General features: G+C 51.6%; 3 protein-coding genes across 10 annotated transcripts in view; 1 reads left to right on the top strand and 2 right to left on the bottom strand.

Moving 5' to 3' along the window:
• LRRC25 (leucine rich repeat containing 25) overlaps positions 1-4,006 on the top strand; it is an 8,376-nt gene extending 4,370 nt beyond the window's left edge. For both annotated transcript variants that reach the window (XM_003817774.6, XM_008971033.5), the window contains one exon: positions 3,025-4,006. In XM_003817774.6, coding sequence (XP_003817822.2) covers positions 3,025-3,163 — 139 coding nt within the window. In that variant the 3' untranslated portion in view covers positions 3,164-4,006. The remainder of the gene's footprint in view (positions 1-3,024) is intronic.
• A 1,967-nt stretch (positions 4,007-5,973) lies between these two features.
• On the bottom strand, positions 5,974-20,411 carry GDF15 (growth differentiation factor 15). The gene is made up of 4 exons (XM_008971034.4): positions 20,124-20,411; positions 12,700-12,834; positions 8,682-9,231; positions 5,974-6,864 (listed from the first exon to the last, which is right to left on the bottom strand). Exons 3-4 carry the CDS (start codon positions 8,956-8,958, stop codon positions 6,215-6,217), a joined length of 927 nt encoding a protein of 308 aa, XP_008969282.1. The 5' UTR covers positions 8,959-9,231; positions 12,700-12,834; positions 20,124-20,411; the 3' UTR covers positions 5,974-6,214.
• Positions 20,412-25,192: 4,781 nt separating this feature from the next.
• Positions 25,193-54,512, bottom strand: PGPEP1 (pyroglutamyl-peptidase I). Of its 7 annotated transcripts, none has more exons than XM_003817775.4 (5): positions 54,375-54,512; positions 52,172-52,224; positions 39,091-39,207; positions 37,488-37,720; positions 25,193-31,720 (listed from the first exon to the last, which is right to left on the bottom strand). In XM_003817775.4, exons 1-5 carry the CDS (start codon positions 54,406-54,408, stop codon positions 31,528-31,530), a joined length of 630 nt encoding a protein of 209 aa, XP_003817823.1. In that variant the 5' UTR covers positions 54,409-54,512; the 3' UTR covers positions 25,193-31,527. The 7 variants fall into 7 exon arrangements, with proteins under 7 accessions (XP_003817823.1, XP_008969283.1, XP_008969284.1 ...); XM_008971035.2 differs by having other exon boundaries at positions 25,193-25,437; XM_014342579.2 differs by having other exon boundaries at positions 31,602-31,680.
• Between the last annotated feature and the right edge of the window lie 15,011 nt (positions 54,513-69,523).

The raw sequence follows: 69,523 nt of genomic DNA, 5'->3' as shown, positions 1-69,523 counted from the left end.
CCAAAGTGCTGGGATTACAGGTGTGAGCCACTGCACCCAGCCGACATTTTTTTTTGAGACAGTGTCATTCTGTCGCCCTGGCTGGAGTGCAGTGGCACCATCACAGATCACTGCAGCCTCAAGCTCCTGGCCTCAAGTGATCCTCCTGCCTCAGTCTCCAGAGTAGTTGGGACCACAGGCATATGCCGCCGCACCCAACTAATTTTTGTATTTTTCATAGAGACGGGGGTCTTGCTATGTTTCTCAAGCTGGTCTCAAACTCTTGGCCTCAAGTGATCCTCATGTCTTAGCCTCCCAAAGTGCTGGCATTATGGGTGTGAGCCACCGCCACCGGCTTCTGGATGATTTTGCTGGGCTTAGACAAATGAGTTGAACTTTTCTAGGTTGGTGTGGGGTGCGGTGGCTCATGCCTATAATCCCAGCACTTTTCGAGGCCAAGGCGAGATCAGATCACCTGTGGTCAGGACCTCAAGACCAGCCTGACCAACATGGTGAAACCCTGTTTCTACTAAAAAATACAAAAATTAGGCTGGGCACGGTGGCTCATGCCTGTAATCCCAACACTTTGGGAGGCCAAGGCAGGAGGATCACGAGGTCAGGAGTTCGAGACCAGCCTGGCCAATATGGTGAAACCCTGTCTCTACTAAAAATACAAAAATTAGCCGGGCATGGTCATGGGTGCCTGTAATCCCAGCTACTTGGGAGGCTGAGGCAAGAAGAATCACTTGAACCCAGGAGGTGGAGGTTGCAGTGAGCCCAGATCGCACCACTGCACCCCAGCCTGGGCGACAGAACGAGACTCCGTCTCAAAAAAAAAAAAAAAAAAAAAAAAAAGAAAAGAAAGAAAGAAAAAAAGAAAAGAAAAGCTTTTCTAGGTTGGAAAAGGGAATGGAGGGAATTTCAAGGGGTGGGACCCTCAAGGGCAGAGACCCAGCGGTGGGAAAGAACAGAGAATTTGCTGTGAATGGTTTTTGAGAAGGGATGACTTGAAAGCTGAGGCCTGAGGGGAACAGGGAGGGCCAAGCAGGAAGGGGCCGCAGCCATGGCTGTGTTTGGGCAGCAGAGTCCATGCCAGGAGGTGGGGAGGCTATCGGAAGGCTGTTGGTGAGAAAGGAGAAAATATGCAAAGCAGATGTCAACATGGCTCAAAAGCAGAAATGGTCTGAGGCAGGGTGTTGAAGACACTGGACTCGCAAAAGCAGCTTGTGCTCTGATGTTCATCTTGGCCTCCCTGTCCCCGAGGCTTCCGGATCAGCCTCCTTTATGTACTGGCCTCCAGAAACACTGTGTTTAGAATTGACTGTGTCATTTCCACCCTGCATCTTACAGTTACAGACATGGAGGCTCTGGGAGGCCGGGAAATGACTTGTCCAAGGTCACATAGCCAGTCAAAAAAGGCAGGACACAAACCCTGCATCCCAGTCCTGTTCGTCCCCCTACAACCACTTAGGGGTTGGCGGGCAATTCATACTAGAGTATAATTGACTGATAGATGCTGTTAACACAAAGTAGCCCTTCTGCCTTTTTTTTTTTTCCCGCTCTGTCACCCAGGCTAGAGTGCAATGGCATGATCTCGGCTCACTGCAACCTTCACCTCCCGGGTTCAAGTGATTCTCCTGCCTCCTGCTTCAGCCTCCCGAGTAGCTGGGATTACAGGCGCCCACCATCACACCCAGCTAATTTTAGTAGAGACGGGGTTTTGCCATGTTGGCCAGGCTGGTCTTGAACTCCTGACCTCAGGTGATCTGCCCACCTTGGCCTCTCAAAGTGCTGGGATTATAGGCGTGAGCCACCGCACCTGGCCCAGTGGCCCTTTTTACAAGAGGAGCTGGGTTGGAATTAGAATGTTCAGGAGGCAGGAAAATTCTCTGGAGGTCTTGCTGACCATAACAAATATTCCTAAGTAGCTACCTGCTCCTTGACCAATTCTATAGATGCAGAAACTGAGGCTCAGAGACTTGCTTTTATATATGAGGGCCACAAAGTCAGTTGCTTCAGTGGTGAAAACATTTCCCATCAGAAGGAGCACAGAGTGTGGGTGCAGCCACTTGTGTGCATGTGACTGACGTGGCCAGAGCTTCCGATTTTTCAAGAGGAAACAAAAATTTAGACTTTAATGTAATAATGAACAGCTACCTCAATTTCTGTTTTTTTTTGAGATGGGGTCTCCCTCTGTCATCCAGGCTGCAGTGCAGTGGTGTGATAACGGCTCACTGTAGGCTCAACCTCCTGGGCTCAAGCGATCCTCCCACCTCAGCCTCCCGAGTAGATGGGACTCCAGGCACACGTCACCACGCCTGAATAATTTTTTAATTTTTTGTAGAAATGGGGTCTCACCCTGTTGCCCAGGATGGTCTCAAACTCCTGGCCTCAAGCAGACCTTCTGCCTTGGCCTCCCAAAGTGCTGGGATTACAGGCATGAGTCACCGCGCCTGGCCGCTATCTCATTTTTAAGGAAGGAAAAAGGGTTCAGGGTCCTCAGACCGCAGCGTTACACCCACAGACCCTTCCCTAAATCACTGCCCTCCCGCAGCCTCCTCAGAGAGAGGTGGGGCTGGCTAGGAGTCAGAACACTAGCCCGTGCCACAGTTTCCCCATATGTAAATATTCGGGGTGGACTGAGCCACTCTGAAGCTTTCTTTTTTTTTTTTTCCTTCTGAGATAGAGTCTTGCTCTGTCTCCCAGGCTGAAGTGCAATGGCACGATCTCGGCTCACTACAACCTCTACCTCCTGGGTTCAAGTGATTCTCCTGCCTCAGACTCCCGAGTAGCTGGGACTACAGGCATGTGCCACCATGACTGGATAATTTTTGTATTTTTAGTAGAGACGAGGTTTCATCATGTTGTCCAGGCTGGTCTTGAACTCCTGACCTCAGGTGATCCACCCACCTCAGCCTCCCAAAGTGCTGGATTACAGGCGTGAGTCAGAGCACCTGGCTCGCTCTGGACTTTCTCAAAGCTCATGTGCCTGTCCGCTGAGTCCTCCCCCTCCCACACTTATCCCTGGTCTGTCTGTCCCCCCAGGGCTCACCCTTCAGAGGACAATGACTTTTACATGAACTACAAGGACATCGACCTGGCTTCCCAGCCTGTCTACTGTAACCTGCAGTCACTGGGCCAGGCCCCAATGGATGAAGAGGAGTACGTGATCCCCGGGCACTGAGCCTAAGATGTCCTAACCTCCACCCAGAACCCCTTCAGTCCCTGCTGGGTGACTCAGGGCGTCCTAACTCCTCCATGGCCTCAGTTTCCCCATCTGAAGAATGGGGACAGGAAAGGATTGTCCTTGAGGCCCCAGGAAGCTCTGCCGCCCCCTCCCTGTCCCTCATGCCGCTCCTCAGCCCCCTCGGCTCCTAGAGGGGGAAGAGGAGAGACCCCCAACAAGGGGACAGGAGGGTCACTGTGCCGATCCTGTCATCACCCTCCTGTGGATGTACAGGCAGTGCTCAATAAATGCTTCGAGGCTGATGAGGCTGCTGGCTCAGGGTGCGTGGGTTCCTCAAGGTGGGGATTTCTGAGTTCTAAGACCAAGTCTCCATCTGAGACTCCCAAATTGCTCCCCACCTCCCATCCCTGTTTTTTTTTGTTGTTGTTGTTTGTTTGTTTGTTTTTGAAACTGAGTCTCACTCTGCCACCCAGGCTGGAGTGCAATGGTGCAATCTCAGCTCACTGCAACCTCCGCCTCCCGGGTTCAAGTGATTCTCCTGCCTCAGCCTCCCGAGTAGCTGGGATTACAGCACCCGCCACCATGCCGAGCTAATTTTTGTATTTGTAATAGAGACGGGGTTTCGCCATGTTGGCCAGGCTGGTCTCGAACTCCTGATCTCAAGCGATCTGCCCGCCTCGGCCTCCTGAAGTGCTGGGATTACAGGCGTGGCCACCGCGCCCAGCCACATTCCTCCCTTCTGCCCCTCTCAGGGCCCCTTCCCAGGTCCCTGATCTCCAGGCTTGGCCTCCAGAGCAGCCCACACCACCCCCAAAATAAAAATATATGTATATTCCTTTAGCTCTAATATTCTGAGAAAATCTTTCAAGACCCTGGTGCAATGCCACCTCCTCTGAGAAGCTGTCCCTGGTTTCTTCTCAGGCAGAGTTAATGACTCACAGACGTCTGTATTTCAAGAGTTTTTTCAGGCTCATGCCTCAACTGGGTTTCCTATCAGCTGGTCCCAGCCCAATCCTCCAACCTGGGGGAGATAGAACTAGAGACAAGTACCCTCAGTCCTGGGAGATCAAGCCTGGGCCAAAGGGAAGAATGGGAGCACAGTCCCCACACGGAGACAGTTGAATGAGTTTGAATAAGGCTGCATGTAAGAGGGGAATCTGCAGTGGGTTTTGAAGGATGCATAGGAGTTTGAGAATTGGAGAGGAAAGGGCATGCTGGCTGGGTGGACCAACTTGTGCAAGAGCCTGGAGAAGCACAGAGAAGGCACAGGCCCAGCCCTATACCTTGCAAAGGCAACAGCTGTTGTTTGGGGAAAGACTCAGTGACGCCATCTGCTGCCTTTTGGTATTGAGTTTAATTTTGAAGCCTCCTAGGTGCCCGTTTTCAATAGCTTTGCTGTGACTGAAGTGAGCCTGCTCCCATCTCAGGGCCTTTGCACTTGCTGTTTGCATTTACTTGCAATGTCCACCCTCAACTACCCCCTCCCCGACTCCTTTTCTTCCTCCAGGTCTCAGCTCAAATGTGACCTCCCTCCCCAGGGAGGCCTCCCCATCCAACTATCTAGATCACCTCTGCCTCCGTTCACTAATGAACTGATGGGTTGAATCCCCAGCACAAATCTTACTGCAATCAACTACTTTCTTAGGATTTACTCATTTGTCCCCTTCACTCAACCAGGCTCCGCAAAGTGGGGTGGTCCTTGTGTGTCTTTTTACAGCTGTGTCCGGCGCCTGGCATAAAGTGGGCACTCACTGAATATGTTAAGGGGAACCTGAGTCATTCAGGTTGGCCTGTGGGTGGTGGCATTCCCAGCAGATACACCTCACTGCTGGAAGTGGGTACTCTGTCCCTCAAGACACCCATCGCCATTCCTCTCAGAGATTCAGGGTGGGCAGGCAGTTTAGTGTGGGGAGGGGGCTGGACTCAGCACACCTCAGAATTCCAACATCCTAAACAGGAAGTATATATAACCTGGGAGATGTGGTGTGCATGAAAATATTCTTCACAACTTATTTGTTTCTCCCTACTCTTTATATATGAAAGAATGAGGTGTCACTAACATGGAAGTGCCACAAACAGGAGGGGTGATGGGACTCACCCCTCAGGTTGGGGACAGTACCACAAAACAAGGTGCTTGGTTGCAGATAGACTTGGCTCTGAGCTGCCTGTGTTTGGAAAGGCGACTCCCAAGTGGGGAGAGACAACAGGATGGTGATAGAGACAAAGATAGAGACAGATCCTCTGCCTCAGCCCCCGAAGAGAGAAGTTTTGAGGAATGAGGAAAGATGGAGGGAAGCTGAGACTTAAAAAGGTACGGGGTCTCAGCTGTTTCCAAAACAGAAACACCAGCCTGGGCAACATGGCAAAACTCAGCCTCTACAAAAAATACAAAAGTTAGCTGGGCATGATGGCATGCACTTGTAGTCCCAGCTACTCAGGTGGCTGAGGTGGGAGGATCGATTGAGCCCGGGTGGTTGAGGCTGCAGTGAGCTGTGATTGTGCCACTGCACTTTGGCCTGGGCAACAGAGTGAGACCCCGTCTAAAAAAAATAAAAAGAAAAAAGAAACAGCAATAAGGAGATAGAGAAATAGAGACAGAGAGTCAGGGAGTCAGGAATGGCCAAGGCTGCCCTTAGAGCTCACAGGTGTCGTAAGCACCTTCCAATGGCTTGGCATCTCCGAGAACACCTTGCCACTCATTCCTTGAGCCTTTCCACTTACCCCCTCCCAGGTCTCCTAGAGAAACTGAGGTCAGGGAGAGGAGGATCTTCTCAAGGTCACCTTCCCTTATCCTGGACACCACAGGGAACAGTTCAGACAGCTTTATTTTTATCACCAGAGTTTTAAATAAATACACAGTTCCATCAGACCAGACCCCCAGTCCCCAAGAAGGTCACCCCAATAAATTAATAATAAATAACAGACTTATATAAATACAGCTGTTTGGGCAGGAATCGGGTGTCTCAGGAACCTTGAGCCCATTCCACAGGACAGGACAACTGAGGTCGCGTCCCCCGCGCAGGTGCACAGTGGAAGGACCAGGGCTGCTCATATGCAGTGGCAGTCTTTGGCTAACAAGTCATCATAGGTCTGGAGCGACACCCCGGTGTCGGTCTTTTGAATGAGCACCATGGGATTGTAGCTGGCGGGCACGCAGCAGGGCGCTGGCACCGTGTCGGGCTTCAGGCGGTGCAGGCTCGTCTTGATCTGCGCGTGCATGTTTGCCGCCCGGAACTGGCTCGGGCACGCGCCGATGCACATGGTCACTTGCACCTCCCGTGGCGACAGCACCCAATCGGACCAGCCCAGGTCTTCCAGCGACGCGCGGACCGTGTGCAGACGGCAGCAGCGCCCGGGCCCGAGCGGACAGTGGTCCCCGTTGCTCGCACGCGCTCTGCGGAGCCCCCTGGCGGCTCGCGACCGCAAGTGCAACTCCAGCTGGGGCCGTGCGGACGAAGATTCTGCCAGCAGTTGGTCAGACTGCGACGGCGGCGGCGACAGTCGCAGGTGCAGCGCGGGCGCCTGGGGTCTTGCAAGGCTGAGCTGACGCCGCAGCGGTCGTGTCACGTCCCACGACCTTGCCGCCGTCGGGGACAGCCGGAACAGAGCCCGGTGAAGGCGGGAGGCCTCGGGGAGCCCCTCGGGAAGGGCGGCCCGGGAGATACGCAGGTGCAGGTGGCCGCCAGATCCCAGCCGCACTGTGGGAAGACAGATAGGGAAGCTGGTCACCCACAGGCCTACCGTTTTCCAGGAACGAGGGTGCCCATTTCCCCTAATACGCCAAGCTGGATCTCACCACGGCGCCGGCGCCTTTGCACAAGTTATTTCCCCTACCAAGAGCATTTCTCCGTGAGGGCGCGGTGGCTCACGCCTGTAATCCCAGCACTTTGGGAGGCCAATGCAGGTGGATCACTTGAGGTCAGGAGTTCAAGACCAGCCTGGCCAATATGTGGCCAATATGGTGAAACGCCCGCTTCTACTAAAAATACCAAAAAATTAGCTGGGCGTGGTGGCTGGCGCCTGTGATCCCAGCTACTCGGGAGGCTGAGGCAGAAGAATGGCTTGAATCAGGGCGGTGGAGGTTGCAGTGAGCCAAGATCGTGCCACTGCACTCCAGCCTGGGCAACAGAGGAAGACTCCCTCTCAAAAAAAAAAAAAAAAAAAAAAAGGGCATTTCTCCCCCTGAATCTCCTGAATCTCAGTATGGCTGGCTCCTCCTCTTCCTTCCAGCCTGCCTAAAATAGGAAGCACCCTATTTTATTTCCTTGTGTATCATTCATATTCCCTACTTAGAATCTTAGCTTGGTTGACACTGTGCCTGGCACACAATAGGTGCTTAGTAAATACTTGAAGGAATTAATGTATATCTGATATTCAGGCAGCCTGAGATTCCAACCATGGCTCTGCTTTTCTTCTGGCAGTCAAAAACTTACTTGCTTCACTTATTTATTTATTTATTATGGTCTTGCTGTTACCCAGGCTGGAGTGCAGTGGGGCACTCATGGCTCAGTGCAGCCTCAATCTCCTGGATTCAAGTGCTCCTCCCGCCTCAGCCTCCTGAATAACTGAGACTACAGGCACACACCATCATGTCTGGCTAATTTTTTTAAAACATTTTTGGTAGAGATGGATTCTCGCTATACTGCCCAGGCTGCAATGTTCTGGCCTCAAGCGATGCTCCCACCTTGGCCTCCTAAAGTGCTGGGATTACAGGTGTGATCCCGAGAAATGAAGAGTGCCAAACCCATCACATTCCAGACTACTGAGCCTCTAGGAATCACAGCCCCTCAGGCTGGTACAAGTGTTAGGGAGACTGGGGAGACTGGGGTTTGAGGGTGCCTTAACCTAGTTGCTAGGCTTAGCAAGGGTGAGAGGTTTGCCGGAGTCACACGGCACAGATGGGTTTAGGGCGGGCTAAGAGTGTGCCCCTCTGCCTGCCCCCTCCTGGGTCCCACCACAGCCCAGACCTCATCCAGTGCCCTGCACCCCTGGAGCCTCCATGGGGGGCACAGAGATGGGGAAAATACTCTCCTCCTCCCCTAACAAGTCGCTCGTTGCATGTGACTTTAGCAGTGCCTTGACAAGCGATTTCATCAGATTCAGAACCAGCTCCAGCTGGCTCTGCCCATCACAAACCTCTATCCATGCACCACACCCCCATTGTTTCTCTCGGATCCTGGCCCCAGCCCAGGTCAGGGACCATGCCCACACCGCACGCCCGACCCCGTCCCCGGGTTTCCCAGGTGCTGTGCACATTCAGGAGGGTCCCTGGCATCCCTGTACCTCAGTTTCCCCATTTGCAATTTGGGGACAGGTTATAACCTCCCACGTTGTGGGTGCAAATCAGGCATCGGCTACCCCATCAGACCCAAGGGGGTCCAGGATGTTCCTACCCAGGGCACAGATGGGGCAACTGAGGCTCAAAGGTAGGTCTGGGCTTTTCAAGATGAGGAATCCCTGATTAGATATGGGGGCTGCTTGGGGGGTGGGAGGGGATCTCTAAGATTTCACTTACCTTCCGGCGTGAGTATCCGGACTGCAGGGGCCGGGACGAGGTCGGTGTTTGAATCTTCCCAGCTCTGGTTGGCCCGCAGCCTGGTCAGCAGGTCCTCGTAGCGTTTCCGCAACTCTCGGAATCTGGCGTCTTCGGAGTGCAACTCAGAGGGTCCCGAGAAACTTGCGCGGCTCGCCTCGGCCAGAGACAGGGCGCCCCCATGCGGCGGCCACGAGAGCACCAGCAACACCAGGAGCATCTGAGAGCCATTCAGCGTCCTGAGTTCTTGCCTGGGCATGGCTGTGCCGGTTGCGGCTCTGAGCTGGGACTGACCAGATGCTGCCGGACCGGCCTTTATAGTCCCCGGTCTTTGTCCGTCTCCGCCTGCTCAGTCCCGCCCTCCTCCCCCTGCCTGCAGAGTAAACACTCCAATGACCACAGCTGGGCGGGGTCTGGGGGTGTATTTAGGGGGAGGATCTTTAGGTGGGGGCGCTCCTAGTAAAGCTAGGGCACATTTCTGGGCCTCAGTATCCTCTTCCTCCATATGAGGACACCATTCCAGCCTGGGAGTCTTTTTGGAGGAAAAAAAGACATTGTTACTATGTGAAAAATTCCATACAGGAGTTTAAGAGGTGGCTGTCTGTGCCCATGGGATTTCCTCTCTTCTCTTTTTGGTTGGGGTCAAAGGCTAAAGATGGTGAAAAACAAAGGAAGCAGAGGAGAACGGGCTAGATGGAGCCAGGAAGGGCAACCTTGATGTGTCATGCCTCTCTGCCATGCCTGTTTCCTTACCAGGAAAAAAGGGACTGAGACTCTCACTGGAGAGGTGGTCAAATGAGGGGTAAAGCACAGGGCCAGACACATAGGAGGCGCTTGATAAACTGGGTGTTATTGCAGTTACTCATCCTCCTCTGGAGAACTCCTACTCATTCTTCAAAACTCTACGCAAAAAGCCCCTCTTCCAGGAAGTCTTCTCCAACATTATCTTTCCAGTCTAAGCAGGGTGCTCCCAAACCCCATCCTTTTGTCTGGCTCAGCACTCACCTTGAAGCCATCCTCACAGGATTCATAATTCTGGGGGCCAGGCATGGTGGCTTATGTCAATAATCTCAGCACTTTGGGAGGCTGAGGTGGGTGGATTGTTTGAGCCCAGGAGTTCGAGACAAGTCTGGGCAAGATGGCAATACCTCGTCTCTAAAAAACAGAATTCTGCCCCGGGCACGGTGGCTCACGCCTGTAATCCCAGCACTTTGGGAGGCCGAGGCACGTGGATCATCTGACGTCAAGAGTTCTAGACTAGCCTGACCAACATGGAGAAACCCTGTCTCTACTAAATATACAAAATTAGCTGGGCTTGGTGGTGGGATTACATGCCTGTAATCCCAGCTACTCGAGAGGCTGAAGCAAGAGAATCGCTTGAACCCAGGGGGCGGAGGTTGCAGTGAGCCAAGTTTTCACCATTGCACTTCCGCCTGATCAACAAGAGCAAAACTCTGTCTCAAAAAAAAAGAATTCTGGACAGAAACTTAGTTATAATTAAGCATTAATCAGGCTGCACTTTGACCCACTTCCTTGTGACCGCAAGTTGCTTGTAGCACCTGATACCGACCATTTGCTATAGATGTGATTTCCGACCTTAGAATCATAAGACTTTTTAAAAGAATTTCTTAAGATGTTTTTGAAATCCTTAACCAATGACACCCACCAGTGTGAAGACCCCACAGAGGAACGGAATCTGCATGAGAATACAGTTTCTTACTGTCTGTGACTTCACCTCCTGCACTCTTTCACCAAGCAATGACCTCCACACTTCAGCCCACTCCAAAACCCTTAAAAATTAAAACTCTAGCCCCTGGCCAGGTGCAGTGGCTCACGCCTGTAATCCCAGCACTTTGGGAGGCCAAGGCGGGTGGATCACCTGAGGTCAGGAGTTCGAGACCAGCCTGACCAACATGATGAAACCCTGTCTCTACTAAAAAATTTCAGAAATTAACCGGTCGTGGTGGCACATGCCTGTAATCCCAGCTGCTCGGGAGCCTGAGGCAGGAGAATCGCTTGAACCCAGGAGGCGGAGGTTGCAGTGAGCTGAGATCGTGCCATTGCACTCCAACCTGCAAGCTCCAGCTCCCAGGTTCATGCTATTCTCCTGCCTCAGCCTCCTGAGTAGCTGGGACTATGAGCACCCCCCACCACGCCTAGCTAATTTTTTTTTGTATTTTTAGTAGAGATGGGGTTTCACCGTGTTAGCCAGGATGGTCTCGATCTCCTGACCTTGTGATCCGCCGGCCTCGGCCTCCCAAAGTACTGGGATTAGAGGCGTGAGCCACCACGGCCGGCTGACTCCATCTTAAATATATATATATATGTATATATATATATATTTATATGGCCCCAAACTCCTCCTCCTGGAAATGGATTTGAGGTTCCCTCCTATCTCCTCATTGGGTGGCCCTAGGATTAAATCTCTCTCTTTTTTTTTTTTTTGAGACGGAGTTTCCCTCTGTCCCCCAGGTTGGAGTGCAGTGGCACAATCTCGGCTCACTGCAACCTCCGCCTCCTGCCTCAGCCTACTGAGTAGCTGGGATTAGTCGTGCGCCACCACACCTGGCTAATTTTTGTGTTTTTAGTAGAGACGGTGATTCACCATGTTGGCCAGGCAGGTCTCGAACTCTTGACCTCAAGTCATCCGTCAGCCTCTGCCTCTAAAGTGTGGGGATTACAGGCATGAGCCACTGCACCCAGCCTTTTTTTTTTTTTTTTCTTCCGAGACAGTCTCTCGCTCTGTTGCCCAGGCTGGAGTGCAGTGGTATGATCTTGGCTCACTGCAACCTCCGCCTCCCAGGTTCAATTGATTCTCCTGCCTCAGCCTCCCAAGTAGCTGGGATTACAGGTGCACACCATCACGCCTGGCTAATTTTTGTATTTTTAGTAAAGATGAGGTTTCACCTGGTTGGCCAGGCTGATCTTGAACTGCTGGCCTCAGATGATCCACCCGCCTCAGCCTCCCAAAGTGCTGGGATTACAGGCATGAGCCACCAAGCCGGTCGGATTAAAACTCTTTCCATGTTGCAACCTGTTTTCTCAGCTGTTGACTTGCCAAGTGCATGGAGCAACAGACCTATCACAGTTACAGCCCCACGGCACTGGAAGTGTCTGTGCCCAGCTCTGCTGACCCAAGACTGGTGGTTCCTTTGGGGCAGGGATGAATCTGCTCTTGTCTGGGCCCAGAGAGGAGGTGGCACAGAATTGAGGAGCTGGGGTTTTCGAGCAGGGCAGGCTGGTGTGGAGTCCAGCCACCAGATGGTAGAGGGGCAGGGGATGCCCCAGGAGTGCCCTTCCCCCTGGGGTTCCAGACCTTCTCCTAATGCTCAGGATTCCTGGCCCCAGGCGTCAGCCCTTGTGCCTATGTCCAGCTTCCTGGCTGCGGAGAGGAAGGGCTGCTCTGTCCGGCAGATAGTGGGTGTGTGTGGGTGTCTGCATGTGACAGGCATGCGTGGGTAAGAGACACAAGGACTCACTGGGGGGGTCACACAGCAAGGCCCCTAGTGGAGTCACAGGGTCTCCAGGCCTCTCCCCACCCCAGCATGCACCCGCTGCTGTGCAAGGCCAGCCAAGCCTCCAGCCCTCAGGGTCTCAGCCACAGCCCTGTCCTAGGGGATTTTTTTCTTTTTTTTTTGGATTGGAGTCTCGCTCTGTTGCCCAGGCTGGAGTACAGTTGTGCGATCTCAACTCACTACAATCTCCACCTCCCGGGTTCAAGCAATTCTCCTGCTTCATCCTCCCTAGTAGCTGGGATTACAGGCGTGTGCCACCATGCCTGGGTAATTTTTGTATTTGTTGTAAAGATGGGGTCTCACCCTGTCATGTTGGCCAGTCTGATCTCGAACTCCTGATCTCAGGTGATCCGCCTGCCTCGGCCTCCCAAAGTGCTGGGATTACAGGCATGAGCCACCACGCCTGGCCCCCAAATAAGAACATCTTTAAAGAAAAAGAAAATAGACGTGGGGGCTATCCTGGGGGTGGAGGTCTCAGAGCTCACCTGTGCTTTTGGATGAGGTTGGGGCCCAGCTCCTCCTGGCTCTCCTTGTCTAACTGGTGCTCTGAAGGTCCTGGTGGCGTTTCTGCAACTCCTGGGACCTGGAGTCTTCCGGATCAGAGTGCTTGTCCGAGGGCCCTAGGAACCCCAGAAGGTTCTCACCTGCAGAGTCAGGGTGCCCCCTCAGGGTGCCCCCAACAACATCTGTAACATCAGCAATATCTGAGAGCATCGCTGTGTCACGGGTCCTGGCCTGGGCATGGCTGTGCTAGTTGCTTTCTGAACCGCACTGACACCTGGGGTCTGGCTTTATAGCCCGCACGTTCCCACCCAGCCATCCCCCACTACACCAGACCCTGTAAGCAGAGTAAACACTCCAGTGACCACGGCCAGGCCAGATCTCAGGAATGCATTCCTTCACAAGCTGGGGCGCCTCTCTGACCCTCTGTATCCTTTCCCAAGAAATAAGGACACCAGGCCGGGCGCGGTGGCTCGTGCCTGTAATCCCAGCACTTTGGAAGGCCGAGGTCAGGAGATCAAAACCATCCCGGCTAACACGGTGAAACCCCCTCTCTACTAAAAATACAAAAAAATTAGCCAGGCATGGTGGTGGGCGCCTGTAGTCTCAGCTACTTGGGAGGCTGAGGTGGGAGAATGGCGTGAACCCGGGAGGCGGAGCTTGCAGTGAGCCGAGATTGCGCCACTGCACTCCAGCCTGGGCGACAGAGTGAGACTCCGTCTCAAAAAAAAAAAAAAAAAAGAAAAAAACACCTGGTAGTCCTTTTTTTTTCTTTTTCTTTTTCCTTTTTTTTTTTTTGAGACGGGGTCTCACTCAGTTGCCCAGGCTGGAGTGGAGTGGCACAATCTTGGCTCACTACAGCCTTGATCTGCTGGGCTCAAGCAATCCTCCCACCTCAGCCTCCTGGGTAGCTGGGACTATAGGCATGTGCCACCACACTCAGCTATTTTTAAAAAAAATTTTTTTAGGCTGGGCACGGTGGCTCATGTCTGTAATTCCAGCACCTTGGGAGGCCAAGGCAGGCAGATCACCTGAGGTTGGGAGTTTGAGACCAGCCTGACCAACATGGAGAAACCCCGTCTCTTCTAAAAATACAAAATTAGCCTGGCATGGTGGCGCATGCCTGTAATCCCAGCTACTCGGGAGGCTGAGGCAGGAGAATTTTGCTTGAACCTAGGAGGTGGAGATTGTGGTGAGCTGAGATTGCACCATTGCACTCTAGCCTGGGCAACGAGAGCTAAATTCCATCTCAAAAAAAAAAAATTTTAGAGATAGGGTCTCACTGTGTTGCCCAGGCTGGTCTCGAACTCCTTGGCTCAAGGAATCCTCTTGTCTCTGGCTCCCAAAGTGCTGGGGTTATAGGCATGAGTCCCCACACCCAGCCAAGCTGGTAGTCTTTTTGGAGATCAAGGCTGCAGTGAGCTGTGATTACGCTTCTGCACTCCAGCCTGAGCAACTGAGCAAGACCCTGTCTCAAAAAAAAAAAAAAGGACTACCAGGCTGGAATGGTGAGAAGCAGGACAGTAAGTAGTGTACTTTTTGTTTCTGTTTTTGTTTGTTTTAGAGACAGGGTTTGGCTCTGTTAAGCACTCACTGCAGCCTCGACCTCCTGGGCTCAAGGGATCCTGTCACCTCAGCCTCCCGAGTAGCTGGGACTAGAGGCGCATGCCACCACAACTGGCTAATTTTATATTTTGTAGAGACGGGGGTCTTGCTATGTTGTACAGGCTGGTCTCGAACTCCTGAGCTCAAGCATCCTCCTTCCTTGTCCTCTCACAGTGCTGGGATCCTGTGATGGCATGAGCCACCACATCTGGCCACTCGCCTGGCTCTGCTTCCCCAAATCTTTAACCAATGACCTCATAGCCCGCCTCATGGCCAAGCTGAGAGGAGAGATGGGGCGGACGCAGGCAGGTGGCCAGAAATGAGCTCAGCAGGTCGGATCCTGTGTTCCTCACCGACAGCTTCCATGGGTCCCCAGAGGTGGAGCTGGGATGGAAGTAAACAGAGCGCAGGGGCCGGAGGTCAGGCCAGTCCGTCCACCTGGCAGGGCCCCGATCTCCCAAAATCTCCCCCCTCCACTACCAGCTCTCAGCTATCAAAGCCTTTGTCAAACACACGGCACTCACGAACACAAACCACTTTTATTGATTGTTTCTTGTGATGTAAGGTAAACAGGGTCATAGGAGGAGATTTGGAAGAGGCACAAAAGCAGATTACTTAAAAACTTCCTGCAGGCCCCGAGGACAAGAAGAAATGCTGTCTCATGCTCGTGACTGTCCTCGAAAGCCAGGATGTGCCTGTGCCATCTAGGGGGTTCCGCAGCCAGCCCGGGTTCTTTTTGTTTTCTGTTTGTGTTTGTATTTAGACACAGGGGTCTCACTATGTTGCCCAGGCTGGTCTCAAACGGCTGAGTTCAAACGATCCTTCCATCTTGGCCTCCCAAAGTGTTGGGATTATAGGCATGAGCCACTGTACCCGGCCATGGGTCCACTCTTTTTATGTTTTTATTTTCGAGACAGAGTTTTACTCTTGTTGCCCAGGCTGGAATGCAGTGGCGCAATCTCAGCTCACTGCAGCCTCCCAGGTTCAAGTGATTCTCCTGCCTCAGCCTCCCGAGTAGCTGGAATTACAGGTGTGCACCACAACGCCCGGCTAATTTTTTTTTGTATTTTTAGTAGAGACCGGGTTTCGCCATGTTGGCCAGGCTGGTTTTGAACCTGATCTCAGGTGATCTGCCCACCTCAGCCTCCCAGAGCGCTGGGATTACAGGTGTGAGCCACTGTGCCCAGCCACGGGTCCATTCTTAATTCAGAATGATCTCAGTACAAGATCTTTAGTTTAATTACATTTGCAAAGACCTTCTTTCCAAATAAGGTCACAGATACTGAGCGTTAGGACTTGGACATATCTTTTTTTTTTTTTTTTTCTGAGACGGAGTTTCACTCTGTCACTCAGGCTGGAGTGCAGTGGTGCAATCTTGGCTCACTGCAGCCTCTGCCTCCCGGGTTCCAGTGATTCTCCTGCCTCAGCCTCCTGGGTAGCTGGGATTACAGGTACATGCCACCATGCCCAGCTAATTTTTGTATTTTTATTAGAGACAGGGTTTCACCATTTTGGCCAGGTTGGTCTCGAACTCCTGACCTCAGGTGATCTGCCTGCCTCAGTCTCCCAAAGCGCTGGGATTACAGGTGTGAGGCACCACACCTGGCCTAATCTTTATACAGCCTGATGTGGTGGATAGATTATGTCCATTTCACAGATGACAAACTGAGGCCAGAGAGGTGGGCTCGTCACGGCCACACAGCCAGAAGACAGCAGGGCTGGGGTTAGAGCCCCAAGCAGCCAGCCGCTGAGCCTGTTCCATCTCCCTCAGAGCCTCTGAAATGAGAGGATATGGCCACCCTAACAGGCCAGCATGAGATGAGATTTTCGCCAGCACAGCATGGGGCCTGTGGTTCTCCTGCAATACTTGGGCAAGGTGGGAAGAATGCAGTCTCAGAAAAGGGACACCCTGGCTGAACACAGTGGCTCAGGCATGTAATCCCAGCACTTTGGGAGGCCAAAGCAGGAGGATCGCTTGAGGCCAGGAGTTGGAGACCAGCCTGGGCAACACAGTGAGACCCCAAGACCCCATCTCTTTTTTTTTCTTTTGAGACAGAGTCTCGCTCTGTTGCCCAGGCTGGAGTGCACTGGCGCGATCTTGGCTCACTGCAACTTCCCCTCCTGGGTTAAAGTGATTCTCCTGCCTCAGCTTCCCGAGTAGCTGGGATTACAGGCATGTGCCACCATGCCCAACTAATTTTTGTATTTTTAGTAGAGACAGGATTTCACCATGTTGGCCAGACTGGTTTTGAACTCTTGACCTCAAGTGATCCGCCCACCTCGGCCTCCCAAATTGCTCGGATTACAGTCGTGAGTCACCGTGCTGGCCCTCTAAAAATTGTTTTTAAAAAGGCATTTTCCTCACCAGATGACTTTTATCTGCACCTCTTCAGAGACGAGGTGAGGTTAAAAACACCTGTGAGCATGTCAACCCACTCCCAAAAAGTGCTCCATCAACGAACACTCCATCAATGAGAGTTTCTTCTTTTTTTCTTTTTCTTTTTTTTTTTGAGATGGAGTCTTGCTCTGTCGCCTAGGCTGTCGTGCAGTGGCGCGATCTCGGCTCATTGCAACCTCCATCTCCCAGGTTCAAGCAATTTTCCTGCCTCAGCCTCCCGAGTAGGTAGGATTACAGGCACCCACTACCATGCCCGGCTAATGTTTGTATTTTAGTAGAGACGGGGATTTCACGATGTTGGACAGGCTGGTCTCGAACTCCTAATGTCAGGTGATCCGCCCACCTCGGCCTCCCAAAGTGCTGGGATTACAGGTGTGAGCCACTGCGTCCTGCCTGTTTTGTTTCTTTTTAGACAGGGTCTGGCTGTGTAGCCCAGGCTGGAGTGCAGTGGCACAATCAAGGTCACCGCAGCCTCGACCTCCTGGGCTCAAGTGATCCTCCCCCATCACTCTCCCGAGTAGCTGGGACTATAGGCATGTGCCACCATGCCCTGATAATTTTTTACTATTTTGTAGAATGGGGTTTTCCTGTGTTGCACAGGTTGGTCTCGAATGGCTGGGCTCAAGTGATCTTCCCACCCCAGCCTGATGCCACTGTGCCTTGCTTTTTTTTTTTTTTTTTTTTTTTTTGGTGAGATGGAGATTTACTCTTGTTGCCCAGGCTGGAGTGCAATGGCGCCATCTCAACTCACTGCAATCTCCACCTCCTGGGTTCAAACGATTCTCCTGCCTTAGCCTCCCGAGTAGCTGGGATTACAGGCATGCACCACCATGCCCAGCTAATTTTTGAATTTTTAGTAGAGATGGGGGTTTCACCGTGTTGCCCAGGCTGATCTCGAACTCCGGACCTCAGGTGATCCACCCGCCTCGGCCTCCCAAAGTGCTGGGATTACAGGCGTGAGCCACTTCATCCAGACAGTGCCTTGCTAATTTTTAAAAAAATTTGTAAAGATGGGATCTCACTATGTTGCCCAGGCTGGTCTTCAAATCCTAACCTCCAGCGATCCTGTCACCTCGGCTTCCCAAAGTGCTGGGATTACAGGCATGAGCCTCTGCACCTGGCCTAATTTCTGCCTTTATAGATTTACCTATTCGGAACATTTCACAGAAATGGAATCTTACAATATTTGTACTGTAGTTTCGTCTTGATGAAGAATGCTGCTGTAAAAGTGGGTGTACACGTTTTTGTTTGAACACCTGTTTTCATTTCACTTGGCTCTCTACTGAGGAGTGGAATTACTGGGTCACAGAGTAACCCTCTATTGAACTTAATGGGGAACTGCCAAACCTTTTCCTCTCAGTTTTATTTGTCATTGTGAAATCTTTCAGGCACACACAAAAGTATTAATAATAAAATCACAAACACCCCTATCCAGCACCCACCTAAAGAAAAATCATTCCCAAGAGAGTTGAAGTGGTCCCCGCAGTCCAAGGCAGGTTCTCCCCAATCTCAAGGAAGTCTTTGTCTGTAATTAGAACTTGATCATGACCACGCATGTTTTAATTTCATATATATATTTGGGGAACAGGTTTATTTATTTATTTATTTTTATTTTTTTATTTTTTTTTTGAGACAGGGTCTCGCTCTGACGCCCAGGCTGGAGTGCAGTGGCACGATCTCAGCTCACTGCAAGCTCCGCCTCCCGGGTTCACGCCATTCTCCTGCCTCAGCCTCCCAAGTAGCTGGGACTACAGGTGCCCGCCACCATGCCCACCTAATTTTTTGTATTTTTAGTAGAGAGGGGGGTTTTGCCGTTTTAGCCAGGATGGTCTCGATCTCCTGACCTCGTGATCCACCTGCCTCGGACTCCCAAAGTGCTGGGATTACAGGCGTGAGCCACCGGGCCCGGCCGGAATACAGTCTTTGCAAAAAAAAAAAAAAAAAGGGCTTGGAAAACTATCTAAACAAAGAGATGGCTACTGCCTTCCATAATTAAAAACAGAAACAAAAATCACAAAACTCTCAGGAAGGTGGAGAATCTGATTTCTGGAGTTACCATAATTTAGAATATTCAAATGCTCGCTTTTCAACAACAAAAACATCACTAGGCATACAGAGAAACAGCAAAGTGTGGCGCATTTTAAGGAACAAAATTAACAGACAGAAACCATCCCTAAGGAAGCCCACACATCAGACTCACTAGACAAATACTTTAAAATAACTGTCTTCGCTGGGCGCGGTGGCTCACGCCTGTAATCCTAGCACTTTGGGAGGCTGAGGCAGGTGGATCCCCTGAGGTCAGGAGCTCAAGACCAGCCTGACCAACATGGAGAAACCCCGTCTCTACTAAAAACACAAAATTAGCCAGGCACGGTGGTGCATGCCTGTAATTCCAGCCACTCGGGAGGCTGAGGCAGGAGAATCACTTGAACCCGGAAGGCGGAAGTTGCTGTGAGCCAAGATCACACCATTGCACTCCAGCCTGGGCAACAGAGCGAGATTCCATCTCAAAAACAAAAAATGAAGAAGAAGAAGTTCGACACCAGCCTGGGCAACACGGCGAGACCTCATCTCTACAAAAATAAAAGTAATTAGCCAGGTGTGGTGGCTCATGCCTGTAGTCCCAGCTACTTGGGAGGCTGAGGTGGGAGGATTGCTTGAGCCCAGGAGGTAGAGGCTGCAGTGAGCTATCGTTGTACCACTGCACCCCAGCCTGGGTGACAGAGCAAGACCCTGTCTCTAAAAACAAAAACCACAAAGTTTTTGCCAAGGAGCCATACTTTGGAGTATCACATTCTGAGTCCTGACAGCCTCCAGAAGGAACCAGTCCTGCTGTGACACCTTTATTTCGGACTTCTGGCTTCCAGAACTCTGAGAGAAGTCCCTGTTCTTTTAGGACATCAAGTTTGTGGTCAGTATTATGTAAACAATGTCATCTGCTGCCCATTTTTATCTCTGGTGGGTTTTTTTGTTTTTTGTTTTTTTTGAGACAAGAGTTTCTGTCTGTCACCTAGCCTGGAGTGCAATGGCACGATCTCGGCTCACTGCAACCTCTGCCTCCCGGGTTCAAGCGATTCTCCTGCCTCAGCCTCCCAAGTAGCTGGGACGACAGGCATGCGCCACCACACCTGGCTAATTTTTGTATTTTTAGTAGAGATGGGGTTTCACCATGTTGGCCAGGCTGGTTTCGAACTCCTGACCTCAGGTGATCCATCTGCCTTGGCCTCCCAAAGTGTTGGGATTACAGGCGCGAGCCACCGCACCTGTCCTTTTTTTTTTCAGACAGAGTCTCTCACTGTCATCCAGGCCTCGGCCTCCCAAAGTGATGGGATTGCAGGCGTAAGCCACCGCGCCTGGCCCCTGTCCAGCTAATTTTTAAATTTTTTTGTAGAGACTGGGTCTCACCACGTTGCCCAGGCTGGTCTGGAACTCCTGATCTCAAGTGATCCTCCAACGTTGGTCTCCCAAAGTGCTGGGATGACAGGCATCGGCCACCATGCCAGGCCTCTTTTCAATTTCTTGATGGATATATTGACATCCAAAAGTTTGAAATTGTGATTGAGTCTAATTTGTTGTCCCCTCCAAATCCCCAAGTTTTCATCTTGTCCTTGTGGAGGGCAGGTTTTACGTTGCCAGCCAGTTAAGGCCAAGACTCGGTTCTCCTGCCTGCTTCTCTCCCCAGCCCTGACCTTCTGTCCTTTCTGGGCCTCTGGCCTCGGTCAGGTGCCCTTCCCTCCCCCTCTTCCCCCCGCCCCCCACCCCCGTGCTCAGCAGGGAAAGCGGACCGTGGCAGCTGAGTATGAGTCATCAGGGCTGGGACCATGAGGGGCGGAAGTGGTGGGCTCAGCCTCAGGGACCGGCTGTGCGAGTTCCTGCATAAACTGGCCAGGAAGTGGTCAGCTGAGGCTTCCCCCACGTGCTTGCTGCCCGGAACCCATTGGCCGGGTAACCCTGGGCCTCCCCCTTCACGCTCCACATTAGCAACCCAGTTCACACGCTCGCTCCCATCATAATTCTACTGTCCACAGTGTGTATTTATGAAGCACCTACTGCATGCCAGGCTCTGGCTGAGCTCGGATACGCAGCCCTGTGATGGGGGTATGGAGATCTGCTCTGAGTCACAGGGGTAAACTGAGGCTCGGAACAGGGCAGCTCTGTGCCTGAGTTACACAGCACAGCACCTGGGTGACCTAACATCCCAAATCGTCATCCTCAGCTGGCTAAGTCCCTCTCTGTGTCTACGTGTCCTCACCCTAAACAAAATATCTGGAGAATTTCCACTTTTTCTCTTTGTGTCTATCTCTCCCTGGCTCTCCCTCCATTTCTGCCTGTCTCTCATCGTGTCTATCTCTGCCTGTCTCTGCCTCCCCATGCCCTTATCAGCACCGTACAGGGAAGGGAGAGGTGACAGCCTCACCCACCCCTCCCTGCTTCTGGGGGACTTGGACATGTCCGGGCAGGTCTGAGGCACTCCTGGTAAAAACTGGTGATTGCCTGGAGGCAGGGAGCCAGAACCTGAAAGAGAGGGTGGGAAGGTGGAAGACGTGTGGGGGAAGGACTCAGTTGGGATTTCTGGTGCTGGACTTTGCCCCCTTAACCCCACCCCAGGCTGTCATCACACTGAGGATGTCTTGAGACCACTGCAGCGTCTTTCCCAAAGCTTGGATTTTGAGGGATGCATAGGAATCCTCCAAGCATCGATAAGGGCTTTGGGGAGGGTGGTTCTGGGAAGAGGAAGTAGGGGATATTGAGACTGCTGGGGGTCAGCAGAAACAAGGGAATGGGGTTCAAATGCCCAGTACAGAAATCCTATTTCCTGTAGGCGAAAGGGAGCCACAGAGGGTGTGAGAGGCTCAGCAGTTGGAATGGAGTGGAAGGGCAAGAATGGAGGCCAAGATCCTCATCTTTTCATTTTTATTTTATTTTTTTAGATACAGGGTCTCACTCTGTCACCCAGGCTGGAGTACAGTGGCACGATCTCAGCTCACTGCAACTTCTGCTTCCCAGGTTCAAGGGATTCTCCTGCCTCAGCCTCCTGAGTAGCTGGGATTACAGATGTGTACCACCACGCCTGGCTAATTTTTGTATTTTTAGTAGAGATGGGGTTTCACCATGTTGGCCAGGCTGGTCTCAAACTCCTGACCTCAGGTGATCTGCCCACCTTGGACTCCCAAAGTGCTGGGATTACAGGTGTGAGCCACTGTGCCCAGTCCACAGCTACTTTATAAGATTTATTTTTACTTTTGTAGAGATAGAATCTTGCTATGTTGCCCAGGCTGGTCTGGAACTCCTGTGCTCAAGTGATCCGCCTGCCTCGGCCTCCCAAAGCACTGGGATTGCAGGTGTGAGACAACGCACTGGGCCGACCTGCTCCTTTGAGTAAGGCTGGGAGCACCCAGGCGAGGGCGGAGGGGGCCTCTAGGGGATGGAGCCTCTTGCAGCCTCTCAGCCATATCCTGGGATGATCCTTGGACCCTTTAACTGCCTGTGCAGCCCTCATCCCAAGGGGGGACCTCCAGGCTGTACTCCCAGCTGCCTGATCCTTGCTGTGTCCCCAGTCCAGGGCTCAGCCCACAATGGACACTTCCTGAATGACTGGGACAGCCACGGGGTGAGGGGCCTCCTTAGGTGGGGACCCCAGACTGCAGGAGGAGCCTGGTGATTCCAGCGTCTTTCACTCCTGGGAGGAGGCATTGGTGCCTTGCCGAGCCCCTGGCTGGCCTCAGGAGTGGACCCACAGCACTCACCTCTCCTCCCAGCAGTTTATTGCATCCCTACTGTGTTCCTGGCACTGTGCTGGGCACAGGAGACACAGAGGGGGCCCCACACATACCCATCCACCCTCTCACAGAGGCTGTCAATTACCACCCAGAGTGCTACAATGGGGACACCCAGGCAGCTGTAGGAGTCAGAGGAGATGCCTAGGTAGCCAGGAGGGCTTCCTGGAAGAGGAGGTGATGGTAACTGTATTTATTTTGTGGGGTTTTTTTTTTGAGATGGAGTCTCATTCTATCACCCAGACTGGAGTGCAGTGGCGTGATCTCAGTTCACTGCAACCTCAGCCTCCCTGGTTCAAGCGACTCTCCTGCCTCAGCCTCCCGAGTAGCTGGGATTACAGGTGTTTACCACCATGGCTGGCTAATTTTTGGATTTTTAGTAGAGATGGGGTTTCTCCATGTTGGCCAGGCTGGTCTCGAACTCCTGACCTCAAATGATCCATCTGCCTTTGCCTCCCAAAGTGCTGGGATTACAGGCATGAGCCACCGCACCCGACCGGGTTTTTGTTTTTGAGATGGGGTCTCACTCTGTCACTCAGGCTGGAGTGCAGTGGCACGATCACCACTCACTGCAGCCTTGACCTCCCCAGGCTCAGGTGATCCTCCCACCTCAACCTCTTGAGTAGCTGGGACTACAGGTGTGCGCCACTGCACCTGTCTAATTTTTGTATTTTTTGTAGAGACTGGCGGGGGGGGGGGGTCTCACCGTGTTGCCCAGGCTGGTCTCGAACTCCTGACCTCAAGTGATCCACCCGCCTCGGCCTCCCAAAGTGCTGGGATTATAAGCGAAAGCCCACACCCTGATCATTGTATTTACTGAGCAATGACAGGGCACCAGGCTCCAAGTTAAGGGCTGTAAAAGCAGAATCTCATTGAATTGCCACAAAAGCCCCATGAGGAATGGGTAAACTAAGGCTCAAGACAGCAAAGGGATGGGTATGGTGGCTCATGCCTGGAATTCCAGAGCTTTGGGAGGCCGAGGCAGGTAGAGAACTTAAGCCCAGGAGTTTGAGACCAGCCTGGGCAATATGGCAAGACCCTGTCTCTACATTAAATAATAATAATAAGAGTCGACCCTATGGGAAAGACCACCCAGATATGAATACCTCCACTGGGGGTGCAAGAACCCTCAGTCCTCTGTGACTCCAAGAAGTTCCCCCAACCCACGGGGTCCACTTGCTCCAGGACATCTTCCTAACTGTTGTCCAAGTCCCTTTGGTGTCAAAAGTTTATTCTCAGAGAGCCAGAGACCAGGGTGTCTTCATTCCTGCTGCGGACAGGCGTAGGGAATGAACACGTCAATTTGTGTTCTTCAAGGCCCTCCGCTCCAGAGAAGCCCGCCTGGGTTCACATTCCCACCCCTACTCTCCCTGGCCGTGACATAGGGGACAAGGGGCTTCAACTGGTGGAAACTCGGTTTCCCTGTCTGTAAAGGTGGCAATGGCATGGCATCCCCTGTCAGAGTGATGGGGACTTTTTGTTTTTTTTTGAAGTGGAGTCTTGCTTGCTCTGTCGCCCAGGCTGGAGTGCACTGGCGTGATCTCAGCTCACGGAAACCTCCACCCCCCGGGTTCAAATGATTCTGCTGCCTCAGCCTCCCAAGTAGCTGGGATTACAGGTGCCCGCCACCACACCCAGCTACTTTTTGTATTTTTTTTTTTTTTTTTTTTGAGACGGAGTCTCGCTCTTTTGCCCAGGCCAGAGTGCAGTGGCGCGATCTCGGCTCACTGCAAACTCCGCCTCCTGGATTCACGCCATTCTCCTGCCTCAGCCTCCCAAGTAGCTGGGATTACAGGTGCCCACCACCGTGCCCGGCTAATTTTTTGTATTTTTTAGTAGAGACGAGGTTTCACCGTGTTAGCCAGGATGGTCTTGATCTCCTGACCTTGTGATCCGCCCGCCTTGGCCTCCCAAAGTGCTGGGATTACAGGCGTGAGCCACTGCGCCTGGCCTAATTTTTGTATTTTTAGTGGAGACAGGGTTTCACCATATTGGTCAGCCTGGTCTTGAACTCCTGACCTCAGGTGATCCATCCGCCTCAGCCTCCCAAAGTGCTGGGATTACAGGCATGAGCCTCCGTGCTCAGCCATGATGGGGATTTTGTATGCCCTGGAGGTTGATGCAGATCATTGCTCAAATCCCAGTGCCTGTGTTACCACAGGCAAGTTCCTCAACCTCCCTGTGTGTTGGAACAAAGGTCCGCGGTTTTTTGTTGTTGTTGTTTTTTGAGACTGAGTCTCACACCGTTGCCCAGGCTGGAGTGCAGTGGTGCGATCTTGGCTCACTGTGACCTCCGCCTCCCGGGTTCAAGCGATTCTCCTGCCTCAGCCTCCTGAGTAGCTGGGATTACAGGCACATGCCACCACACCTGGCTAATTTTTGTATTTTTAGTAGAGACGGGGTTTCGCCATGTTGGCCAGGCTGGTCTGGAACTCCTGACCTGAGGTGATTCACCCACCTCGGCCTCCCAAAGTGCTGGGATTACAGGTGTGAGCCACTGTGCTCGGCCAGACCTCTGATTTTGAGGAAGGAGACCACTGGAGGCAGAATTCCCCTCCTCTCGCTCACTCAGCACATGGTCACTGGCTGCCCTGGGCCCAGCACCACCGAGAATAGAAACCCAGTGACACGGGGTCCCCTCTATCCCCGGGCACCCAGGTGAACTCCAGCCCCACATAAGGACACATAGGAAGTGTATGCATATTTCAAGTGTTTTATTTGCTTTCTGTGGTGTCAAATTTGGGGTCTCCTAGAGCCCAGCCCCAGGCAGAATCCGGCATATCCTTCTCCGCCTGGGGGGTCCGGGACACAGGAGTTTCAGAAAAGGCACTGGCAAAAGTTCTAGGGCGGGGGTCAGGGAGAAGCCACGCTGAGCCTGGAGGGACCGGGCCCTCCTTCGGCGGCAGAAAACACAGTCACCTTTGGCAGGGAAGGGTTTTTTCCTAGAAAGAAATTTAAGACAAGATAAAAACCTGAGATGTTAGAGGAGCCCCCAGGACCAAGCCGGTGCTCCCCTGGGCAGGCAGAGAGTGAACTCGGCTTCCAAAGGCTCAGGGGAGGCTTGCCCGGCCCTCAGCCAGGCTCAGATGCCACAGGCCTTGGCAAGCAGGAAGCCTAATTCAAATCCCTATGTGGAATCTCCTTGAGACAAAGTGTCACGACACAAAACCCCCAGGCCCCAGACCCCACCTCTGAATGGCTTGGGCCAGACGCTGGTCTGGATCGTCAGGAGCCACGGCCACTACCCAGTGACCAATTCCTGTCCCTTTTTGTGTGTTCTGTGAGCGCTGGAGAGGCAGGCACTTCTGTGGGTAACTGGGGGAGGCACAGCGGGGAGAAAGAGCAGGAGGAGAAAGGGAATTTGGGGGAGGGGGAGCAGTTTGGGGTGGGACTGGGTCCCTCAAGTCCTGGGAGTCCCCCCCCACTCAGCTTGTGACAACTGTCCTGGAAACCAGGGGACAGAGTCTCTCAGCAGGTATGTTCAGCGTCCACCCGGGAATTAGCTTTCCAGACGTGGGCACTGGGCAGCGCCTGCCCCTCAACAGCCATTCTGCCAAGGGTCTAAGTGGAACCCCAGCCCTCGGCCGGCCTCCTCACTGCAAAAACGGGGATGCTTTCCCTCCCAACCAGCAGCCCCGGGCCCTCATGAAGCACTTGTGCCCAGGGAAGGGAAATTTAATCCGGATTATAAAAACAAAGCCCTCTCCTGCCCCCTCAAGTTAGGATGCCGAGGATGGGTGGCTGCATGGGGCAACCTGGCAAAGACCTGCCTCCTTGACCATGATCAGCACCCCATGCTGGCCGTCACGTGGCTCCCAGAGGCCTCAGGATAGAGGCTGGGGCTGCGGAGAATAGGGCTTTGTCCAGCTATCTCCAAAAGGGACGTCTAGGTTCAGACGCCACAAGAGGCAGAGAGGTCAAAGGCCAACAGTCTAGACAATGGCAGCCAAAAGGGGGCTGGCTGTGCGGGACAGATTTCCATGAGCCATCCCCCTCCACCTGGTCACCTCCCCAGGGCACTGGAGTGCAGGTGTAAACATACCAGCTGGTCTTGCTTCCTGGAAGAAACTTCCAAGACTAAAAGGCATCTTGAATCTACTTTTCCAGCTCTCCCATCTGCCCCAGAGTGGATACTTTCTGTTCTAGATGTTTCTATGCCAGCAACGTGCAGAAAAGCAGAGCAGGGAATTTTTGTGTGTGTGTGTGTGACAGAGTCTTGCTATGTTGCCCAGTCTGGAATGCAGTGACGTGATCTCACACCACTGCAACCTCTGCCTCCCAGGTTCAAGCAATTCTCCTGTCTCAGCCTCCCAGGTAGCTGGGATTACAGGCGCACACCATCCACTCTTGACTAATTTTTGTATTTTTAGTAGAGATGGGGTTTTGCTATGTTGGCCAGGCTGGTCCCAAACTCCTGGCCTCAAGCGATCAGTCCGCCTTGGCCTCCCAAAGTGCTGGGATAACAGGCATAAGCCACTGCGCCTGGCCCCCCCCTTTTTTTTTTCTTAATTTTGAGGCAGGGTCTTGCTCTGTTGCCCAGGCTGGGGTACAGTAGTGTAATCACGGCTCATTGCAGCCTTCACCTCCTGGGCTCAGATAAGCCTCCCAACTCAGCCTCCCAAGTAGCTGGGACTACAGGTGCTTGACACCACAACTGGCTAATTTTTTTTTTAAATTTCTGTAGAGATGGGGTCTCGCCATGTTGCCCAGGGCTGGTCTCGAACTCCCGGGCTCAAGCAGTCCTCCCACCTCAGCCTCCCAAAGCACTGGGATCACAGACATGAACCATCTCCAGGATTCCCCTCCTTGCCGAGAAACTACTGCCATCTGGGACATTTCCTTCACACATCTGGCTCTGATGGGGAAGCTGTGATTTCGGCCCCCACCCCCTGTCCCTGCCCAGCCCTGCCTCTCCAAGTGGCCTCAGGTTTGTTCCAGCCCTTGATTGGAGCAGGTGGGCTAGGTGGCCCCAAGCTCAGCCCACCCACCTTGAATTCCTGCTTCTTCCTTTCTTTCCTTTCCACTCCATCTTATTTCTTTTTTGAGCTACATCCCCACACGCATGCTACTGACCTTCTTTGGGGTGGGGAGGGGGTGCTAGGGGCCGAATAAAGGAATAAAAGTGCACAGACTTGGGCATCTTAAAAGAGATGCCATCATCAAGTTGGTCAGGGTACCAGGTGCCCTGATCACTGTCCCTGCACCCCTGTTCCCTGCCTCAGCACCCTCCATGAGGACTCATCAGGGAAGCCCCCCCAATCACTTCTCACCTTTCTCCCCCAGCCTTCCCACCACACCCCTCAGCCTGTCTTTTCACCATTGACACTTGCCACCCCTATTCCTCTTCCCAACACCTGCCAAGTCCCACCCACTTTGCAGACCCTTCCTATGCCACCTGTAGCCCCTACCCCAGGCTCTGAAAATGAGGCAAGAGGGAATGGGACTTGGTCCTTCCCTTCTTGCATGAGGATTTTTTTTTTTTTTTTTTTTTTGAGACAGAGTCTTGCTGTGTCACCCAGGCTGGACTACAGTGGTGTGATCATGGCTCACTGGGGCTTCAACCTCCCAGGCATAGGTGATCCTCCTGCCTCAGCCTCCTGAGTATCTGGGACCACAGGCATGCACCACCACATCTGGCTAATTTTTGTATGTTTTGGTAGATATGGGGTCTCTTGCTATGTTGCCCAGGCTGGTCTTGAACTCCTGGCTCAAGGGATTCTCCTGCCTCAACCTCCCAAAGTGCTAGGATTACAGGTGTGAGTAACCACACCTAGCCCACATGAGGATATTTTAAGCCAAGACCCAACAAAGGTGGAAAAACACACCAGAGAGTGCACAGATGAGTTCCACCAAAAGAAAAATATTTGTAAAAAACTTGGCCAGGTGCAGTAGCTCACACCTGTAATCCCAGCACTTTGGGAGGCCAAGGCAGGCAGATCACCTGAGGTCAGGATTTCAAGACCAGCCTGGCCAACATGGTGAAGCTGCATCTCTACTAAAAATACAAAAATTAGCCAGGTGTGGTGACGGGCGCCTGTAATCCCAGCTACTCGGGAGGCTGAGGCAGGAGAATTGTGTAAACCCAGGAGGTGGAGGTTGCAGTGAGCCGAGATCACGCCATTGCACTCTAGCCCGGGTAACAGTGTGAGAATCCATCTCAAAAAATAAAAATAAAAAATAACAATGAGAAAAATAAAATGAGCCAAATGTTGTGCATTATGAGGAAGGATGGGATACTGGCTTGACTCAGTAAGGAAATGTGAAACCACTGCAAGAATACAAAGATGACACACACACACGTGACAATGAGCAGACAATAGGTTATATCTCTAAGGAGCTATGTCACACAGTGCTTTAAACACAGAGGCGAAATGAAGACAAAAGAAAGATGGAAGTGTGGAGCCCGGGGCAGGTGCTTAGCTCAGTTCAGGCCTCGCACACCCCCTTCCCCATTTTGCCCCTGTCTTGGCTAGACCTGTTTTCTCCTCAGAGGCCCACAGACCAGACCTTTGAGGAATAGAGCAAGATGAAACCTGAAGTTGCTTTCCACCAGACCTCTGGGTGACCCCTGAGTCTTCAGTTGTTCCCCACATTCAAAAGAGGCCACAGCTTCCCTTCACAGAAGCTGGGGGGACAGATGCAGTGATGTCTCCCACACTCTGGATTTCTCAGGACACAGAGAGCTACCAGGGGTGTGGAGGGGGCATTTCCAGCAAAAAAAAAGGCTGGCATGGAGGGAACAATAGTGTCCCTACTCATTTCCACCTGTCAGTTACAGTCCACACCCCCTGCCAGGCGCCCACTGCAAGTCACCCGCCAGCATCCACCTTCCCCTCCAGAGAAAGCCCAAGACTTGGAAAATGTGTTTCACAGAAACCCATCAACCCCGTTCCCAAACTATCTAGAAACCCAACAGAGGTAGGAACCACTGCCAGCATCGGAACTGGAGACAAGGAAGGTGAACGCTGAAGAAAACAAAACTCTCAGCTGCTTTAAGAAAGAACTGGGCTGGGTGCAGTGGCTCATGCCTGTAATCCCAGCACTTTGGGAGGCCGAGAAAGGAGGATCAGTTTGAGTCCAGGAGTTCGAGACCAGCCTGGGCAACATGGTGAAACCCTGTCTGTATAAAAAATTTAAAAATTAGCCAGGTGTGGTGGTGCATGCTTGTAGTCCCAGCTACTCAGGAGGCTGAGATGGGAGGATCACTTGAGCCCAGGAGGTAGAGGCTGCAGTGATCCATGATCACACTACTGTACTCCAGCCTGGTCAACAGAACAAGACCCTATCACAAAAAACAAACAAACAAACAAAAACCTAGATGTTGGGAAACCAACAAGATTAGATTCCAACTGTGTCACACTCAGGGAAGCAGTATAGCCACATTCCTCCAGGCCAAAATAGAAACTGATTTCCAGAACGTGCATTTCACTCAATTACTTTCACTGTGGGGGTCGTCCTCTCTCCCTAATGGGCAGCAAGATATGGCTGAACTTACATCATCTGAGGAAGTTTACATCATCTCATCCATGCCTGGTAAGTTCAAGGTTACCAGGAAGTGAGATAAAAATCGACTCCTGACTCCTGGGCGCGTGTCCAAAAGCAATCTACATAAAACCCTTTGGCCGCCCGGAATTCCTCCTGCTCAGACATGCCGGGACATGCCGAGCTCTGCCAACTCCAGCCCCCGTGCCCCCGTTTTGAGCCCCCCGCGCCACCCCGCTAAGGAGAACAACAAACTCGTCCCAGCACCAAAACCCTGAAGCTCCAGGCCAGAAGTAGGGGGGGTTTTCCGCTGATGTGGAGTTTTACATATTAAAAAAGAAAAGTCAAAAGCAGACAAAATCCGCCTTTCCACAGGTGGCCCTGGTCTCCATGGCGACAGCTCATAGCTTGGTGTTGAAAGGACCACGACCCCCATGGCCACATCTGGGGCAGCAGTCCCACCCCGTTGCCTGGCCACGGACCCCATGCCTTAAGCAAGGGGGCCTCATTTTTGGCCCTAAAACAAAGACATGCCATCTTAAGTCCAATAGTTTTGAGACAGAGTCTCGCTCTGTCACCCAGGCTGGAGTGCAGCTGTGCAATCTCAGCTCACTGCAACCTCTGCCTCCCAAGTTCAAGCGATTCTCCAGCCTCAGCCTCCCGAGTAGCTAGGACTACAGGCACTCATCACCATGCCCGGCTAATTTTTGTATTTTTAGTAGAGGCCGGGTTTCACCATGTTGGCCAGGCTGATCTTGAACTCCTGATCTCAGGTGATCCGCCCACCCTGGCCTTCCAAAGTGCTGGGATTACAGGCATGAGCCACTGCGCCCGGCCAAGACATGGCATCTTAAGTCCAATTTTCAGGGCAGGAGGCAAAAGTGGCCTCACCCTGGTGGGCGAGTGGGGGTGGGGGGAAAACACTTTTGTTGTTGGCTAAAAAGCCTGCATTTTAACCAAAGGGAATATAAATTATTCTGTGCCCAAACTAGCACTATTTAAAAAAAAAAAAAAAAAAAAAAAAGAGAGAGAGAGAAGAAAGAAAGAAAGAAAGAAAAAATGCCATATCCCAGGGTGGCCCCAGAAAGGGCCAGGCTGTTGAGCACAGTTCAAGGTCGAGGACGCATCGAGAGGCTTTTAAATTTGGTAAAAGCCAGTCTTGGATATAAAATGAATTCTGAAATTCCTTCACCAACGGACAGGAAAGCAGGTGAACATATGGCCCCAGCCGTGGTATCGCAGCTCATGGATCCACCAGACCAAGATTCTCCCTGGGCATCTGGACCTCCCAGGCTGGCCTCCCTGGTCACGGCAGCTGTGTCCCCAGATGCAGGGAGGAAAATGGGAGAAAAAAAAATTTTCACCACTTCCCTCAAATCAACCGGAGCTTTTGTAGAGAAGGAGGAAGAGGAGGTGGGCAGATCAGAATCTCTCTTCCAGATCGGATCCCCAAGCTGAAGAGCTTGTCTTTTCCTGGCCACACCCCAGAGGGTGGATGTCCCCTCGTGGGGTCCCCAGCAGGATGAAGTCTTAGGAGACCTGAGCGTCCCTCAGTGTTTGTGGCAATAGTTGATTTTGCCCTCTGACTGCTCCAGGAGGTCCAACATCTCCTCAATGATGGCTCTCAGTGCCCTGCCCAGCTGGTCCGCGTTGTACGGCTTCCCCAGTGGGGGCACGTGGACGAAGGCTGATCGACCGTGACTCTGGTACAAAGAGGTGTAGTAGGTAAAGTCGCAGAGATATCTAAGCCGCAGGGCGTGGTGGGTAAGAGAGAGACCAAAACGGGGTCAGAGGGGCAATCCGTAGACCAAGGTGACAGCACCCATCCAAACCCAAGGGAAGACTCCAGCCTTACCAGCAACCTACAAGATGGAATAACACTCTCCTCCCTCCCCAGGTTGGCAAAGATGAAAAAAAATCACCAGGGGTGGTGGCACGTGCCTGTAGTCCCAGCTACTCAGGAGGTTGAGGCGGGAGGATTGTTTGAGCCCAGGAGGTCAAGGCTGCAGTGAGCCATGACTGCACCACTGCACTCAGCCTAGGTGAGAGTGAGATCCTGTCTCTTTAAAAAACACACACACACACACACAAAAAAAAAAACAAAGAAAACTTGATAACTCCCAGTGCTGTGGCACATGTGGGGAAATGGGCAGAGTGAGCTGTTGCTGGTGGGAATGCACGCTGGTTGTCCCCGTGTGGAAGGCAATTTGTCAGGCTAGTAAAATTATAATCACCCAGACTTTACAACCTGGTATTTCCATTTTTTGTTTATTGAGACAGGGTCTCACTCTGTCACCCAGTTTGGAGTGCAAACTCCTGGCCTCCAGCGATCCTCCTACCCCACCCTCCTGAGTAGCTGGGACTACAGGTGTGCACCACCACCACTGGCTTTTTTTTTGTTTTTTTTGAGACAGAGTCTGCTCTGTTGCTCAGGCTGGAGTGCAGTGGCACAATCTCAGCCCAGTGCAACTTCTGCCTCCTCGGCTCAAGTGATTCTCCTGCTTCAGCCTCCCGAGTAGCTGGGATTACAGGCGTGGGCCACACCACGTCTGGCTAATTTTTGTATTTTTAGTAGAGACAGGGTTTCACCATGCTGGCCAGGCTGTTCTGAAACTCCTGACCTGCAGTGATCCGCCTACCTCAGCCTCCCAAAGTGCTGGGATTACAGGTGTGAGCCACTGTGCCTGGCCCTATTTCCAGTTTTTATTTTTATTTATTTATTTTTTTGAGACGGAGTCATACTCTGTCACCCAGGTTGGAGTGGAGTGTTGAGATCTTGGCTCACTCCAACCTCTGCCTCCCGGGTTCAAGCGATTCTCCTGCCTCAGCCTCCCGAGTAGCTGGACTTACAGGTGCCTGCCAGCACATCCGGCTAATTTTTATATTTTTAGTAGAGACGGGGTTTCACCATGTTGGCCAGGCAGGTCTGGAACGCCTGACCTCGAGTGATTCGCCTGCCTCGGCCTCCCAAAGTGCTGGGATTACAGGCGTGAGCCACCACGCCTGGCCTATTTCCCGTTTTTAGATCTACCCTCAGGAACCATCTGCACAAGGGTACAAGAAAGTACAAACAGGGATGCTCCCCATCGTATTATGTATAAAAGCAGGAAAACAGAAAGCAACCTAAAGCCCACTGACAGGGAGTGGCTTAGTAAACTCTGGTTTATCCACACCATGGAATCCTATGAATCCGTTTACAAGGAATGTGGTACAGCCAGAAAAAAATGGAGAACTCGCCAGATGCGTGTTGAACGCTCACAAATGAAAACTAAGGAACATAATTCTCAGTAAGTGTGACTTTCGCCGTGTGACTCCATCCACGTAAAAGCAAAGCAAAACAAGACAAAATCATAAAGCAGCAGGCCAAGTGATGTAGATATGTACGGAAACGTGTCAGTCAGTAGGAGCTTCACGGTTTCCGTGTCTGACTTATCAGAGGGACCGCTATGGAAAAAGAGAAGGAATGAGAATTTTTCCCAATTAGACATATGAGGATATGTTCTAGAGTTACCTATGATTAAAAATTAATTTTATAAAGAGACTGATGGAAGCTGGGTATGGTGGCTCACACCTGTAGTCCCAGCACTTTGGGAGGCTGAAGTGGGAGGATCCCTTGACTCCATGAGTTCGAGACCAGCCTGGGCAACATTGCAACACCTTGTCTCTACCAAAAATACAAAAAAATTGGGCTGGGTGGCCGGGCGCGGTGGCTCACGCCTGTAATCCCAGCACTTTGTAAGGCCAAGGCGGGTGGATCACCTGAGGTCAGGAGTTCAAGACCAGCCTGGCCAACATGCTGAAAACCTCATCTCAACTAAAAATACAAAAATTTTCTGGGCGTGGTGGCAGGCACCTGTAGTCCCAGCTACTTGGGAGGCTGAGGCAGGAGAATCACTTGAACCTGGGAGGCAGAGGTTGCGGTGAGCTGAGATTCTGCCATTGCACTCCAGCCTGGGCAACAAGAGCGAAACTCTTGTCTTTAAAAAAAAAGAAAGAAAATTGAACTGGGTGCGGAGGCTCACACCTGTAATTCTAGCACCTTGGGAGGCCAAGGTGGGCATATTGCTTGAGCTCAGAAGTTCAACACCAGCCTGGGCAACATAGTGAAACCCCATCTCTACTAAAAATACAAAAATTAGCTGGGTGTGGTGGTGGGTGCCTGTAATCCCAGCTACTCTGCAGGCTGAGGCAGGAGAATCGCTTGACCCAGGAGATGGAAGCTGCAGTGCAACAAGATCGAGCCACTGCACTCCAGCCTGGGTGACAAAGCTAGACGCAGTCTCAAAAAAACTAAAATAAAATAAAATTAGGCCAGGCGCGGTGGCTCATGCCTGTAATCCCAGCACTTTGGGAGGCCGAGGCAGGCGAATCACCTGAGGTCAGGAGTTCGAGACCAGCCTGGCCAACATGATAAAACCCTATCTCTACTAAAAATACAAAAATTAGCTGGGTGTGGTGGTGGGCACCTGTAATCCCAGCTACTCAGGAGGCTGAGGCAGGAGAATCGCTTGAACCCGGGAGGTGGAGGTTGCAGCAAGCCAAGATTGTGCCACAGTACTGCAGCCTGGCTCCAGCCTGGGCGACAGAGCAAGACTCTGTCTCAAAAAAAATAAAAATAAAAAATAAATTAGCTGGGTTTGGTTGTGCTACCTGGGAGGCTGAGGTGGGAGGATCACCTAAGCCCAAAAAGTCAAGGCTGCAATGAGCTGCGATTTTGCCACTGCACTCTAGCCTGGGATACAGAACGAGATCCTGTCAAAATAAATAAACAACTAAATAACAATTAGTTTTCAATTAAAAAAGAGAAAAAGTTAGCTTTAAAAAGAACTCAGTGGTGTGCAGTGGCTTTTGCCTATAATCCCAGCACTTTGGGAGGCCGAGGCACAAGGATCACTTGAGCCCAGGAATTCAAGACCTGCCTGGGCAATGTAGCAAGATTCCATCTCTACAAAAAATACAAAAATTAGCTGGACGTGGTGGTGTCCATCTGCAGTCCCAGCTACTCGGGAGGCTGAGGCGGGGGATCACTTAATCCCAGGAGATGGAGGCTGCAGTGAGCTGTGATTATACTACTTGACTCCAGCCTATGCAACAGAGCGAGATCCTGTCTCCAAAAACAAAAATCTTGATGGTAAATCCAGGCATTCCTTCCTTCAGCTACTCAACTGCATTGACCAATAGCTGCCTTTGAGTTGGACAAGCGCACAGATTAGGGAAAAGTGAGGAAGCTGGTGCTGGGAGGGTATAACTTGGTCTGGGGAGTTGGAGAGGCCTACAAGTCACAAGGAGGTGACTCGTGTTGGAATTAAGACTGGAAAGAGGGCCAGGCGCGGTGGCTCAGGCCTATAATCCCAGCACTTTGGGAGGCTGAGGTGGGTGGATCACTTGAGGTCGGGAGTTCGAGACCACCCTGGTGTGGCCAATATGGCAAAACCCCGCCTCTACTAAAAATACAAAAGTTAGCTGGGAATGATGGCGCACGCCTGTAATCCCAGCTACTTGGGAGGCTGAGGCAGGAGAATCACTTGAACGTCAGAGGCGGAGGTTGCAGTGAGCCAAGATCGCGCCAATGCACTCCAGCCTGTGCTACAGAGCGAGACTCCATTTCAAAAAAAAAAAAAAAAGACTGGAAAGAGGTGTTCCCAGAGGAAGGTGTTCTGGGCAGAGGCCATAGGGTGTTCAAAGGCCCTGAGGCTGGAGTGAGCTTGGTGTGTTTGAGGAGCAGGAGGAAGCTGGTTTATGTGTCTGGAGTGCAACGGATACGGGGTGAGTAGAGGCAGAGCGGGGTGGAGAGGCGGGCCAAGGGCCAGGGTTAGAATTTTATTCTATGTGCAATGGGAGCCATAGGGAAGGTCTAGGAAAGGAACACATGCATTTATTTATTTAGAGCCAACAGGGTCTTGCTCTGTTGCCCAGACTGAAGTGCAGTGGCGCTATCACAGCTCACTGCAGCCTCGAACTCCAAGCTCAAGGAATCCTCCTGTCTCAGCCTGCTATTTTTTTTATTTGTTCAGATGGGGTCTCCTTATGTTGCCCAGGCTGGTCTTGAACTCCTGGGCTCAAGCGATCCTCCTGCCTTGGCCTCCCGAAGTGCTAGGATTATAGGCATGAGTCACTGCGCCTGGCCCTGATTTAAATTTATAAAAGACCTTTTGCAATAGAATCATCTCCCTCAACATTCGTGTTCACCTGGGACCTCAGAATGTGACCTTATTTGGGCCAGGTTTGGTGGCTCATGCCTATAATCCCAGCACTTTGAGAGGCTGAGGAGGGTGGATCACCTGAGATCGGGAGTTCGAGACCAGCCTGACCAACATGGTGAAACCCCATCTCTACTAAAAATACAAAAAATTTGCTGGGTCTGGTGATGCACGCCTGTAATCCCAGCTACTTGGTAGCCTGGAGCAGAAGAATTGTTTGAGCCAGGAGGCGGAGGTTGCAGTGAGCCGAGATTGCGCCATTGCACTCCAGCCTGGGCAACAAGAGCAAAACTCCATCTCAAAAAAAAAGAATGTCACCTTATTTGGAAAGAGGTTCTTTGCAGATGTAATTAGTTAAATTAAGATGAGGTCGGCTGGGCGCAGTGGCTCATGCCTGTAATCCCAGCACTTTGGGAGGCAGAGGTGGGTGAATCACCTGAGGTCGGGAGTTCGAGACCAGCCTGACCAACGTGGAGAAACCCTGTCTCTAATCAAAGTATAAAATTATCCGGGTGTGGTGGTGCATGCCTATAATCCCAGCTACTTGGGAGGCTGGGGCAGGAGAACCGCTTGAACCCAAGAGGTGGAGGTTGCAGTGAGCTGAGATCACGCCATTGCACTCCAGGCTGGGCAACAAGAGCAAAACTCCGTCTCAAAAAAAAAAAAAAAAAAGTCATACTGGATTAGGATGAGTCCTAAATATAATGACTGGTGTCCTAATAAGAAGACCACACGGCCACACACAAAGGGAAGAAAGTGATGTGAGGATAGGGGCGGGGACTGGAGCGATGTGTCTACAAGCCAAGGATGGCCGGCAGCCACCAGCTGCAGGAGAGAGGCCTGGGACAGATTCACCCTCAGCACCTCCAGAAGGAACCAGTCCTGCTACCACCTTGACCTTGGACTTCTGACTTCCAAGGCTGTTAGACAATACATTTCTGTTATATGAAACCACCCAGTTTGTGGGTATTTGTTATAGCAGCTCCAGGAAATTAACACAGAAACTGACTGCTTGGGTTGGGGTGGAGGCAGCAGGGAGGAAGACTGAGATGGAGGCTGGGGCAGTGTCCAGGTGGGAGATGCTGGGGGCCTTGGTGGGGACCGTGATGGTGGGGAGAAGTGGGCAGATCCATGAGTCCCAGGAGCAGAACCAACGGCGCCTGCTACGTACAAATACTTGGCTCTGTGCCTAGTATACACTGAGTGCTTGGTCCAAAGAGGCCAAGGTCAACACGCTTGGCTTGTTCTACACCAGGCTCAGTGGGTGGAGGAGGGAAATCCCCACTCACTCCCACCCCACAGGGCCCTACCTGCCGGCATCCTGCGAGATGGTCACTGACACATCCAGGCCCAACGTGGTGACTCGCTTGCACACAGCATCCATGTCGATGATGGAGTCAATGCTTTCAGGCCCGTCCTCCACGCAGCACTGGGAGCCGGGGCAGAAGCGGCAGTTGTCCAGCCCCTTGTAGCCCTTGTTGTGTCCACATTTCTCCAGTGTGACTGTGGTCGCCATGCCTGACACCCCCACATGCACCACCAGCTGCACACAGACAGGGGCAGGACTTAACATGGCCTGCCCGTGGGACTCAGAGGGGTCCCCCTGAGGCCAGGGAAAAGGCAGCATCCTTAATGAGCTCTGCCTGGGGTTGTGTTGTTTCTGACCTCTTGCTGCTAGAATAGACCCTGCAGTCACCCTTGGAAAAAGGTATGCCATGTAAGACAGGCAAGAATTTGAAACATGAAAGGCTGTTCACTGCAGCTGTTCTTGTTATCAAAATCAAATACTGCAAACAAGCTAACTAGCCATCCAGCGGAGTTAGTTCAATAAATAATGAGCTGCTATGCAGGTGTTAAAATGCCAATGCAGTGTTTTTGTTTCTTTGTTGAGATGGAGTCTTGCTCTGTTGCCCAGGCTGGAGTGCGGTGGCGCGATCTCAGCTCACTGCAACCTCCCCTCCCTGGGTTCCAGCGATTCTCTGGCCTCCGCCTCCCAAGTAGCTGGGATTACAGGCATGCGCCACCACACCTGGCTAATTCTGTATTTTTAGTAGAGACAGGGTTTCACCATATTGGCCAGGCTGGGCTCAAACTCCTGACCTCCGGTGATCCACCCGCCTCAGCATCCCAAAGTGCTCGGATTACAGGCGTGAGCCACCATGCCCGGTCTTGTTTGTTTTTTTAAGAGACTTGTTCTGTTGCCCAGGCTGGAGTGCAGTGGCATAAAAATCTTGGCTCACTGCAGTCTTAAATTCCTGGGCTCAAGCAATCCTCCTGCCTCAGCCTTCTGAGTAGCTGGGACTATAAGCATGTACCATCATGCCTAATTTTTAAATTTTTTTGTAGAGATGGGATCTCACTATGCTGTCCAGGCTGGTCTCAAACTCCTAGACTCAAGCAATCCTCCTGCCTCGGCCTTCCAAAGTGCTGGGATTACAGGCATGAGCCACTACCCTTGGCCTGGATAGCCCTTTGGGTTTTTTTGTTTTTTTGAGACAGGTCTTGCTCTGCTGCCCAGGCTGGAGTACAGTGGCACAATCTTGGCTCACCGCAACCTCCGCCTCCCGGGTTCAAGCAATTCTCCTGCCTCAGCCTCCCGAGTAGCTGGAACTACAGGCGCCCACCATCACACCCGGTTAATTTTTTGTATTTTTAGTAGAGACAGGGTTTTGCCATGTTGCCCAGGCTGGTTGCGAACTCCTGAGTATAGGTTATCCACCTGCCTTGGCCTCCCAACGTGCTGGGATTACAGGCATGAGCCACCATGCCCGGCCTGAAAAGCCCTTTTGAGGACAAGGCTGTATGGCATTGGTCACGTGATCTGATCAGGACCAAAGCCACCTAAGTCCTCCACATGAAGGGTGCCAACCTGTAAGTCCTGATGAGGAAGTGCCGCCCCTTGGCACCACTCACCTGTGGACTGTGCTTCTCCCACAGGGCGGGGATGAGTCTCTGGACTGTTTGGTACTCAACCGGAATCTCGTACACATGCAGGTCCACGCTGTCGCCAAGGCCTAGCTTTTCTAGCTCCTGGAAGAGAGGAGAGTGGGAGTGTCATGGCCCCAGATGACAGCTATGGGGATAATGCGCTCTCTGGGGGTGAAACAAACAGGCGTTCTCCAGACTCATTCTGCAGGATGGGAAGGGTGTGTGTTGATTTAGTTCAAAGCCCCTCATTTCCTTCCCCACCCTCTTGCCTCAAAGTCTCTCTGTATCTCTATGGAAGGTGACATGATTCTATGGTCCCTGGGGTTAAATCCCAGGCTCCTTGGACTCAATCCTGCCTGTGTGACCTTGGGCAATCCACTTAATCTCTCTGAGTCTCAGTTTCCTCATCTGTAAAATGGGAATAACAGAGTATCAGGCCAGGCGTGATGGCTCAGGCCTGTAATCCCAGCACTTTGGGAGGCCAAGGTGGGCAGATCACCTGAGGTCAGGAGTTCGAGGCCAGTCTAGCCAACATGGTGTCACCCCATCTCTACTAAAAATACAAGAATTAGCTGGGTGCAGGGGCACACACCTGTAATCCCAGCTACTTAGGAGGCTGAGGCAGGAGAATCACTTGAACCCGGGAGGCAGAGGTTGTAGTGAGCCAAGATCACGTAACTGCACTCCAGCCTGGGCAACAAGAGCGAAACTCCATCTCAAAAAAAAAAGGCCAGGTGCGGTGGCTCATGCCTGTAATCCCAGCACTTTGGGAGGCCGAGGCAGGCGGATCACGAGGTCAGGAGATCGAGACCATCCTGGCTAACACAGTGAAACCCCATCTCTACTAAAAATACAAAAAAATTGGCTGGGCGTGGTGGCGTGCGCCTGTAGTCCCAGCTACTGGGGAGGCTGAGGCAGGAGAATGGCATGAACCTGGAAAGCAGAGCTTTCAATGAGCCAAGATTGTGCCACTGCACTCCAGCCTGGGTGACAGAGCAACACTCCGTCTCAAAAAAAAAAAAAAAAAGAGTATCGACTTACCTCACAGGATAGCTTTCAAAATTAAATGTGCTCACTCACGTTAACAGTTCTAAGCACAATGTCTGGCATATTTTAAGTGTTCAAATGACATTGGCTGCCATTATCCTATTACTGTTATTATTTTAGAAATGGGGCTGGGTACAGTGGCTCATGCCTGTAATCCCAGCACTTTGAGAGGCTGAGGCTGGAAGATCGCTTGAACCCAGGAGTTTGAGACCAGCCTGGGCAACATAGTGAGACCTGGCCTCTACAAAAACTTTAAAAATTAGCTGGGCATGGTGGTGCACACCTGTGGTCCCAGCTATTCAGGAGGCTGAGATGGGAGGATTACCTAAGCCCAGGCGGTTGAGGTTGCAGTGAGCTATGATCGTGCCACTGCGCTCCAGCCTGGGCAGCAGGGTGAGACCCTGTGCCCTGCCACAGAGTCTTTTATTTATTTTATTTTATTTTATTTTATTTTGAGACAGAGTCTCGCTCTGTCACCCAGGCTGGAATGCAGCGGCGCCACCTCGGCTCACTGCAAGCTCCGCCTCCCGGGTTCATGCCATTCTCCTGCCTCAGCCTCCCGAGTAGCTGGGACTACAGGCACCCACCGCCACGCCCGGCTAATTTTTTCTATCTTTAGTGGAGACAGAGTTTCACTGTGTTAGCCAGGATGGTCTCGATCTCCTGACCTCGTGATCTACCTGCCTCTGCCTCCCAAGAGTCTTTTATTTTTTTGAGACAGAGTCTCATTCTGTCACCGAGGCTGGAGCGCAGTGCTATGATCTCGGTTCACTGCAACCTCTGCCTCCTGGGTTCAAGTGACTCTCAAGCCTCAGCCTCCCCAGTAGCTGGGATTACAGGCATGCGGGATCACGCCCAGCTAATTTTTGTATTTTTAGTAGAGATGGGGTTTCACCATGTTGGCCAGGCTGGTCTCAAACTCCTGACCTCAAGTGATTCACCTGCCTTGGCCTCCCAAAGTGCTGGGATTACAGGGGTGAGCCACTGTGTCCAATTTGTAAAAAGAAGCCTCTCTAGTATTCACAAAAGCCAAAAGGTAGAAATAGCACAAATGCCCATCAACAGATGGATAAATGAAATATGGTCCATCCATCTGATGGAATACGATTCAGCCATGAAAAGGAAAGAAGCACTGATCCCTGGTACAATGTGGATGAACTTTGAAAACATGATGCTGAGTGAGAGAAGCCAGACACAAAAGGCCACATATTGTATGATTCCATTGATATGAAATGCCCAGAGCAGGCAAATCCATAGAGACAGGAAGCAGACGAGTGGCTGCCAGGGGCTGAGGGAGGGGAATGGAGAATGGCTACTGATGGGGACAGGGTCTCCTTTTTGGGTGATGGAATGTTCTGGAACTAGATAGAGATGATGGTTGCGCAACACAGTGAGTGTACTTAATGCCATGCAATTATATACTTTAAAATGATTAATTTGGCCAGGTACAGTGGCTCATGCCTGTAATCCCAGTGCTTTAGGAGGCCAAGGCAGGAGGATTGCTTTAGCCCAGGAGTTGAAGACCAGCCTGGCCAATACGGCAAAACTCGAAAATACAAATTAGCTGGATGTGGTGGCACATGCCTGCAGTCTCAGCTAATTGGGAGGCTAAGGTGGGAGGATTGCTTGAGCCAGGGAGGGGGAGGCTGCATGCAGTGAGCAAACATTGCACCACTGCGCTATGGCCTGGGCAACAGGGCAAGGCCTTGTCTCAAAAAAAAAAAATGAACCAGGCCCGGTGGCTCATGCCTGTAATTCCAATACTTTGGGAGGCTGAGGTGGGTGGATCACCTGAGGTCGGGAGTTCGAGATCAACCTGGCCAACGTGGTGAAACCCCATCTCTACTAAAAAATACAAAAATTAGCCGGGCATGGTGGCAGGTGCCTGTAATCCCAGCTACTCAGGAGGCTGAGGCAGGAGTATGGCTTGAACCTGGGAGGCAGAGATTGCAGTGAGCGGAGATTGCGCCACTGCACTCCAGCTTGGGTGACAAGAGTAGAACTCTGTCTCAAGGAAAAAAAAGAAGATTCAACCTGTTTCCAAGTAACTCAGCAGTATCCCAGAAAAAGTTGAATAACAGTGAGAGGTGGCTGAGTACGGTGGCTCACGCCTGTAATCTCAGCACTTTGGGAGGCCGAGGTGGGAGGATCACCTGAGGTCAGGAGTTCGAGACTACCCTGGTCAACATGGAAAAACCCTGTCTTTATGAAAAATACAAAAATTATCTGGGCGTGATGGTGCGCACCTGTACTCCCAGCTACTCGGGAGGCTGAGGCATGAGAATGGCTTGAATCTGGGAGGTGGAGGTTGCAGTGCGAGCCCAGATTGTGCCACTGCACTCCAGCCTGGGCGACAGAGCAAGACTCTGTCTCAAAAAAAAAAAGACAATTATATTTTTCAAAGGCCCCACCATCCGTTCCGTCAACAAACCTACACTAATTCCCATCTTCACACCACAGAGGTGACAGGGCACACATCATGTAGACCTGTTTCTTTCTTTCTTTTTTTTTTTGAGATGGATTATCAAAAATCATTCAGTGGTATGATCTTGTCTTACTGCAACCTCTGCTTCCCGGCCTCAGGAGTTCCTTCTGCCTCAGCCTCCCGAGTACTGGGATTACAGTACTCCCGAGTACTGGGAAAACACCCAACTAATTTTTTTTTTTTTTTTTTTTTTGAGACGGAGTCTCACTCTGTCACCCAGGCTGGAGTGCCGTGGCGCAATCTTGGCTCACTGCAAGCTCCGCCTCCCGGGTTCATGCCATTCTCCTGCCTCAGCCTCCGGAGTAGCTGGGACTACAGGCGCCCACCAGCATGCCCGGCTAATTTTTTTGTATTTTTAGTAGAGATGGGGTTTCATCGTGTTAACCAGGGTGGTCTCGATCTCCTGACCTCGTGATCCGCCCGTCTCGGCCTCCCAAAGTGCTGGGATTACAGGCGTGAGCCACCGCGCCCGGCCAACACCCAACTAATTTTTGTATTTTTAGTAGAGACAGGGTTTCGTCATGTTGGCCAGGATGGTCTTCAATTCCTGAGATCAAGTGATCAGCCCCCCTTGGCCTCTCAAAGTGCTGGGATTACAGGCATGAGCCACTGCACTCAGCCCCATGCAGACTTGTTTCTAATCTATTATTCACACACCTGAGAAATCCCATAGTATTTTTTCTTTTAGAGATGGGGTCTTGCTACACTGCCCAGGCTGGTCTTGAACTCCTAGACTCAAGCGATCCTCCCACTTTAGCCTTAGTTGAGACTACAGGCATGTACCACCACATCTGGCTTGTTTTTACATCGATTTTATCTTCTTCTTTTTTTTTTTTTTGAGACGGAGTTTTGCTCTTGTTGCCCAGGCTGGAGTGCAATGGCGAGATCTCGGCTCATCGCAACCTCCACCTCCTGGGTTCAAGTGATTCTCCAGCCTCAGCCTCCCAAGTAGCTGGGATTACAGGCATGCACCACTACGCCTGGCTAATTTTGTACTTTTAGTAGAGACAGGGTTTCTCCATGTTGGTCAGGCTGGTCTCGAACTTCCGACCTCAGGTGATCCACCCACCTCAGCCTCCCAAAGTGCTGGGATTACAGGCAAGAGCCACCATGCCTGGCCTGATTTTATCCTTTTTTAAAAATTGTATTGAGACAAAGTCCAACAGCACTTAAAAGTAAAGTTTTGTTTGGTTTTTTTGAGATGGAGTCTCATTCTGTCACCCAGGCTGGAGTGCAGTGGCGCGATCTGAGCTCACTGCAACCTCCACCTTCTGGGTTCAAGTGATTCTCCTGCCTCAGCCTCCCGAGTAGCTGGGATTACAGGCACCATGCCCCGCTTATTTTTGTATTTTTAGTAGAGACGGGGTTTCACCATGTTGGCCAGGATGGTCTCCATCTCCTGACCTCATGATCCGCCCACCTTGGCCTCCCAAAATGCTGGGATTACAGACGTGAGCCACTGCGCCCGGCCAAAAGTAAAGTTTTTAAAAAGATTTACTGCTGCTTTTCCATTCATAGGCAGTAAAAAAGCAATTCTGAGACAGGGTCCAGCTCTGGTCACTGAGGCTGGAGTGCAGTGGCGCCATCAGCGCTCGCTGCAGCCTTGACCTCCAGGGCTCAAGTGATCTTCCTACCTCGGCCTCCCAAAGTGCTGGGATGACAGGCATGAGCCACTGTGCCCAGCCATTGATTTTATCCTGCAACTTTGTTTGCTCCACTCAGCAGTCTATTTCAGAGAACTATCTACATTACTATACGGAGATCTCAGCGCATCCTTTTTTCTGCTGCATAATACTCCACCTCAGAAACTGGTCACTATGGATTTAAACATTCCCCTACATTGGAACATCTAAGTGGCTTCTAATTTTCCTTACTGTAAAGCCAAGCTGCAGTGAACGTCCTCATGCAAACTTCTCATGCTGATGGGTGGGGCATAAATGCCAAGTAGGGGCATTGCTGCACTGCAGATCAGTCAATACATACTTGCTATTGAGAGAGATCGTTACACTGAAGCCTGGTTTTCCCACCTCATATTCAATACGTCCCAGAGGAGAAAATTTTACCGTTTATAAATGCGTCTTCCCCTAATCTCCAAGAGGAGACCCACAGAGCTCTTTTCTCTTAAAAACAAATCAACAGGCCGGGTGCAGTGGCTCATGCCTGTAATCCCAGCACTTTGGAAGGTCGAGATGGATAGATCATTTGAGGTCAGGAGTTTCAGACCAGCCTGGCCAACATGGTGAAACCCCGTCTCTACTAAAAATACACACAAAAAATTAGCCAGGCGTGGTGTCGCATGCCTGTAGTCCCAGCTACTCGGGAGGGCGAGGCAGGAGAATCGCTTGAACTTGGGAGGTGGAGGTTGCAGTGAGCCAAGATCACACCACTGCACTCCAGCCAGAGTCTCGCTGTGTCTCAAAACAAACCAACAAACAAAAAACAAATCAGCAGCCAGGCACAGTGGCTCATGCCTGTAATCCCAGCTACTGGGGCGGACCACTTGAGGCCAGGAGTTTGAGGTCAGCCTGGGCAACACAGTGAGACCCCATCTCGAAAAAAGACCAAAAAGCCCCCACACACCAAATGACACGAAAAGCACAGACAATAAACGAAAAATAATCGATAAACTGGATTTCATCAAAATTAAAAACAAAATTAAAATATTTAAAAGAATGAGTAATCTCTGTTTGGACCAACCTGGAGGGATTTCCCGGCATGACCCGTGGCGAGACTGTGCCACCTTCTGGGCAAGGAAGGAATGGGAGCGGCGATGGGGACGGGAGGGAGACTTCTATGCAAAAAACTCATCGCATGATTTTGACTTTTAAACCATTTCAGTGTTTTACAAAATCAAAAAAAATAAAATAAAACAACCCATAGTCCCATATCAACAGATCTGCCTCTTTTCTGTCTTTTCCCTAATGGGCACAAGGTGATGTCTTGAGTCTCATGGGATGTGTTACTTTAAAAATCAACAGGGAAAGCTGTATTCAGAAAAATAGGGTCAGGGGTGGGTGGCTCACACCTGTAATCCCAGCGATTTGGGAGGCTGAGGCAGGAGGATTGCTTGAGACCAGGAGTTCAAGATCAGCCTGGCCAACATGGCGAAACCCTGTCTCTACTAAAAATACAAAAATTAGCTGAATCCCAGCTACCCAGGAGGCTGAGGCATGAGAATCACTTGAACCCGGGAGGTGGAGGTTGCAGTGAGCTGAGATTGCGCCACTGCCCTCCAGCCTGGATGACAGAGTGAGATTCTGTCTCAAAAACAAAAATAAAAAACAACAAACAAACAAAAAAACAAGAAAGAAAGAAAACCACTGTCAACATATACACATACCCCAAGACCTGCAGTCACAAGAGAGGTGTTCACGTGTGTGTTTGCCAAGACCCACCTGATGGCAGGGCTCGGTGGCTCACACCTATAATCCCAGCTTCTTTGGGAGGCCGAGGTGGAAGGATCATTTGAGCCCGGGAGTTCAAGACCAGCCAGGGCAATATAGTGAGATCCCATCTCTACAAAAAATAAAATTAAAAAAATTAGCCAGGCATGGTGGTGCATGCCTGTAGTCCCAGCTACTTGGGAGGCTGAGGCAAGAGGATCGCCAGAGCCCAGGAGGTCGAGGCTGCAGTGAGCTATGATTGTACCACGGCACTCCAACCTAGGCAACAGAGCAAGACCCCATCTCAAAACAAAAAAAAGTTTCTCACCAAAGTGATAGGGAAATTTCAGGTCTGTTCACATTGCCTGATGTAAATTATCACTCAATTTTAAATAGGGTAACGGCAGGGAGCCACCTGCCATACAGTGTATCTGGCACTAGAAGGAAGTGTGTGGCTGGTAATCTGGCTGAAGTCTTAGCCTCTGAACACGCTCTGTTCCAAAAGGGCTGGATGGTTCTCCTCCAGGAGAAGGGGGGCAGGGCACCCCAAGTCCCACATCACTTTGCCGGGAGCACACCCGGCCTCATGCACCATCAGAGCATACACTGTGAAAGGACGGGGCTCGGGCAGATGCCCCATTGTCTACACCCCATCTACCTGACAGGACCCCGCCACGCAGCCTCATCTGACCGATTCCCCTGACCCCACGACAAAGACCCTCTTTGTTCCCTGGTAATATCCTTAGCAGGTCTGTCTAGACTCACTGTGGCAGCAATTGTCCCGTGATGTTACCAAGTTCTGTGACCCGGGTCCTCCTCACCCAGCGTTGGCAAGAGACGCCCCAGATGGCCCCGAGCCCCGGAGCTCCCCAGCCCTTAACACCCACCTGTGCCTCCTCGGAAGAGAAACACAGCCAGTGCCCCAGTCCACCCTGAGAGGTAGGGGAGACGGGACACACGAGACACATGGTGCCTCCTGCTTGGGGTGCTGGGGGCAGCTGCCATCCCAGGAAAGACAAGGGGGGGTCCCCTCTGTACCCCACCAACTCCCACCTCCTGAACACTGCGGGTGGGAAACAGTTCCACCTATGCTGTGGGCATGACTTCACCCAGGGGACAAAGAGAAAGGATCAGAAGAGACGGAGACAGGCCGGGCGCGGTGGCTCATGCCTGTAATCCCAGCACTTTGGGAGGCCAAGGCAGGCGGATCACGAGGTCAGGAGTTCGAGACCAGCCTGACCAATATGGTGAAACCCCGTCTCTACTAAAAATACAAAAATTAGCTGGGCGTGGTGGCGTGCACCTGTAGTCCCAGCTACTTGGGAGGCTGAGACGGGAGAATCACTTGAACTCGGGAGGCAGAGGTTGCAGTGAGCCAAGATGGCACCACTGTACTCCAGCCTGGGTGACAGAGTGAGACAGACTCTGTCTAAAAAAAAAAAAAAAAGGAGAGACAGAGAGATGGAGTCAGAGAGAAACAGAAATGGGGAGAGAGAGAAGGGGAAAGAGACAGATTCAGAGAGAAAGAAACAAGGAGACAGAGACACACACAGGGAGAGAAACTGAGACACACGGAGATTAACAAAGATAGAGAGAAAGAGAGAGAAAGGGGAAGAGATAGTAAGACCCAGAGAGAGAGAGACAGGGAGACAGAGAGAAACAGAGAAGGCTGGGCATGGAGGTTTATGCCTGTAATCCCAGCACTTTGGGGGGCTAAGACAGGAGGATGGCTTGAGCCCAGGAGTTTGAGACCAGCCTGGGCAACATGGCCAAATCCCATCTCTGCAAAAAAAGAAAGAAAGAAAGAAAGAAAAAAAAAAAATTAGCTGGGTGTGGTGGTGCATGCCTGTAGTCCCAGCTAATTGGGAGGCTGGGGCGGGAGGATCACCTGAGCCCGGGAGGTCAAGGATGAGGTGAGTTGAGATTGCTCACCTCACTCATTCAAGCGACCATTGAACTCCACTCCAGTCTGGACGACAGAGTGAGACCCTGTCTCAAAAAAAAAAGAGAGCAAGAAAGAGAGAAACGGAGAGAGAAAGAAGGGACAAGGTGGGAAGGAACAGAGAAACCCAGAGAGAGAGAGGCAGAAAGAGACGAGAGGGAGAGGAAGAAAGACACAAGAGAGAGAAACAGCTGGGTGCGGTGGCTCACACCTGTAATCCCAGCACTTTGGGAGGCTGAGGTGGGCAGATCACCTGAGGTCGGGAGTTCGAGACCAGCCTGACCAACATGGAGAAACCCTGTCTCTACTAAAAATACAAAATTAGCTGGGCGTGGTGGTACATGCCTGTAATCCCAGCTACTCAGGAGGGTGAGGCAGGAGAATTGCTTGAACCCGGGAGGCGGAGGTTGCGGTGAGCTGAGATTGTGCCATTGCACTACAGCCTGTGCAACAAGAACGAAACTCTGTCTCAAAAAAAAAAAGAGAGAGAGAGAGAAACAGACACACACAGATAGAGAAGGTGAAAGTGACAGAGAGAGAGACAGAAGAGACAGAGAGATGAAGAGAGACACAGATATGAACAGATAGAAGGGAAAGGGACAGAGAGAGACCCAGAGGGAGCAAGAAGGGAGAGACACAGAGAAGTACTTAGGGGGTCCCTGAAGGATGAGGAGCTTCCGAAAAATCGGTCACGGCAGGAAGCAATTGCCACCCACAGTGCAGAACAAAACACCCATCTTTGGGTGGAGGTGACGCCTGGCAACAGTTGCCTGCATTACACCAACAACACTCCAGGGCACATTTTTTGGAGGAATGGATTCAACCCATCCAGCAGTGACACCTTTCTAACAGGCAAATCCAGGACAGGAAGGAACCAAGCAGCAACTCCAGGGGCGGTTCTCGCAGAGGTGTGGCACCTGGAAGCTGCTTGTTCCTGCCAACTTATGGAACAGGCAAAATTCACCTAGTGGCGCAAAAAAGTCTGCAGCGGTTTACATCGGGAGGGCTTGGGAGTACTTGGGGGAGAGGCTATGTGGGGCTTCTGTGAAGAATGCGAGGAAGAACCAGAGAATGTTCGAGATCTTGACCTGGCCTTGGGGGTGCACATATGTAAAATTTCTTTTTTTTTTTTTGAGACAGAGTCTCGCTTTGTCACCCAGGCTGGAGTGCGGTGGCACAATCTCGGCTTACTGCAACCTCTGCCTCCTGGGTTCAAGTGACTTCTGGCTAATTTTTGTATTTTTAGTAGAGACAGGGTTTCACCACATTGGTCAGGCTGGTCTTGACTCCTGACCTCAAGCGATCTGCCCGCCTCAGCCTTCCAAAGCGCTAGGATTACAGGCGTGAGCCGCTGCCTGGCCAAATTTCTTTTCTTTTTTTTTTTTTTTTTTTGAGATAGGGTCTAGCTCTGTCACCTGGGCTAGAGTGCAGCGACACTATGAGGGCTCACTGCAGCCTCTACCTCCCCAGGCTTCGGTGATCCTCCCATATTAGCCTCCCGAGTAGCTGGGACTACAGGTATGCGCCACCACACCCGGCTGTTTGTATTTTTTTTTTTTTTAGAGATGGGGTCTTGCTGTGTTGGCCAGGATAGTCTCGAACTCCTTGCCTCAGCCTCCCAAAGTGCTGGGATTACAAGCGTGAGCCATCATGTCAGGCCTAAAATTTCACTAATGAGTGTTCTGGGTGTATATATGTTAAACTTTGTTTTGTTTTGTTTAAGTGAAACAATCAGATCTAAGAAGGTTGGCATCTTTTTGGCAGGGGAATGGTGGGGAATCTTGTGTCCTAAACTTTGGGAAGAAAGTGAAAAGTGGGGCTGGGCGCAGTGACTCACACCTGTAATCCCAGCACTTTGGGAGGCCGAGGCGGGCGGATCCCCTGAGGTCAGGAGTTCAAGACCAGCCTGGTCAACATGGCAAAACCTCGTCTGTACTAAAAATACAAAAATTAGCCGGGCCTGGTGGTGCGCAGCTGTAATCCCAGCTACTAAGGGAGGCTGAGGCAGGAGAATCGCTTGAACCCAGGAGGCGGAAGTTGAAGTGAGCTGATACCGTGACATTGCACTCCAGCCTGGGCAACAAGAATGAAACTGTGTCTCCAGAAAAAAAAGAAAGCAAAAAGTGGAAACTGCAGGTCTGGAGAGAGGAGAACCAAGGAGAAGGGCTATTTCCTCTCTGGCCACAAGATAAAAACCTGCCATCCTTCACCATCCGAGAAGCCCCGAAGCTCGGAGGGATTTCCAAAGATTGTTTAATTGATTTTTCTTCTATTTAGATGTAGATCAGTGTCTGGGGCCCAGGAATTCAGACACCCGGCTTTGTGTCCACTCAGCCCCGTGAAGGCTCCTGTCTGAAATGTGCACAAAGCCTGACACACAAGTCTTCAGAAACATGCTGTTTCTTTTTGTCTGGCTCTCCGTGGAGCGGGTGAGCAGGCAGGGCCTCGGGCACGCTCCCATCTGCAGGGTCCCGGGACCCCGTCCCTCCATCCCGTTCACGAAGTGGGCAGGAAAGAAAAAAAAAAAAAAAAGGGAAACAGCCAAAACTTTGAGGTCTGAAGTTGGGGAGTGAGGGGGTGATTAAAAAATGGGGGGTACAGCTGGGGACTGCCACGCTGAGGTTTCAACTTAGATTTTTCTCCAAATCTAGGATTCTGGAATGGGAACAGAGGTTACTTTAAATCAGGCAGCTCATAGGCTAGGATAAACAGGGGTTTGGCTCTGGTCTCTGCCGATCTGATTTATATAACGAGAAAACACTTCCGTCTTTCTCTCTGTGCATTGCTCCCCAGCCTGTCCCTACAAAATACTCCATCTGGAAAAGAAACTAGAAAGGTTTTGCAGACTGGCATCTTCTTCAGGGCACCAGGAATGACAGCCCCCCTCGGCCCCTAATATGCCATCTTTTCCTCCCCCAGCTGCGAGGAGATGACAGCGAGGCTCACTGTACCCCCTCCTACAAGGTCAAGATATGTTCCCCTGCCACCCCACCCCACATATTCCTGCCTGGTCCTTCCTGAACCATGAATTACCTGCCTAAAACATACCAGAGAATTCTCACTTTGGCTGTTCAGAAACCAACCTGAGTCACGATTTGTCTGAGTCAATGGAAAAGATTTTTAAAAAGGAGGGAGATCCTGGCCGGGGGTAGTGGCTCACACCTGTAATCCCAGCACTTTGGGAGGCCGAGGTGGGTGGATCACCTGAAGTCAGGAGTTTGAGACCAGTCTGGCCATCATGGTGAAACCCCGTCTCTACTAAAAATAGAAAAAAGTAGCCAGGCGTGGTAGCGGGCGCCTGTAATCCCAGCTACTCTGGAGGCTGAGGCAGGAGAATCGCTTGAACCTGGAAGGCGAGGTTGCAGTGAGCCAAGATCGCGCCACTGCACTCCAGCCTGGGCAACAGAGTGAGATTTCGTCTCAAAAAAAAAAAAAAAAAAAAAAAGAGGGAGATCCTAGAGTTGGATAATTCCTAGGTAAAGTAGACGCCAGCACCACATAAACAGCTGTGTCCTGGAAACCAGCTACGTTTATATCCACACCTGGCCCTCCAGACCCAGATCTGTAGCCGCTGGCCAGGGCCACTTCTGAGGCAATGCCACTCCCATTTCTTGGCTGTGTGACCTCGGAGAACTCCCTTCATCCCTCCTCTGGGCCTCAGTTTCCTATTCTGTTAAGTGGGCACAAGAATAACTACACGTACTATGCATGGGTTGTTGGGAGGATTCAGAGCGCTGGGGTACAAACACTCAACAGATGTGTGCTCCGGTGGTTACTATCCAGGAAGAGATGTGGATCCGACATCGTTTTGTAAGAGCTGGCTGGGCGTAGTGGCTCACGCCTGTAATTCCAGCATTTTAAGAGGCTGAGGCAGGAGGATTACTTGAGGTCAGGAGTTCGAGACCAGCCTGGCCAACATGGTGAAACCCCGACTCTACTAAAAATACAAAAATTAGCCGGGCGTGGTGGCAGCCACCTATAATCTCTGCCACTCTGGAGGCTGAGGTGGGAGAATCGCTTAAACCCAGGAGGCGAAGGTTGCAGTGGGCTGAGATTGTGCCATTGCATTCCAGCCTGGGTGACAGAGTAAGATTTTGTCTCAAAAAAAAAAAAAAAAGTTTTTGTTAAAAGGGGACCTTCTTGGATGCCATAACTTTCTGGGGGGTGCCCAGCTCCAAGCCTGACTCCCACCCTCTGGATCTAAGTTACCTGAACTGCAATCCAACTGGCGTTCACGGTGTGTTCCCCAAAAGGGCCAAATCCTGAAAAAACAGGAAAAGCAATATATTACCCAAGAGTGGCCCTTCCCAGTCTGCCCCTGGCCTGGCCACTACTCCCACCTGGAGAAGCAAGAAAGGAGCTTCAGGGCGCAGCTGCCAGGGACAACATTGGGGGCCTGGTCCTGAGTTCTGGGAGCACCTGGAGGCCCGTCAGAGCCGCCGTCCTGCACCTGTCCGCTCTGAAGTCAATGAGTCCCTTCCTGTCTTCACCTCCACCTGCCCCTCATGCTCAGCCAGGGGCCAGAGGTCTCTTCTGCCTCCGAAAAGGTCCTGATCCTGTCTTCACTTCCTCTGGTCCCCTTGACTCAACCTACAATTATTGTGTCACTGTCCCAAAATGCCCTGAATCGGCACCAAATGAGGAATGAGCCCTCCAGGCTGTCTAGATTTCACCTTGTCACCCTCCTCCCTGCTAGCTCAAACTCCAGGCCCCCTTTCCAAAACACGACAGTCGCCCAAGGCTGTGCTAAGTGATCTTCCTGGCATTAAGCCTGGCCACATCCCCTTTCAGGCAAGGGTGTTTCCTGGGCCCAGTTTCCAGGAGCAGGGACTGAGGCACAGAGAGGTGAAGCTAGCTGCCCAAGGTCACACAGCAAGAAGGTGAAAAAGCTGGGATTCAAATCCAGATCTGGGGCTGGGTGCGGTGGCTCATGCCTGTAATCCCAGCACTTTGGGAGGCCAAGGCGGGCAGATCACCTGAGGTCAGAAGTTTGAGACCAGCCTGGCCAACATGGTGAAACCCCGTTTCTACTAAAAATACAAAAAATTAACCAGATGGAGTGATGCGTGCCCGTAATTCCAGCTACTCAGGAGGCTGAGGCAGGAGAATCGCTTGAACCCAGGAGGCGAAGGTTGCAGTGAGCCGAGATCGCGCCGTTGTGCTCCAGCTTGGGCAACAAGAGCAAAACTCCGTCTCAAAAAAAAAAAAAAAAAAATACGGTCCATCTGGGCCAGTGATCCCACAGGATATGAATGCTATGCAGAGATGCTGTAGCCTGGGATAGCAGGTAGGGGCTGTGGCTCAGGAGGGGACCTCCTAACTCTATCCTTCTGTACAGCCAAAGTTTGAGTCTCAGCTCAGCCCCTTACAAACCGGATGACCTCTGTGAGCCTCAGTTTCCCTTTCTGCAAAATGGAGACAGTAAAGATGTAATCAGCTCATGCAAAAAGTGCTGGAATAAATAACCAGATAAAGGAAGGCTGGAAGGGGTGGGGGCAGTGACCCTCCTCCCAATTATACACACCTGTTAAGCAGGTGCCTTGTTTCTTCCTTCTTCCCTGAATCTCCTGGATCAGCCTCAACCTCCCTTCAACAGCCACAAAACACCTGTGTGCACCTTTGCTGGATTTCCCACTCTGACCCCTCCAGACAGCAGGTCAAAATGACCCCCCCCACTCCTTGACTCTGAGGCCCCAGCGGAAGTTGGCGCCCCACGTGGCCCCGAGGCGGAGTCTCAGGGAGGAGAAACAGTTGGTTTGGGGGTGGGGGGGAGTCGGTGACAGCAGGGGCCCTGACTCACCAACAAATAGCCCTGGCACAAAACACAAAAGGGTTTCCGCTGAAGACAGTCCCTGGGACAGCTGGGAGAGCCCGAGGTCCCCGGACCCCCACCTGCCCCTGCGTTGGAAGAGTAGCCCCCCAGGAGCGCAGGGCGCGGCGAACAGTGACTGGGAGGTTCATTTGTCACTGGGACACTTCCTGCCCGCAAATCGGCCTTTGTCCCCTGGGGCCAGGGGTTGGGGGAGCGGTGTGGGGACAGGCTGGACCTCGGAAGGGGCAGGGAGGAAGGGTCCAGTCCAGCCCGCAGGCCAGACAGAGGAGGCAGGTGCCAGGAGGGTCACCATCCCCACCTTGGGAGGAAAGGACGCCAGGGGGGCCTGCGCAGCGCCGGGCTTTTGCCCGGCCCCCCAAGCCCCGCGCCTGACTGCCCTGACTCCCGACCCTGGGACCCCCAAGGCTCCTCCTCCTCCACTTTCCAGGAAGCCTGGGCTGCGCGGGGCTCCCGCGGGTGATGACACCTTCCAAATCTGAGAGGACTTCCAGCACCTGCCTCTCTCGGCCCCGCAGTCCCGGAGCCGCCCCCGCCTCTGCCCCCGGCCGCTGCCGCTACAGCCCCCATCAGCCAGCGTACCCGTCACTACCACCGCCTTCCTCGGCTGCTCCATGGCGGGATCGGGCTGTGCCTCGGACCTGCTTCTGTTGCGACTGGCACGACAGCTGCTGCCGCTGCAGCCTCTCGGCCGCGCGAGGCCACGCCCCTGTCACGCCCCCGGCCACGCCCCCGGTCGGCCGCTCGGCGTGCGCGCCCCCGGGCCCGAGACGCAGCGTGCGCGCCCTGCGCCCCGCCCCCGTCGGCTAGGCCCGGTATTCCCCAGCCTCCGTTTCCCCGTCTGCAAAATGGGAACATCTTATGCCGTAGTGTGTAGCCGCTTGCACGCACTGAGCCAGGTGCTGGGGATGAGCCGGTCCTTTATTCTGCAAGGGTTCATCGAGGGCCTGCCCTATGCATGCATACTGCCCAGAATTAGGGAGGGAAGTCCCCACGAGCAAGGCCCGTTTTCCAGATAAGGAAACTGAGGCACAGAATGCCACTTCCCCGAGGTCACTCGCCTCAAGGGGTCACAGGAGCAGCATTCAGGCCAGGAAGTTGGCGGGGGTGGGGGAGGACAGAGTAAAAAAGGAAAAACACGGCAACCACATTTGTGTGGTGCCAGAAGTTTCTCTGCAGGCCCCCATGGTCCTAGGAGGCTAATGGGGGAGGGCGATTGTACCTGCTGTTCCCTCTGCCGGAACACACCCCGCAGGTACCTGCGAAGCTGGCCTCCTTCAGGCCTCAGCTCCAGTGTTCCAATGTCGCCTCCTCCCAGGGGCCCTCCTCCTGTCCTGGCTGTCACCTCCTCCGAGGGGTGAACTGTCACTTTCTCCTTGGGGCCTTCTCTGGCTATCACCTCCCTGCTATCCTATTACCTCCTCTGAGGGTTCCTTCTGGCCCTCCTTGGCTGAAATGACCTCACTGCTACCCCCCAGTGGTTCCATCTCATTCCCTGGTTCCATCCTCTTCATAGCAATAAAGCTCAGAAATAATTTCCTTTTTCTCTCTTTTTTTTGGAGACAGGGTCTCACTCTGTTACCCAGGCTGGAGTGCAGTGGCAAAATCATAGCTCTGTAACTTTGACCTCCAGGGCTCAACTGATCCTCACATCTCAGCCTCCTGAGTAGCTGGGACTACAGGTGTGTGGCACCACACCCAGCTAATTTTTGTATTTTTGTAGAGATGGGGGTTTCATAGTGTTGCACAGGTTGGTCTCGAACTCCCGAGCTCAAGCAATCCGCACACCTTGGCCTCCCAAAAGTGCTGGGATTACAGGTGTAAACCAGCACACCTGGCCAGAAATCATTTTTAATTTTTTTTAGCTTTTAAGTTTTGGGGTACATGTGCAGGTTTGTTATATAGATAAACTCGTGTCATGGGGTTTGTTGTACAGATTATTTAGTCCCCCAGGTATTCTTAAGCAGAAATTATATATGTATTTATTTATTTGAGACGTAGTTTCACTCTTGTCACCCAGGCTGGAGTGCAGTGGTGTGATCTTGGCTCACTGCAACCTCTGCCTCCCGGGTTCAAGCAATTCTCCCACCTCAGCCTCCCAAGTAGCTGGGATTACAGGCGAGTGCCGCCATACCCAGCTAATTTTGTATTTTTAGTAGAGAGGGAGGTTCACCATGTTGGCCAGGCTGGTCTCGAACTCCTGACTTCAGGTGATCCACCCTTCTCAGCTTCCCAAAGTGCTGGGATTACAGGCATGAACCACCGCCTCCGCCCCCCACTCCCCAGCTATTATTAAGCAGAAATCATTTAGTATAGTCACAGCCTCTCTGGTTGGCTTCCCATTTCCTCTGACATAGAGATGAGAACTTCTAGAGGAGGAAGTGTTGTTCTGTTAGAGCTGCGTCTCAACACCCAGCACATCCCCAGGCACATTCTGCCAACATTCATCAGAGACCAGAATTCCTCTAAAAACAGGTAGAAAATGAAAGCTGAGTTTCTGGCCACATCTTCAGAAACAGGACTGGACCTTGGACTTGGGTCACGAATTTTTTTTTTTTTTTTAGACAGGATCTTGTTCTTTTGCCCAGGCTGGAGAGCAATGGAGCGATCACAGCTCACTGCAGCCTTAATCTCCAAGGCTAAAGCAATTCTTCCACCTCAGCCTCCCGAGTAGCTGGGACTACAGGCGCGTGCTGCCATGCCCGGCTAATTTTTATATTTTTTGTAGGGACGAGGTCTTGCTATGTTGCCTGTTTGGGTTGGTCTTGAAATCCTGGGCTCAAGCAATCCTCCTGCCTCAGCCTCCCAAAGTGCTGGGATAACAGGCATGAGCCAGAACTCCTGACTGTGTGGTTCACTGATAGCCCGTTCCACTTTGACTTTGCCATCATTCGCCAAGACACTATGGTTTTTTGTTTGTTTGTTTGTTTGAGACAGAGTCTCACTCTGTCGCCCAGGCTGGGGTGCAATAGCACGATCTAGGCTCACTACAACCTCCGGCCCCTGGGTTCAAGCGATTCTCCTGCCTCAGCCTCCTGAATAGCTGGGACTACCAGCGCCTGCCACCGTGCCCGGCTAATTTTTGCATTTTTAGTAGGGATGGGGTTTCACCATGTTGGCCAGGCTGGTCTTGAACTCCTGACATCAGGTGATCTGCCTGCCTTGGCCTCCCAAAGTGCTGAGATTACAGACATGAGCCACCGTGCCCAGCTGGTACTATGGTGTTTACTGGCTCCACCCCCGAATTCCTCCAACACCAAGGGCAGAGTTCTCTAGACTGCCCCTGAGCCCTGTTTGGAAGCCCACACCCCAGGTCACACGCTCAGTGGCTATTTTGGTCTTTAGCAGCTTCAGGTAGAATGCAGAACATCAGAGAGCTGTCTGAGCTGGCCAGGGAATGAGGTCCAAGCCAAGTGGGAGAAAAGAGCAGATCAAAACACTAACCTGGCCAGGCGCAGTGGCTCACGCCTGTAATCCCAGCACTTTGGGAGGCCGAGGCAGGCGGATCACTTGAGGTCAGGAATTCGAGACCAGCCTGGCCAACATGGTGAAACCCTGTCTCTACTAAAAATGCAAAAAACTAGCAGTGAGTGGTGGCGCGTGCCTGTAGTCCCAGCTACTGGGGAGGCTGAGCCAGGAGAATCACTTGAACCCAGGAGGTGGAAGTTGCAGTGAGCTGAGATCGTGCCACTGCACTCCAGCCTAAGCGACAGAGCGAGACACCGTCTCAGAAAAAACAAAACAAAACAAAAAAACCACTCACCCAAAGGCAGGTTTTATAACCTGAATATGTCATACGTGCCTGGTGTGGAGTATGTGCGTTGCTAGAAGAGGGAAGGCGAGAGGGAAGTGACAGTGGATTTTAGTTTCCTCAATTGCAATGGGAGGAACGAAAACATGTAGAGTCAGCAGTGATGGGGAGAAACTGAGTCATGCCCCACTGCCCCAATGACTGGCGTAAAGGCTAATGTTCACTCGTAGCCTTAATCATGTTGGGCCATGTTTTTGTTTTTTGAGATATGATCTTGCTTTGTCTCACAGACTGGAGCACAGTGGCACAGTCACAGCTCACTGCAGCTTCCACCCCCTGGGGTCAAGCCATCCTCCCACTCCAGCCTCCCAAGTAACTGGGACTACAGGCATGTGCCACCATGCCCAACTTGGAGGAACTTTTTTTTTTTGAGACTGTCACCCAGGCCGGAGTGCGGTGGCACGATATTGGCTCACTGCAGCCTCTGTCTCCCAGGTTCAAGTCATTCTTCTGCCTCAGCCTCCCAAATAGCTGGGACTACAGGTGCACGCCACCATGCTCAGCTAATTTTTGTATTTTTAGTAGAGATGGGGTTTCTCCATGTTGGCTAGGCTGGTCTCAAACTCCTGACCTCAAGTGATCTGCCCGCCTCGGCCGGGGTTGGGGGGGGTGGTTTGTAGTAACATGTACATAACATAAAATTTACCATCTTAAGCATACCCTTGGGTAGCATTAGGTACGTTCACATTGTTGTGGAACCATTACCACCATCCATCTCCAGAACTTGTTCTTCCCAAACAAGCTCCATACCTATTAAACGCTCCCTCCCTATTCCCCTCCCTCAGCCCCTAGCACCCAACATTCCACTTTCTGTCTCTATGAATTGGATGACTGTGGCTGGGTGTGGTGGCCCATGCCTATAATCCCAGCACTTTGGGAGGCTGAGGCAGGTGGATTGCTTGAGGCCAGGAGTTCGAGACCAGCCTGGCCAACATGGGAAAACCCTGTCTCTTAAAAATACAAAAAATATTAGCCAGGCATGGTGGTGAAACGGGAAAGATTCCCTTGTTCCCCTCGCAGGGTGGGTGATGGGGGTGTGGCTTGCTTCTGAAGTGCTCCTCTACTCAGACCTCTAGGGGAGCATACAGATGGGCAGGCTGTGGGACTCTGACCCCACAGCAGTGTCCGGGGTGAATGTTTACAGCTCCTGAAGCCCCAGGGGGCATGTGTTACAGGGTGTTTTTTTAAGTTTGCCATCTATAGGCAGCTTACCAGCTCAATTAGATCCTCTACCTTGTCACAAGGACAGAGGGATTTCTTTTATTTTTTTTCTTTTCTTTTCTTTCTTTTTTTTTTTTTTGAGACAGAGTCTCGCTGTGTCCCCTAGGCTGGAGTGCAGTGGCGTGATCTTGGTTCACTGCCATCTCCGCCTCCCGGGTTCAAAGTGATTCTCCTGCCTCAGCCTCCCAGGTAGCTAGGACTACAGGTGACCGCACCCTTACCCGGCTAATTTTTTTTATTTTTAGTAGATATGAGGTTTCACCAGGTTGGCCAGGCTGGTCTCAAACTCCTGACCTCGAGTGATACACCCACCTAGGCCTCCCAAAGTCCTGGGATTACAGGCATGAGCCACTGCGCCCAGCCCAGACAGAGGGATTTTAGTATCCTGGGGTTTTTTGCCTTGGTGTACCAGAAGAATGAGATCACACCTGGGCTTGGAGAATGAGTATGAAGTTTTATTGAGTGGAAGTAGCCCTCAGTAGATGGGGGAGCCAGAAGGGAGATGGTCTTTCTCTGCAGTTGGGTCGCTAGGCGGCCCCAGCTCTCCTCTGACTGCCCAGGCCAAACTCAGCCTAGTTCCACTGGTCGACTACCCGTCCGCATGCCAGTGTGCCCTTCCGCGAGCGTGCTCCCTCGACGTCCTCTCGCTGTCCAGCCACTTGTATCTTCTTCCATGGATGTGTACGTCAAGAGGTCCAGCAGCTTGTGTGTCTGCCCGCTAGGGTCTCGGGTTTTTATAGGCACAGGATGGGGGCGTGGCGGGCCAGTGTGGTCCTGGAAAATGCAATATTTGGGCACGAAGGCGGGAGTGCGGATCCTCACCTAGGTCTCTGGGGGTGGAGCCCTAGCCAGGGACCAGGCCCTCCTTTACCCCGCACTTCCCTTCCCTATCATTTAAAGGCACCACGCTCTCCCCATCCCAGCACTCCCGTATCAGTGGCACATGCCTGTGATTCCAGCTACTTTGGAGGCTGAGGCAGGAGAATCGCTTGAATTCAGGCGGCAAAGATTGCAGTGCGCCAAGATCGCACCACTCCGCTCCAGCCTGAGCGACGGAGCGAGACTCTGTCTCAATGAATAAATAAATAGGCCACACGCGGTGGCTCACGCCTGTAATCCCAGCACTTTGGGAGGCCGAGGCGGGCGGATCACGAGATCAGGAGATCAACACCATCCTGGCTAACACGGTGAAACCCTGTCTCTACTAAAAATACAAAAAATTAGCAGGGCATGGTGGCGGGCACCTGTAGTCCCAGCTACTCAGGAGACTGAGGCAGGAGAATGGCGTGAACCCGGGAGGCGGAGCTTGCAGTGAGCCGAGATCACGCCACTGCACTCCAGCCTGGGAGACAGAGCGAGACTCCATCTCAATAAAATAAAATAAAATAATAAAAATAAATAAATAATAAAATAAATGGCCGGGCACGGTGGCTCACACCTGTAATCTCACCACTTTGGGAGGCCAAGGCGGGTGGATCATTTGAAGTCAGGAGTTCAAGACCAGCCTGGCAAACATGGTGAAACCCTATCTCTACTAAAAATACAAAAATCAGCCAGACATGGTGGTGCATGCCTGTAATCCCAGCTACTCAGGAGGCTGAGGCAGGAGAATCGCTTGAATCTGGGAGGTGGAGGTTGCAGTGAGCCGAGATCGCACCACTGAACTCCAGCGTGGGCAACGGAGCGAGACTCTGTCTCAAAAAAACAAACAAACAAAAAACAATGCTGTGAAGCCTGACGCAGAGGCTCATGCCTGTAATCCAGCAGTCCCCAATCTTTTTGGCACCAAGGACTGGTTTTGTGGAAGACAATTTTTCCATGCACTTGGGGGTTGGGGGGGATGAAGATGTTTTCAGGATGAAACTGTTCCACTTCAGATCATCAGGCATTAGATTATCATAAGGAGTGCACAATCTAGATCCCTCACATGTGCAGTTCACAATAGGGTTCACACTCCTATGAGAATCTAATGCTGCTGCTGCTGGTCTGGCAGAAGGCGGAGCTCAGGAGATACTGGGGAGTGATGGGTACTGGCTGTAAATACAGATGAAGCTTCACTGGTTTGCCCGCTGCTCACCTGCTGCTGTGCGGCCTGGTTCCTAACAGGCCACAGACTGGTACCAGTCCTTAGCCCAGGGGTTGGGGACCCCTGCTGTAATCCCAGCGCTTTGGGAAGGTGAGGTGGGAGGATTGCTTGAGGCCAGGAGTGTGAGACCAGCCAGAGCAACAGAGCAATACCTATCTAAAAAAAAACCAACCAAACAAAAAAACGCTAAATAGAGCAAAACCTGCCAAGCTGGATGTTGGTTTGCAAAACAAGCTGCATTTTTTAAATGTATCTCTTTTTTTTTCTAGAGAGAATCTTGCTCAGTCACCCAGGCTGGAGTGCAGTGGTGCAATCTTGGCTCACCCCACCTCCCAGGTACAAGCAATTCTTGTGCCTCAGCCTCCGGAGTAGGTGGGGCCACAGGCGCAGGTCATCATGCCCGGCTAATTTTTTTTTTGTGTGTGTGTGTGTGTGTATTTTTGTAGAGACAGAGTTTCACCGCCTGGCTAATTTTTTGTGTGTGTGTATTTTTGTAGAGACAGAGTTTCACCGTACTGGTCTGGAATTCCTGACCTCAAGTGATCCGCCTGCCTCAGCCTCCCAAAGTGCTGGGATTACAGGCATAAGCCACTTGCCCAGCCTAAAATTTATCTTTTTTAGAGACAGGGTCTCACTCTGTCGCCCAGGCTGGAGTGCAGTGGCTAGTCACAGGCATGATCCCGCTACGGATCAGCACTGGAGTTTTGACCATCTCCGTTTCCAACCTAGGCTGGTTCACCCCTCCTTGGGCAACCTGGTGGTTCCCTGCTCCGGGAGGTCACCATATTGATGCCAGACTTAATGTGGACACCCAATCAGCACAGTGCGCTACAGCCCACAACTCCTGGGCTCGTGTGATCCTCCCGCCTCAGCCTCCCGAGTAGTTGGGACCACGGATGTGTATCGCTGCGCTGGGCAGAAGCTACATTTTTCTCTAGCCTCCCACCTCCACAACCCAGGGAAGTTTGGGGAGCTTCTGAGGACTAAGGCCACCCTGAACCCAAGCCCTAGGGAGCCAGGTGGGGAAAGGCAGGACTCATGGACTCTGCACCAGCACTCAGATCCTGCCCCTGGGGGCTCCAAGCCTCTCTGGGCTTTGCCAGTTGCTAATAGGAGTGGCCTTGGAAGGGAGGGAGATTTGGAGCTCATGGGGACCACACGGCTCTGCGTTAGGGCTCTGTCCTTTTGGCTCTGTCAGAGTAAACCAAGCCCAGTTTGAGGACTGCAGGGGGCCTCATGGCCATGGTAGGGAGAGATGTCTGGGCAGACATGCATTCTTTGTTGTTGTTGTTGTTTTTTAAACACAGTCTCGTTCTTGTCACCCAGGCTGGAGTGCAATGGCACGATCTCGGCTCATTGCAACCTCTGCCTCCCAGGTTGAAGCAATTGTCCTGCCTCAGCCTCCCGAGTAGTTGAGATTACAGTTGTCTGCCACTACGCCTGGTTACTTTTTTGTATTTTCAGTAGAGACAGGGTTTTGCCATGTTGGCCAGGCTGGTTTCAAACTCTTGACCTCAGGTGATCCACCTGCCTTGGCCTCCCAAAGTGCTGGGATTACAGGCATGAGCCACCGTGGCCGGCCCAGACATGCATTCTTAAAGGATGAATGTGTCCTTTTTCTCCAGGCGGTGTCTGGAGATAGTGAGGCCTTTGGGGAGCTCAGGCTAGAAGACAAGGCTCATACTTGGGAGTTGGAGGCAGGAGGATGAGTTGAGTCCAGGAATTCAAGACCAGGCTGTGCAACCCTATCTCTACAAAAAATTTTAAAATCACCCGAAGGTGGTAGCGAGCTCATCAGGTCCCAGGTTCTCAGGAGGCTGAAACAGGAGGATCACTTGAGTCCAGGAGTTCAATGCTGCAGTGAGCTATGATCCTTTTATTTATTTATTTTTTTTGAGATGGAGTCTCACTCTGTTGCCCAGGCTGGAGTGCAGTCGTGTGATCTTGGCTCTCTACAACCTCCACCTCCCAGGTTCAAGTGACTCTCCTGCCTCAGCCTCCCAAGTAGCAGGGATTACATGCACGCGCCATCACACTTAGCTAATTTTTGTATTTTTAGCAGAGATGGGGTTTCACCATGTTGGCTAGGCTAGTCTCGAACTCTTGGCCTCAAGTGATCTGCCCACCTCAGCCTCCCAAAGTGCTGGGATTACAGGCGTGAGCCACCGCACCTGGCCTGAGCTACCATCTTGCCACTGCACTCCAGCCTGGGCAACAGAGTGAGACCCTGTCTCAAACAACAACAACAAAAAGACTAGGCCCACAGATGTGCTTTTGGTGGTCAGCCACTGCCCATGGCCCCTGCTCCCACATCCAGCCCTGGCCCGCCCCTTGGAGGGTATATTTACTGCTCCACTCCCCACTCCTGCCTCTCCCTCTTTTCGCCTGGAGTAGTTTGAACGTTGAGGCTGGGTCTTCTTTCCCTTTAGTCTGTGCCAGCACACAGTAGGTGCACAATTAATGCGCGGGGGCAGAGATGTGTGCAGGACGAAGGGGGGCTGGATCCAGCAGTCTCCGTGCCCATCTAAGGAACTTCTACCAGGCCACTGGGTGCAGGTGGACAGTGGAGGAAGTTTCAAGACCCCACTTGAGGGGGTCTTTTTGAGACTCTGTCTTAAAAAAAAAAAAAAAAAGAAAGAAAGACCCCATGGCTGGGTGCAGTGGCTCACGCCTGTAATCCCAGCACTTTGGGAGGCTGAGGCAGGTGGATCACCTGAGGTCGGGAGTTCAAGACCAGCCTGACCAACATGAAGAAACCCAGTCTCTACTAAAAATACAAAATTACCCGGGCGTGGTGACACATGCCTGTAATCTCAGCTACTCAGGAGGTTGAGGCAGGAGAATCGCTTGAACCCAGGAGGCAGAATTTGCAGTGAGCTGAGATCACGCCACTGCACTCCAGCCTGGGCAACAAGAGCGAAACTCCGTCTCAAAATAATAAAAAAAACAAAAACAAAACAAAACAAAACAAAACCCATTTGAGGAATCTCTGCTTCTTCTGACTCTGGAATATGAAGGCGGCCAAGGACAGGGGCAAATGAACCTCTGTTCTTTGGTTGCCTGCACCCCAGGAATGCACTGGGCAAGGTACAAATGATATTTTGTTTCAGCTCAGCTCAGGTGGCCATGGATCAGGAAGGGCCTGATCCATGTGAGGCTCCTGGTTCCCTGGATGGGAGAGGGTCACTGCCTTGACCAGCGAAGCGCAACCCAGGAGGGTGTCTGCGTTTCCTTTTTTTTTTTTTTTTTGGAGACGGAGTTTCACTCTTGTTGCCCAGGCTGGAGTGCACTGGCGCGATCTCAGCTCTTTACAACCTCCACCTCCTGGACTCCAGCGATTCTTCTGCCTCAGCCTCCCAAACAGCTGGGACTGCAGGTGATCACCACCATGCCCAGCTAATTTTTGTATTTTTAGTACAGATGGGGTTTCACCATGTGGACCAGGATGGTCTTGATCTCTTGATCTCGTGATCCTCCCGCCTTGGCCTCCCAAAGTGCTGGGATTACAGGCGTGAGCCACCTCGCCTGGCCCAGCTAATTTTTTTTTAAAAAACCTGCTATTTACTTATTTACTTTTAAGATGGAGTCTCACTCTGTTGCCCCAGCTGGAGTGCAATGGCGTGATCTCAGCTCACTGCAACCTCTACCTCCCAGGTTCAAGCGATTTTCATGCCTCAGCCCCCCAAGTAGCTGGGATTACAGGCACACGCCACCATGGCTGGCTAATTTTTGTACCTTTAGTAGAGACGGGGTCTTGCCATGTTGGGCTAGGCTGGTTTTGAACTCCTGACCTTAGGTGATCCACCCGCCTTGGCCTCCCAAAGTGTTGGGATTACAGGTGTGAGGCACTGTGCCCAGCAAAATATTGCTCTTTTAGAATTGGCGATATTGCTGTGAGGCCCTGGCATGGTGGTTCCCTTCACCCGAAAGACTTCCTTAGTAGAAATGTTCAGAAATGGATTGCTGAGCTGAAGGGTGTGATACTTTTATAGCTTTTGAGATATAATACCAACTTTTTTCCCATTTAAAAGGAAACATGTTTGCCAGTTTCATCACAACCTTGCCAGTACTGGCTTTTATGCTGTTCTTTTTTTTTTAGTAGTGGGTAGGGTATTTTTGTTAGTTGGAGACGTACATTGGTCTAGACTTCTTAGGTTTCTGCTGGAATAAATACAATTTTTTTTTTTTGAGACAGAGTTTTGCTCTTATTGCCCAGGCTGGAGTGCAATGGCGTGATCTCGGCTGACTGCAACCTCTGCCTCCTGGGTTCAAGTGATTCTCCTGACTCAGCCTCCCGAGTAGCTGGGATTACGGGCACCCACCGCCACGCCTGGCTAATTTTTGTATTTTTAGTAGAGACAGGGTTTTGCCATGTTGGCCAGGCTGGTCTCGAACTCCTGACCTCAGGTGATCCACCCGCCTTGGCATCCCAAATTGCTGGGATTACAGGTGTGAGCCACTGTGCCCGGTCAGAAATATAATTTAACCTGGATCCAGAACAGGATTTTGGTTAGTGGAATACGGAAGAATGAAGATTTATGAAGCATCAGATACAGCTGGGCTCAGGCTTAGACACGGCCATGACTCTGCAGTGAAGAAATGGCCATGGCTATACCTGACTGTGATCGCTGATCACTCCAGCTCTGCAATCCCAAAACCATCCCAAGGAAGATTTTTTTTTTTTTTCATAGGATCTCGCTCTGTCACCCAGGGTAGAGTGCAGTAGCATGATCACGGCTCACTGCAGCCTCGAAATCCCAAGCTCAAGCCATCTTCCCATCTTAGCCTCCCAAGTAGTTGGAATTACAGGCACGTGCCACCACGCCCAGCTAATTCTTCTTAAGTTTTTTTTGGAGAGATGAGGTCTCGCTATGTTCCCCAGGCTGGTCTCGAACTCCTGGGCTCAGGTGATCCACCAGCCGGCCTCCCAAAGTGCTGGGATTACAGGCATCAGCTACTATGCTCAGCCAGCCAGGGAAGCCTTCTGATTGCCCCAGCCTGGGTCATGCATTCATGATGATAGGGGAGGGTAAACTGTCCTGAACAGCCCCAAATAGAGCCCCAGGAAACTTCTTAGGTCCTTGCTCCTACAAGTCAAAGTTGAGAGGGCTGAAACAAGCAATTACAACATGGCGTAAACCAGGCAATGATAGAAATCAGTGGAGGGTACTAAAGTTCAAAGTATAAGAGAAGGAATGATTAGCTTTTGAGCAGGGCAGCTAAGGAAGAGTTCACAGAGCAGATATGCATTAGTACTGGCTCTTTTGCCAGGGACAGACTGCAAATTCCAAGTGCATGAAGCAATTAAAAAAAACTTCTTGGGCTCATTTAAGTGCAACATCATAGCTGTGGCTTCAACTATAGCTGGATCCAGGGGCTCAAACCATACTTCCCTTTCCACCGAGTACCTCCGTTGTCTTGTGTCTGCTGGATTATTTCTGCAGAAAGCTTCTTCCAGAGGACAGAGCCTAAGGGGTGCTGGACTTTCCCTTTAACTCCCCAGGAACCAGCTCTTCTCCCTCCCAGCCCTCGGTATCCTTCCCAGGGGAGAATCTCATTGGCCTTGGTAAATTCCGTGCTCTTTCTCTAACCAATCCCTGTAGCCAGGGGGATGGGGAACGCTGATTGGCCACCCTTACTGTTGAAAGGGCAAACAAAAAAACTGCAGTAACCACTGGCTGCCACAAGGGGACACCGAAGCAGAGGTTTCAACGATGAATAGGAGTTTGCAAGTTGTGCAAAAAAAGAAAGACTGCATGTAGAAAAGTCAGAAAGGATGACCCAACATGCGGTTTGCTGCTACCTTCATCGCCATGTTGATGCTGGGACACCTCATAGACCCTGTTTCTTTCCTTTTTATTTTATTTTATTTTTTTATGATGGAGTCTCACTTTGTCACCCAGGCTGGAGTGCAGTGGCACCATCTCGGTTCACTACAAACTGCGCCTTCCGGCCTTAAGTGATTCTCGTGCCTCAGCCTCCCAAGTAGCTGGGACTACAGCCGCAGGCCACTGCACCCAGCTAATCTTTTTTTTTTTTTTTTTTTTTTTTTTTTTTGAGACAGAGTCTCGCTCTGTCACCCAGGCTGGAGTACAATGGCGCGATCTCAGCTCATTGCAACCTCCGCCTCCCGGGTTCAAGCGATTCTCCTGCCTCAGCCTCCTGAGTAGCTGGGATTACAAGCGCCCGCCACCACGCCTGGCTAATTTTTGTATTTTTAGTACAGACAGGGTTTCACCATTTTGGCCAGGCTGGTCTTGAACTCCTGACCTCAGGTGATCCACCCGCCTCGGCCTCCCAAAGTGCTGGGATTACAGGCGTAAGCCACCGCGCCAGCCTAATTTTTGTATTTTCAGTAGAGATGGGGTTTCGCCATATTTTCTTTTCCTTTTCTTTTCTTTTTATTTTTTTGAGATGGGGTCTTGCTCTGTTGCCTAGGCTGGAGTGCGGTGGTGCAATCTGGTCTCACTGCAGCTTCCACCTCCCTAGTTCAAGCAATTCTCCCACCTCAGCCTCCCGAGTAGCTGGGATTACAGGCGCACCACCACACCCAGCTAATTTTTGTATTATTTTTTTTTTTTTCAGTAGAGACAGGGTTTCCACCATGTTGGCCAGGCTGGTCCTGAACCTGAACTTTCCTGAACTTTCGGCCTCCCAAAGTGCTGGGATTACAGGCATGAGCCACCATGCCTGGCCTATTTTAAAATTTTTAGTAGAGACGTAGGTCTTATTATGTTGCCCAGTCTGGTCTGGAACTTCTGGCTCAAGTGATCCCCTCCCACCTCGGCGTCCCAAAGTGCTGGGATTATACGTGTGAGCCACTGCGCCTGGCCTGGCTTCCTCTTATAAGGCTCCCTGGGCTTTCTCAGACCTCCAGAGTCCACTCCACCTGGATGTGGTGCCAGTCAGAAGGATCAGGGAATTGGGATTTCGAACTGCTGGGCTCAAACAATCATCCTGCCTCGGCCTCCTGAGTAGCTGGGACTACAGGCGTGCTCCGCCATGCCCAGCAGGAAAATCTTTGAGAAGTTGAACAAGGGTTCCCCAGTTCAGCTCTGAGAGGCATAGGGTCCTTTCAGCCAGAAGTTCCTCACCCTGGACTTGGTAAGAAAAGGCTCTCAGGGCAGTGCTGAGACTCAGGAGGCTGGGATACAAGGAGTCACTTTATGAGGTCCCCTATTGCTCATTTGTAGGCCTGAAAGTCAAGGCATGTGGCCAGGGGATGGAAACTTTGATTGGCACCTAGATAAGCCTCTTCTAGGAATTCAGGTTATAGTCCTGCTTGCAAGTGTATGTAACTATAGGCATGTCATTGGCCGGGCACAGTGCTTCATTCCTGCAATCCCAGCGCTTTGGGAGGCCGAGGCAGGTGGATCACCTGAGGTCAGGAGTTTGAGACCAGCCTGGCCAACATGGTGAAACCCCGTCTCTACTAAAAATACAAAAATTAGCCGTGTGTGGTGGTGCACACCTGTAATCCCAGCTACTTGGGAGGCTGAGGCAGGAGAATCGCTTGAACCCAGGAGGTGGAGGTTGCAGTGAGCCGAGATCGCGCCACTGTACTCCAGCCTGAGTGACAGAATGAGACTCTGTTTCAAAAAAAAAAAAAAAACTATAGGCATGTCACTGTGGAGAAGTAAACTACTCAAATAAATGCCTATGTTTAAAGCTACCACAGCTGATACTTCATGTAATGAGTAGTAGCCCCTAAAAATATATATCCCAGCTGGGCATGGTGGCTCATGCCTATAATCCTGGCACTTTGGGAGGCCAAGGTGGGAGGATCTCTTGAGCCCAGGAGTTGGAGGCTAGCACGGTGAGGGCAGCGCAACAAGCAGACCCCCATCTCTACAAAATGAATAAATAAATAAATTAAATTAATAAATAAGCTGGGCGTGGCGGTGACACCTGTGTGCAGTCTCAGCTACTCAGAGGCTGAGATGGGAGGATCACTTGACCCCAGGAAGTTGCGGATGCAATAAGCCATATGGCACCACTATACTCCAACCTGGGCAAGAGGGACGCAGTCGTAAAAAAATTTACACACACACACACACACACACACACGTATACCCAAATCCTAACCTGCTGGTAGCTGTGAATGTGACTGTAATTGAAATAGGGTCTTTGCAACTTGATATACAGTGAGGTTCATTTGTTTGTTTCCATTTTTAGGGATTTCTTTTGATTTTTCCTTTTGACTTTTATTTTTAATTATGGTTCCAAAGTTGAAACTAGACAATAAGGTACACTGAAAGAAGTCTGGCTTTCATTCTTATGATTTCATCTTGTTCCCTTATTCTCCCAGGTTACTTTTTTTTTTTTTTTTTTGAGATGGAGTCTCGCTCTGTCACCCAGGCTGGAGTGCAATGGCATGCACTGTAACCTCCTCCTACCGGGTTCAAGTGATTCTCCTGCCTCAGCCTTCTGAGTAGCTGGGACTACAGGCACACGCCACCACGCCCAGCTAATTTTTGTATTTTTGTAGAGATGGGGTTTTACCATGTTGGCCAGGCTGGTCTCGAACTCATGACCTCAGGTGATCCACCTGCCTCGGCCTCCCAAAATGCTGGGATTAAAGTGTGAGACACCGTGCCTGGCCTATATTTTGGT

This window comes from Pan paniscus, chromosome 20 (genome assembly GCF_029289425.2).
Source record: "Pan paniscus chromosome 20, NHGRI_mPanPan1-v2.0_pri, whole genome shotgun sequence".
Taxonomy (NCBI): Eukaryota; Metazoa; Chordata; class Mammalia; order Primates; family Hominidae; genus Pan; species Pan paniscus.
The sequence above is the reverse complement of the archived record's forward strand: the minus strand, read 5'-3'. Positions and strand labels throughout refer to the sequence as shown.

Bases quoted from the DNA above. Each gene is read 5' to 3' on its own strand.
- GDF15 (XM_008971034.4), bottom strand. From the start codon at position 8,958: ATGCCCAGGCAAGAACTCAGGACGCTGAATGGCTCTCAGATGCTCCTG. The intron at 6,865-8,681 runs GTAAGTGAAATC...GTCTTCCCACAG, and splicing joins CCGGATACTCACGCCGGAAG to TGCGGCTGGGATCTGGCGGC.
- PGPEP1 (XM_003817775.4), bottom strand. From the start codon at position 54,408: ATGGAGCAGCCGAGGAAGGCGGTGGTAGTGACGG. The intron at 52,225-54,374 runs GTACGCTGGCTG...CTGTTTTTTCAG, and splicing joins GAAGGCGGTGGTAGTGACGG to GATTTGGCCCTTTTGGGGAA. The intron at 37,721-39,090 runs GTGAGTGGTGCC...GTCTGTGTGCAG, and splicing joins GGGAGAAGCACAGTCCACAG to CTGGTGGTGCATGTGGGGGT.